General features: G+C 41.9%; 3 protein-coding genes across 3 annotated transcripts; all 3 read left to right on the top strand.

Moving 5' to 3' along the window:
* The first annotated feature begins 16,282 nt into the window (after positions 1-16,282).
* On the top strand, positions 16,283-30,532 carry LOC139411833 (trichohyalin-like). The gene is made up of 5 exons (XM_071158575.1): positions 16,283-17,334; positions 18,469-19,043; positions 20,154-20,700; positions 29,320-29,684; positions 30,513-30,532. Exons 1-5 carry the CDS (start codon positions 16,283-16,285, stop codon positions 30,530-30,532), a joined length of 2,559 nt encoding a protein of 852 aa, XP_071014676.1.
* A 37-nt stretch (positions 30,533-30,569) lies between these two features.
* On the top strand, positions 30,570-52,034 carry LOC139411832 (trichohyalin-like). The gene is made up of 5 exons (XM_071158574.1): positions 30,570-31,744; positions 32,762-33,837; positions 34,420-34,945; positions 51,114-51,478; positions 52,024-52,034. Exons 1-5 carry the CDS (start codon positions 30,621-30,623, stop codon positions 52,032-52,034), a joined length of 3,102 nt encoding a protein of 1,033 aa, XP_071014675.1. The 5' UTR covers positions 30,570-30,620.
* Positions 52,035-52,456: 422 nt separating this feature from the next.
* LOC139411831 (trichohyalin-like) lies at positions 52,457-56,352 on the top strand. The gene is made up of 3 exons (XM_071158573.1): positions 52,457-53,514; positions 54,135-55,231; positions 55,802-56,352. The coding sequence occupies exons 1-3, from the start codon at positions 52,457-52,459 to the stop codon at positions 56,350-56,352; spliced, it is 2,706 nt and encodes a 901-aa protein (XP_071014674.1).
* Positions 56,353-72,089: the final 15,737 nt, after the last annotated feature.

Genomic DNA, 72,089 nt, shown 5'->3' with positions numbered 1-72,089 from the left:
ATTGGAGGGAAGAGGTCCATGAACCAGTATCAGTTTGTTGTTTTCATAAAAGTGGAAGCTACTGAAGTTTTAGGGAAGCATTTTTCAGGTAAAGTCCATTCAAATTCATTAAAAAATATAAAAAGTAAAAACAATACCAAAAGTAATTGACATTTATTAGTGGGATGAGGTTCCTGAACCAATGATAGTTGTTTGTATTCATTAAAGTAATATGGGGTGGAAGCTATTGACGTTTTAAGAAAGTATCTTTAATGTAAAGTCAATTTAAGTTGGTAGAATATCACCAAAGTCAAGAAATACAAACACAAATTGCTGTTGATTGGAGGGATGAGGTCCCTGAACCAATTACAGTTGTATTCATGAAAGTCATATGGCTTGGAAGATACAGTGTGCCAAAAAAGGTATTTAGTCAGCCACCAATTGTGCAAGTTCTCCCACTTAAAAAGATGAGAGAGGCCTGTAATTTTCATCATAGGTACACTTCAACTATGACAGACAAAATGAGGGGAAAGAAATCCAGAAAATCACATTGTAGGATTTTTAATGAATTTATTTGCAAATTATGGTAGAAAATATATATGTATATTTATATATAACTATATATATACACATGTGTGTTGCATGTACACTAAACCCTCACATTTGGATAACGTCACTTTTTAAAGTGATAACATACATATATTAACAATGTAAAACATGAATAGATGTTTAAACATTCTTTACCTCATCCTAATTTTCTTCCAGATGCTTGGCCTTTTCTTGTTCTTGGAGGTTGGCTCTGATGTTTCAGCGTCTTCTGGAGCTTCTAGCTGCTGGCTGTCTGGCCCCTCCTGTTGGTTCTCTGGCCCCTCCTGCTGGTTCTTCTTGAGGAAGGCACGGAATTTGTCAATAAATTTAAATAATTCCCATCCCGAATTGACCTGACCCAAAGTTTAACATGAGTCCCAAATAGGTGCTATTCTTGGTATAGTGACAGGGCCGGCCCTAGGCATATGCGATTGCTTAGGGCCCCATGGCAACTAGGGGCCCCCTGACCCCCCCAAAAACCTTTTTTGGTCAAATTACCCAGGGGCCTTGAACTACAGTGAGCCCCCATTAATTTTGTTAGTCAATTTCATTCAGATATTATCCTAACATGCCATAAGTCATGCCAAAATGTGTAGAATTGAAGGAAATAGATTTCAAAACGGCCAAAATGTTCTTTCAGCCCCGTGGGTAAATGTGTAGAATTGAAGGAAATTAGGTTTAAAACTTCTAATTCTTCTCTCTGCCCCATGGGAAAATGTGTAGAATTGCAGCAAACTTGCTTAAAAAATTCAATATGTTCTCTACGCCCCGTTGCAAAGTGTAGATTGGGAGGAAATGTAGTCAAAAACCTGAACAAAATGTTTCCTAGGGCCTCAAAAGGCTATGATGCACTACTTTAGACCAGGGTCATTGAGATCCAGTTGAGTTTTCCATTCTAAATTCCCTGTGTACATTACATTTAAGTTGATACCAGATCAGCTTGACCATTTTGGACAGTAATTTTATATTGAAACAATGATGCAACGTGATGACTGGTGTGGAACGTATGTGTGTAGAGGAGACTACAGAGGATGATGTCATAAGCAGAGGGAAAACAGGTCTTACCTATGTGGACGATCTTATAGCCCTCCTCAGCTTCTCTCTGACAGGTTTTCTATCTTTCTGAGGTTCCTCTTCTCCCACTTCTTGTTTACCCAGCCCACAGCTCTCCTTCAGATACTTTTATCAAGTGGGAGGATGTCCTCCTTGTCATCGTCCTTCTCCTCCTCCTCTTCAGTGTTCTCTAACTCACCCCTCTTCTCAAGGATCTCCCTTCTTTCCTCTTCGGCCATCTCCTCTCTTTTCGTTGCCTCTATTATCTTCTCTCTCTCTGACTGAAGCTAAATGAAATTCCCAATGCAAATATGAGACATTTTACGGAATCAATTATGTCCACAATGTGTACAAATACAAACACACAACCTTCTTGCCCATTCAGTTAGGGGTTTGAGAAATTCCTGTTACAATTTGTGTGATGTTACAACAATGTTGCCTCTGATGTTTATGCTTGTAGAAATTACTCCTACAAATGATGTTTCACTAATGCAGTTATTTACAACCTACACAGATACAGTTATCAACAACAACAACAGTAATGACGTTAATAAGGAAGTGGATATTCAACGGGCAGAAGAAAGGCATAGGCGTTGAGATAAATGAAGGTTAGGTTCAGGTTAAGGTAAAGGTTAGGTATAGTTTCATTGAGGTTAAGGTAAGGGTTAAGGAAAGGAATAAAAGTGAACATTGGGTTAGCGTACCGCTGTCTGCCACTATTCATTTTCAGCTGGGTAAATATACACTGCCTTTTAATAATAACAATGACATGTCTTACGTGGGCCAGTTGTAGGTCCACCATCAGTAGATCCAGCAGTTGTTTGAGTCTGTTGATCTCCTGCATTTTTCTCTGGTTCTCCTCCCATTCTATGGCTCTCTCTGCCTCCCTCTGGCTCTCTGCCTCCCTCTGGCTCTCTGCCTCCCTCTGGCTCTCTGCCTCCCTCTGGCTCTCTGCCTCCCTCTGGCTCTCTGCCTCCCTCTGGCTCTCTGCCTCCCTCTGGCTCTCTGCCTCCCTCTGGCTCTCTGCCTCTCTCTGGCTCTCTGACTCCCTCTGGCTCTCTGACTCCCTCTGGCTCTCTGCCTCCCTCAGTCTCAGGATCTCAGCCTTCCACTCTTTCATTATACCCCTTTCTACTCTTCTTCTCCTCCTTTCATCTTTTAAAGGGCTTGGAGATGGTCTGTCTCAGACTGTAATTGTTCAATGATCTTGTCCTTCTCCGTTCCACCATTCCTCTTCTTATTTTCCTCCTACCAGAGGCACACTTGAAGTCTGCCCATCTCCTTCTTCTGATTTCGGATTGTTCGATCCTTGTTGATCTCTGCCTGCTTGTAGCTGGGAGCAAAGGAATGTCAACACATTATTTAGGAAGTGAACTCAGACAATTTACTACAATATTAAAATAATAATTCAACATCTACTCAATTAAACATCCTTTAATCACACAACTCACACAACTGTGACTTACAGTACGTGAATGTGATGGGTTGACTGTCCATGATGGCCAGAGTTGGGTAACTTCAGCAAGCCAGGGAATAACAACTCATGTACAAAAACACTGCAACACAAACAAGTTACAACGTGAAATCGCCTCTATCCCATTCAGACCGTAGAGGACAAAACTACATCTCCCATAATGCAGCACCAGTGGGCAGCTAACAGTCTACATCACAGAAAGGCATGCTAGCTAGCAACAGCAGGACTTTTAGCACTCTGTAAACTATATTAATAACAATAAAACTCTGAAAAGTTACATGTTTCAATAGTCTCACACTCCCTTATAACAATATCTACAGCATTAACATTGGGATGTTTTATTTATTTCACGTTATGGACTTCTACAAAGGAGTAATCTGCAACACATACCTTTCTCTCAGTGTTTTCTCAGACTGAGGAGAACGGGAGCTACGGGTTGTACCAGGGTGTTAGTAGGTGATGCAAGCACTCAGATGAAATAAAATACATTTAATGAAACAAGACCTCAAGATGTTAACATCATTCAGCTACTGTAGTTCCCTACCTAACATCAACAGGCAGCACCAGTAGCGCAACAATTAAAAATAGATACCAAACGTAAATTTCCTGGCGATCATAGCGATCTGACTCCCCCCCTTCTGTCTGAACTTGGAATATTCCTGTTGGCGGGCTTGGGCCACTGACCCCCAAACTGGTTGTTCTGTTCTGCCTTGTGTACTATTCTAATCATTTGAAGTTTGATGGAATCACCTTTTTAACTCTACTACATTTATATGTAGATTATATTTTGGTTTTATATTTCATATTTGATTGATGATTAGGCCTATGACTTTTGATTCCACTTTGGCTACCTTGCACCATATTGTCCTCTCTTGCTATATCTTAAACTTTATGCCCTTGTGCAGATCTTCTCTCTAATCAATAGTCATGATAGTTTGAATGAGTTGAGTAAACTACACTGTTGTTAGTGTAACAGATGTTAATCGTTCTCTCCTTGCGTTGTGTTTTGTCCTAATAAATCACCCCAGCCAGTGGTCCCATTTGAGCATTATTATCTGTTATTCAATAGGAAACAGCAGGTTAGTTGTGAAGGACTTAATGATGTTGATGGCTGTCAATGGTAAAATCTGTAGCATGAAAACAACTGTGTTAGCAGTGGGCTTATGTGACCATTACATCGGTGCATGCTAGTTAACCCACTTATATAAAAGCACATCCCAGAAAGCCCCAAGTACCATATACACATGTAACGGATGTGAAACGGCTAGCTTAGTTAGCGGTGCGCTGTAAATAGCGTATCAATCGGTGACGTCACTTGCTCTGAGACCTTGAAGTAGTGGTTCCCCTTGCTCTGCTAGGGCCGCGGCTTTTGTGGAGCGATGGGTAACGATGCTTCGTGGGTGACTGTTGTTGATGTGTGCAGAGGGTCCCTGGTTCGCGCCCGGGTATGGGCGAGGGGACGGTCTAAAGTTATACTGTTACACACACACATGTATAAATCAGTAACGTACAGCAAACTTATACACATTGTAAAATAGGAAATAGTATCCAGAACGTGACCTACCCCTTGCATCACATTTTCATACTGGGGAGACCTGACGTTCACGATCTGCAAGCGGGCCAATCACATCACGCCTTATTGTCATCAGAGTTGAACGAACCAATAAGAACGCTTGAACATTAAATACACATTTCTTTAGAGGCACGTGGAAACATAACCAACCCTGTTACATTCTCCCCTGCTGAATTACAGTTGCATACTACAAATAAACATAATGAGGTATGCAATACCTTGCAATACATATGTCACCAATCATTCCAGTGCAAAGACTATTCTCTAAAGAGAATTAGGGGAATTCAAAGACCCCGTAGGAAAACATGCCTGTTACATGTTCAGTACACTCAGTGACAATAAGAACCTCAGACAGAAAAACCTTGGCCTACATGACCTCTGACCCATGACCTCCATGGGGTCTCTTGAAAGTAAAAAAAAACAAAACAATGGGCTCCAGACTTGGATTCTAATCCTACACCCACACAGGTATTCTAATGAATTCTGTATGAAAAACCCTCTGTGTCTGCATAGTCTCCATGAGTCTCACTGGGCGTTTCCTAACCCAACCAGCCCCTGACCTGACAGGCCTAACAGAGTTATCATTACGTTTAACCTGTTCACCTACAACCCCCACTGGTGGGTCACTGTCCACAGTCAGTGGATAGTCAAGGTCAAGGGTTCTGTGACTGTTGCTGGAGCTTGTGCTACCAGAGGCATCTTCAGAATGCCTTTCTTCTTCAGAGGGTTCGGACATTTCTTCTCCAAAGGTTAGCTCTGACATGCTTGTGCCACCAGTGGCCCCCTGTGGTGAGTTCTGAGGGATGTTCTGAGGGATGTTCTGTGGATGTCACTATTCTTCTCCGTAACAATATAGAGGTTGTTCTCCCAACGATCCGCCAGATTCCTCTTTCCACGTTCACCTTTATTCGCCAGCCGCGCCCGATCACCAACCTCCACTGGAGCTCCTCTGATCTCCCTGTTGTAGAGGCCCACATGCCTCTTCAGCTGTTTGGTTGTCGACACCTGTACCGTCTCCATGGCCTCCCTCAGGTCTCTCGTCAGGGACTTGATGTACTCGTCATAGTCTACAACCTCTGAGTCTTGCAGCACAGTACCAAACATCATGTCCACAGGCAGACGTGGGGTTCTCCCAAACATCAACTGGAAAGGGGCGTGGCCCATGGTTTCATGGACTGTACAGTTGTAGGCGAAGGTCAACGACTTCAGCTTCTGGGGCCACCTGTGCTTCGCTCTCGTAGGTAAAGCCCTGATCGTGTTCCCCAGCGTTCTACTGAACCTTTCGACTCCCCCATTCCCCATCGGATGGTAGGGAGGTGTGTGGACTTCTGGACTCCTGCAGCACTCAACAACTCAGCAATCAATTTACTTTCAAAGTTTTCCCCTTGGTCAGAGTGGATATGACGAGGTAAACCATACACACAGAAGATGTTGTTCCACAGCTGAAGGGCCACTGCTTTAGCTGATTGGTTCGGACACAAGAAGGCATGGGCCATCTTAGTAAAATGATCAGTGACGACCAGAACATCCAAGGACTTGTTGGAGTCTTCAGCAGATCAGAAGTCCGCGTTTGGTAACGCGATATAGTACACCCATTTTCAGAGTGAGCTTCTCCCAGGTCTTCAGAATCGGCAGAGCCTCGAGTGGTTCATGGCCACGTTCCCTCCTAGAAAGTCTACGGTCCCTGTCCACGTAGAAGACAACTCTGGCGAGAGCGTCATCCTGGCGCTGCTTTGATATCAGGTCATCACGGGATAGCACTCTCACATCTGACATCTCAGATGGCACCAGTGACTGAGGGAGCTGAGGCAGTAGCAGAGCACAGTTCTGTAGACCAGCCTCCTCTTGCAACCTCAGGACTGCTGACACCGCTTCCTTTGACAGAGAACCAGGAGAAGGATAGGAGGTAGTTTGGCAGTCCATGACAATTTCACAGGCATTTACCTCAATTGACGGTGAGCAGCTTTCGAGGTCGAATGGGTGGTTCGACCAGCGGAACACATCTTGCACCTTCTCAGCACGTACTCCTGCAGCTTCTTCCAGCAAGGCCTTGTATGGAACCCTTGTGATGCGGTGGAGAGCGCTCGGCTGCACAAATGGCTGTCTACTGAGTGCATCAGCAATTACATTTTTGGGACCGGGGATGTACTTGATGTCAAACTCGAATGGAGCGAGTTTAGCAACCCATCTCTGTTCACAGGCGTCCAATTTGGGCTTGGACAGGATGTACGTTAATGGGTTGTTGTCTGTCCATACAGTAAAAGGCTTGCCCCTTAGCCAATGACTAAACTTCTCACAGACGGCCCAGCGTAAAGCAAAAAACTCTAACCTATGGGTAGAGAAGAGAAAGAAAACAGTTATGAGCTGAACAATATGCCAGTGGAAAGGAGGACCGTACCAGGTGACCCAATTGTGGTTTGTGACCATGATTTCCCATTTCAGCCAATTCAGTTGCAGTAATTCAGTTACAGATTTCTTGGTAATTCCACTAGCATTTTGGTAACGGAATTACGAGTTTTAATCACTTAATAATTCACCCAAAAAATATACATCAGAAAAATCACTAGAACTAATTGTTAGCTCCACCATTACTGGTTACTTCTGTGAACTTTCATTATCCCCCTCCTCACAAAGACAAATGTGAAAATATCTGAAAGTTATGTGGGTTTTTGGTAACGGAATTACAAGGCACAAGGTAATATTTCTGAAACTTAAAGAAGGTTAATGATTTCTCCAAAACCAAATGTAAGTGTTGATATTAGTAGTCAGGGGTCTTTATGTCAACATGATTCTGTTTTTATGTAGTTCTGATATTGGACCTTTTAAGACTTTTTCTGGTGATGTTTTCTAAGATGCCTTTTCCATCTGTTGACCCAGAAATCAAAGCCTTCACTGGTTGAAACATGTATCTATAATTACATTTACCAAAAATATACACTCTTAGATTTCATTTGACACCCAATTACACATGCTCCTATGAACGATGCGTTGGTGCTCAAATCAAATCAAATTTTACTCGTCACAACACATGGTTAGCAAATGTTATTGCGACTGTAGCGAAATGCTTGTGCTTCTAGTTCCAACAGTGCAGTATTATCTAACAAGTAATATCTAACAATTTCACAACCAATACCTAATAGACAATCATTTTACATGGAAATACCTTACTGTAACTCTAGAGATACTATCCAGCCCCAACTAGTAATAAAGTGGTCGGGCTGGTTGCTACTGGCCTCTCCAGCTTCAGCCTGAATCCCCCCCATGATGAGAGGAGGTTTACTGGACACACAGAGAGAAACTACAGGCTGAATCACACCCATGATGAGAGGAGGTTTACTGGACACACAGGGAGAAACTACAGTCTGATGACTGATGAGACTACCTTTTATTTCACCTTTATTTAACCAGGTAGGCAAGTTGAGAACAAGTTCTCATTTACAATTGCGACCTGGCCAAGATAAAGCAAAGCAGTTCGACACATACAACGACACAGAGTTACACATGGAGTAAAACAAACATACAGTCAATAATACAGTATAAACAAGTCTATATACGATGTGAGCAAATGAGGTGAGATAAGGGAGGTAAAGGCAAAAAGGCCATGGTGGCAAAGTAGATACAATATAGCAAGTAAAACACTGGAATGGTAGATTTGCAATGGGAGAATGTGCAAAGTAGAAATAAAAATAATGGGGGTGCAAAGGAGCAAAATAAATAAATAAATAAAATACAGTAGGGAAAGAGGTAGTTGTTTGGGCTAAATTATAGGTGGGCTATGTACAGGTGCAGTAACCTGTGAGCTGCTCTGACAGTTGGTGCTTAAAGCTAGTGAGGGAGATAAGTGTTTCCAGTTTCAGAGATTTTTGTAGTTCGTTCCAGTCATTGGCAGCAGAGAACTGGAAGGAGAGGCGGCCAAAGAAAGAATTGGTTTTGGGGGTGACTAGAGAGATATACCTGCTGGAGCGTGTGCTACAGGTGGGAGATGCAATGGTGACCAGCGAGCTGAGATAAGGGGGGACTTTACCTAGCAGGGTCTTGTAGATGACATGGAGCCAGTGGGTTTGGCGACGAGTATGAAGCGAGGGCCAGCCAACGAGAGCGTACAGGTCGCAATGGTGGGTAGTATATGGGGCTTTGGTGACAAAACGGATTGCACTGTGATAGACTGCATCCAATTTGTTGAGTAGGGTATTGGAGGCTATTTTGTAAATGACATCGCCAAAGTCGAGGATTGGTAGGATGGTCAGTTTTACAAGGGTATGTTTGGCAGCATGAGTGAAGGATGCTTTGTTGCGAAATAGGAAGCCAATTCTAGATTTAACTTTGGATTGGAGATGTTTGATATGGGTCTGGAAGGAGAGTTTACAGTCTAACCAGACGCCTAAGTATTTGTAGTTGTCCACGTATTCTAAGTCGGAGCCGTCCAGAGTAGTAATGTTGGACAGGCGGGTAGGTGCAGGTAGCGATCGGTTGAAGAGCATGCATTTAGTTTTACTTTTATCAGTGGTGACAGTGTTTCCTATCTTCAGTGCAGTGGGCAGCTGGGAGGAGGGGTTCTTATTCTCCATGGACTTTACAGTGTCCCAGAACTTTTTTGAGTTAGTGTTGCAGGAAGCAAATTTCTGCTTGAAAAAGCTAGCCTTGGCTTTTCTAACTGCCTGTGTATAATGGTTTCTAGCTTCCCTGAACAGCTGCATATCACGGGGGCTGTTCGATGCTAATGCAGAACGCCATAGGATGTTTTTGTGTTGGTTAAGGGCAGTCAGGTCTGGGGAGAACCAAGGGCTATATCTATTCCTGGTTCTAAATTTCTTGAATGGGGCATGTTTATTTAAGATGGTTAGGAAGGCATTTTAAAAAAATATCCAGGCATCCTCTACTGACGGGATGAGATCAATATCCTTCCAGGATACCCCGGCCAGGTCGATTAGAAAGGCCTGCTCGCTGAAGTGTTTCAGGGAGCGTTTTACAGTGATGAGTGGAGGTCGTTTGACCGCTGACCCATTACGGATGCAGGCAATGAGGCAGTGATCGCTGAGATCTTGGTTGAAAACAGCAGAGGTGTATTTAGAGGGCAAGTTGGTTAGGATGATATCTATGAGGGAGCCCGTGTTTAAGGCTTTGGGGAGGTACCTGGTAGGTTCATTGATAATTTGTGTGAGGTTGAGGGCATCAAGTTTAGATTGTAGGATGGCTGGGGTGTTAAGCATGTTCCAGTTTAGGTCGCCTAGCAGCACGAGCTCTGAAGATAGATGGGGGGCAATCAGTTCACATATGGTGTCCAGAGCACAGCTGGGGGCAGAGGGTGGTCTATAGCAGGCGGCAACGGTGAGAGACTTGTTTTTAGAGAGGTGGATTTTTAAAAGTAGAAGTTCAAATTGTTTGGGTACAGACCTGGATAGTAGGACAGAACTCTGCAGGCTATCTTTGCAGTAGATTGCAACACCGCCCCCTTTGGCAGTTCTATCTTGTCTGAAAATGTTGTAGTTTGGAATTAAAATGTCTGAATTTTTGGTGGTCTTCCTAAGCCAGGATTCAGACACAGCTAGAACATCCGGGTTGGCAGAGTGTGCTAAAGCAGTGAATATAACAAACTTAGGGAGGAGGCTTCTAATGTTAACATGCATGAAACCAAGGCTATTACGGTTACAGAAGTCGTCAAAAGAGAGCGCCTGGGGAATAGGAGTGGAGCTAGGCACTGCAGGGCCTGGATTCACCTCTACATCGCCAGATGAACAGAGTAGTAGTAGAATAAGGGTGCGGCTAAAAGCAATAAGAATTGGTCGTTTAGAACGTCTGGAACAGAGGGTAAAAGGAGGTTTCTGGGGGCGATAAAATAGCATCAAGGTATAATGTACAGACAAAGGTAAGGTAGGATGTGAATACAGTGGAGGTAAACCTAGGTATTGAGTGATGAAGAGAGAGATATTGTCTCTAGAAACATCATTGAAACCAGGAGATGTCATTGCATGTGTGGGTGGTGGAACTAATAGGTTGGATAAGGTATAATGAGCAGGACTAGAGGCTCTACAGTGAAATAAGCCAATAAACACTAACCAGAACAGCAATGGACAAGGCATATTGACATGAAGGAGAGGCATGCTCAGTCGAGTGATCAAAAGGGTCCAGTGAGTGGAGAGGTTGGTTGGGGGTCACGGCGATTTAGACAGCTAAATCGGTAGCAAGCTAGCATAGGAGCAAGCTAGCATAAGATGGAGGTCTGTTATTAGCCAACTCTTGCTAATCTCTTGTCAGTAGATTAGTGGGTTTCCGTGTGGTAGAGGGGATGAATCCAAATCACACAACAACAACAAAAATAAAAACAATAGATATAGTTATAGAGGCCCAAGAAGAAAACATAAATCAATAAATAAAATAAAAATTGTCCGATTGTCTATTCAGATAGCAGCCGATAAGATAGCCAACGGCTAGCAGGCCGCAGATGAGCGCCCAGGCAACGTTGCGCCGGAGGAGCCAGCCGGACAGTTCCCTCGGGTAGACAACGTCGGCAGTCTAGCCGTGAAGGCCCGGTGGGGCTCCGCGTAGGCAGCAAAACGGGTCCGGATAGGTGACTGCAGCCCAGGAGTGATTGATGGAACTCTTCAGCTGGCTAGCTCCGGAACAATTGATGTTAGCTCCGGAATCGACGAAAGCCGATAGTCACACGGATAGCAGCTAGCTAGCTGCGAGATCCAGGCATGGACGTCCAGAGCCAGCGGCCGAAATCCAGGGACATGGAGAGAAAAATTGGTCCGATATGTTCCGCTCCGAGCCGCGCTGCGCTACACCGCGCCGTACAAAACTGGCGATAGATTCTCGAGCCAAAGGACAGCCGATGACCACAAACCGTGGTCAGCTGAGTACCAACGATTAGCCAGTAAATAAGCTAACTAGCTTCTGAACTAGCCCCTGAACCAGCTTCAGAGTAGCTTCTGGACCAGCTTCTGGCTAGCTCCCGGCTAGCTTCTGGCTAATTTCTGGCTAGCCTCTCGGAGGATCACAGATCTGAGGTAAATAATACTTTTTTATATAAATATAAATTAGTGAAACGGATTGCAGGAGAGTGTTCTGAAGATGAGTTTTTGGAAAATTAAAAATGTATGTGAAAAAAGTTGTAAATATATATATATATATATATATATATATATACGGGACACGACAGGACGAGGACAAAAATACGTCTGAACTGCTATGCCATCTTGGGAGAGTGCCTTTAAGACTACCTTTAAGGCTTAAGGGTTTGGTTATTGTTAGTGTTAATGTTAGAGTTATTGTTAGTGTTTAGGTTAGAGTCCGTTCTAAGTTTTGGCCAGACAGGCTGTCAATGGGATGTTGGTCAGAAAAGTCCATTTAGTCTTTCCCTTCTCAAACCTGTCCTCCCCCTAACCAGTTCATGTCATGTATTCCACCACCAGCACACCTGATTCACTAATCAGAGGTTTGGATGATTAGTTGACCAGTGGTACAAAGTGGACTGGATCTAGGTGAACTATGTGGAGAGTCTTCCAGGGACAGTACAGTACAGACTGAGAAGCTAACAACAGTGTAGTTTACTCAACTCATTCAAACTATCATGACTATTGTTTAGAGAGAAGATCTGCACAAGGGCATAAAGTTTAAGATATAGCAAGAGAGGACAATATGGTGCAAGGTAGCCAAAGTGGAATCAAAAGTCTTAGGCCTAATCATCAATCAAATATGAAATATAAAACCAAAATATAATCTACATATAAAGACAACATGTCATCTACATGTGTTATAGAATAGCTCCCTTCTCACATCCCAGGTCATGTTTGGACTGGAACGTGACAACTCAACGGGCTATGCGCATCTCCCCAATAGCCTACAGAAAACTTTCCTGAGTGCAATGTCATTAATGTGACCGATATGTACAGTTTAATAAGCATAGTGAAGAAGGAAAAGATCCCACCTCTGACACACAGCAGAGACATCGCTGCTGAGATTTCCCCTGGAGCAAGAGTCCCTCAAGAATTTAAAAACAGTCATTGCGTTACAATGAATGCACTCCCCAAACGCTTGTTGCATCGTGAACTATCCTCCCAGTCCCTTGGGAGTTCATCGGATGGATGATGCGCCGCTGCCATTTACTTGGATGAGAAGTTGGACGAACGCTCCTCCAGCTCACGATACGAAATGGTGGAGAACTACAGTGTGGTGATGTGTCGTTCACGAACGAACGGCTCTTTTTGAACGGATCTTTTGTCGGGAACCGAATTGCATCGGTGAAAGAACCATTCATCTGGCTCTATGATTTGCAAACTGCTACTACTGCTTGTTGAGATCAGAACAACGTTTTTCTGTAGATAAATTACAACATCATTATCTAAAGGGGGTGAATCCTCACTGCAGAAATAATAAATAATGTGGAGAGCGGGTCAATCTGGTCCACGAGGATTTATTTCATAATTAAAAACGAATTCTTCTTTTTTTACGCGCATTTCACGATCTGACTTAATGGAAGCCTACCTGTTGTTCTTTACATTTAATATTAGCAATTTTTTCATTGTTTTAGATTGATTTTAAGCGTTTTGAAGGAAGATCCGTTTATGAGCCAAATGAACCCGCTCTTTTACTTGAACGGAGCCAAATGTGCCGGTTCACCGAAAAGACTCAGAAAGCCCATCACTACGACAGCGGAGAGATGAGATCCAAAGAGAGCACCACAATCAACAGACACACTCAACAGGCAGGCGGTAAGGGCGTTGGGATTTGACTGTCACAGGGACAAACTAATAAGAGGTTATACTCCATTGGAATAGGTGGTTCTTGAGGTAACGGTGGTCAATTGAAAACGGATCAACTGGATTCTTGTACCCCGGAGAACAGGTGTAGTCCAGCAGTTGGTGATGGTGACATACTGAACAGTTCGACCTGGACAGGTGCACCAGAGTTGTGATTGTATGTTTGTTTGTACAGTTATGGCTGTAATGTTATTATTTTGTGTTCTCACTAAACACCCACATTTGTATTTGTGTGGGAAATGTTTGTAGGCTATAGTTGCTGTTTGTATTTCATTGAACTTTAGGCCCATACAAAGACAAATCACACAACGTAGAATTACAAATAACCTTAGGCAAAAATACACGAAATAAAAGTCAAGTGAAAATAGTTATAAATGTCTTTATCAATTATGAGTAGCTAGACATTATCGACTTTTGGACACTGGTGCGCAGGAGAACCCCTAGCTGTCAATCAAGCATGCGCGGTGAACGGATTATGACGCTCAAGCGTTCCAAATGACGCAACAATACAGCTCCAGACCAGAGAAAGTTAATGCCGAGGATGTTATTCGGTTCAACACTAAAACTGAGGTTTGACATGTGTGATTTGAGGTGAGTCAAATACTTACAAAAGTTTACAATACATTAACCATCCGCTTCGTTATTTCTGTTGCTATCAATCACTCCATCTGTATCTACTCTTCTGTCTGTCTGTCGGACTATCTGAATTGTCTGTGTACTGTCTAGCCAGCATATGCCAGAAAGGCTCATATTCACAAAGTCTCATAGAAGGAGTGCTGATCAATAATCAGTTTGGTCTTTTAAATTAAACTGAATACGTTTTGATGGACAGGAGGCGACCTGATCCTAGATCAGCACTCCTACCCTGAAACACTTTGTGAACACAATCCAGGTGTACTGTGATGAGATATTATTATATTAGTTGTGCTGATGCATGATGGGTTGTAGGCTAGAGCTTGAGCGACTCAACTCTGAAGACTGTTTCTGAATTCACTGACCTGGTGAGTAAATGTTGTGTACAATGGCACCATCTAGTGACAGAAACATAGAAACACACATTGTTGCTGAACGAAGGCATCTCTTTATTTTCCAGAAATAAAATTTGTAGACCTTTCCTGCAGTCTCTGAGGAGATGGACACCTCTTCTTCTTCTGGACGATCTCCGTCTCCTACTGGGACTGTCTTCTTACCCCCTCCTATCATGTGGAACAGTCTGTAAGTCATTCATCACATAACCTAGCTCTGGTCCAGGGCATTATGTGCGGCTTGCTGAAGGAAGGCTCAGTGTCTGCAAGCTGTACGTAACGCCCTGGACCAGAGTGACACATTACCCACCTCTGGCCATCATGGATAGTCAACTCATCACATTCACATACTGTAAGTCACAGTTGTGTGATTTGTGTTATTAAAGACAGTTAAATTGAGCAGAAGTTGAATTATTATTTTAATATTGTAGTAAATTGTCTGAGTTCACTTCCTAAATAATGTGTTGACATTCCTTTGCTCCCAGCTACAAGCAGGCAGAGATGGAGGTTCACTTCCTGAGAGAAGAGAAGAAGACCTATACAGAGAAGGAAGCCCACATGCTTGAGTTGAGGGGGAAGAATCGAACAATCCGAAATCAAAAGAAGGAGATGGACAGACTTCAAGTGTGCCTCTGGGAGGAGGAAAAGAAGAAGAGGAATGGTGGAACGGAGAAGGACAAGATCATTGAACAATTACAGTTTGAGACAGACCATCTCCGAGCCCTTTTAAAAGATGAAAGGAGGAGAAGAAGAGTAGAAAGGGGTATCATGGAAGAGTGGAAGACTGAGATCCTGAGACTGAGGGAGGCAGAGAGCCAGAGGGAGGCAGAGAGCCAGAGGGAGGCAGAGAGTCAGAGGGAGGCAGAGAGCCAGAGAGATGCAGAAAGACAGAGAGAAGCAGAGAGACAGAGAGAAGCAGAGAGACAGAGAGAAGCAGAGAGACAGAGAGAAGCAGAGAGACAGAGGGAGGCAGAGAGAGAGAGGGAAGCAGCGAGACAGAGGGAAGCAGAGAGAGCCACAGAAGCAATGGAGCACCAGAGAAAACTGCAGGAGATCCACAGACTCAAACAACTGCTGGATCTACTGATGGTGGACCTACAACTGGCCCACGTAAGACATGTCATTGTTATTATTAAAAGGCAGTGTATATTTACCCAGCTGAAAATGAATAGTGGCAGACAGCGGTACGCTAACCCAATGTTAACTTTTATTCCTTTCCTTAACCCTTACCTTAACCTCACTGAAACTATACCTAACCTTTACCTTAACCCAACCCTAGGTCCTGAACCTAACCTTCATTTATCTCAACCCCTATGCCTTTCTTCTGCCGGTTGAATATCCACTTCCTTATTAACGTCATTACTGTTGTTGTTGTTGATAACTGTATCTGTGAAGGTTGTAAATAGTTGCATTAGTGAAGCATCATTTGTAGGAGTAATTTCTACAAGCATAAACATCAGAGGCAACATTGTTGTAACATCACACAAATTGTAACAGGAATTTCTCAAACCCCTAACTGAATGAGCAAGAAGGTTGTGTGTTTGTATTTGAACACATTTTGGACATAATTGATTCCATAAAATGTCTCATAATTTTTTCAAACCATGATAATACATTAATTGACAATGAATTGTCCAGATGAATTGATCAAAATGACCCTGCTATTGATGTTGTCCAGTGTTTGATTCAATTACCTAGCTCTAGGTTATATTTCTGTGTATCGTTCTCTGCAAATCTTTTGAAAGTATGTCTTGGTAATAGATTATCACTAATTTAACCTTTTAAAATGAAGCAAGAGATTGAGAGATTGAGGCTATGGCAGAAAGTCATGGAGGATCAGCGACCAAGACTGGCCTGGAACAACAAACCTATTGAGACAGGAAGAGAGAGGGAAAGAGAGAGAGAAAAAGAGAGAGAAAGGGAGATGGAAAGGAAGAGAAAAGCAGAATTGGAAAGTCAAGAAATGAAGAAGAAAGTGGAACAGGCAGAAGAAACGATAAAAGCGTTAGAACGAGAGATTGAGAGATTGAAAGAGATTGAGAAGGAAATCATATTTGAAAGAGAAAGAGACATGCGTATTGCAGAGAATGAGAAAGTCAAACTGGTTAACGAAAAGGTAAAAGAGTTAGAGAGAGAGGTTGAGAGACTGAAAGAAGATATGACAACAAAAGAGATTCAATACAAAATCAAATTTGAAAGAGCGAAAGAAGCGTTTAGAAGACAGAATGAGAGAGTGAAACAGGTTAACCAAAATGTACTAGTGTTAGACAGAGAGGTTGTGAGAATGAAAGAAGAGATTAGATTGAAAGACGAGACTGAACCAGAGAGAACATTTGATAGAGACAGAGAGAGAGAAAATGATTGGAGACGAAGTGAAGAGGAGTTGAAAAATAGAGTGGAGAGAGAGATGGAGATGGAGACAGCCCTCATCAATGACAAAAATACGTCTGAATTGGAGGAAGTCTTCAAGAAAATCAAGGAACAGCAGATAGAATTAGAAAATATGGAAACAGACAAATATAAATGGAAACAGAACCAAATGGACATGGAGGAGAAGATGGAGGGTGAGCACAACAAACAGAAAGAGGTAGAAAGAAAGAGAATGGAGAAAATACCAAAACAGAGACAAGAAGAAGATGAGAAGAAGAAGGAGATTGAGAGAGAAGAAGAAGAGGAGAGACGCAAACAGAAGCACATAGAGATGGAAGAGGAAGAAAGAGAGAGGGAGAAAGAGAGACAGAGACAGATCAAAAGGAAGAGAATGGAGAAGAGACAGAAAATTATGGAAAGAGAAGAAGAGAGACAGAGAGAGATTGAAAGAGAGATTGAAGAAGAAAGATGTAAACAGAAGCAAATAGAGATGGAAGAGGAAGAACGAGAAAGGGAGAAAGAGAGACAGAGAGAGATCAAAAGGAAGAGAATGGAGAAGAGACAGAAAATTATGGAAAGAGAAGAAGAGAGACAGAGAGAGATTGAAAGAGAGATTGAAGAAGAAAGATGTAAACAGAAGCAAATAGAGATGGAAGAGGAAGAAAGAGAGAGGGAGAAAGAGAGACAGAGAGAGATCAAAAGAAAGATAATGGAAAAGAGACAAAAACATATCGAAAGAGAAGAAGAGAGACAGAAAGAGATTGAAAGAGAGCACGAAGAAGAAAGATGTAAACAGAAGAAAATAGAGATGGAAGAGAAAGAAAGAGAAGAAGAGAGACAGGGAGAGATTGAAAGAGAGCACGAAGAAGAAAGATGTAAACAGAAGCAAATAGAGATGGAAGAGGAAGAACGAGAGAGGGAGAAGAGACAGAGAGAGATCAAAAGAAAGATAATGGAAAAGAGACAAAAACATATCGAAAGAAAAGAAGAGAGACAGAAAGAGATTGAAAGAGAGAATGAAGAAGAAAGATGTAAACAGAAGCAAATAGAGATGGAAGAGGAAGAACGAGAGAGGGAGAAAGAGAGACAGAGAGAGATCAAAAGAAAGAGAATGGAGAAGAGACAGAAAAACATGGAAAGAGAAGTGAGACAGAAAGAGATTGAAAGAGAGAATGAAGAACAACTATTTAAACAGAAGCAAATAGAGATGGAAGAGGAAGAAAGAGAAGAAGAGAGACAGAGAGAGATCAAAAGAGAGAATGATGAAGAAATGTGTAAACAGAAGCAAATAGAGATGGAAGAGGAAGTACAAGAGAAGGAGAAAGAGAGACAGAGAGAGATCAAAAGAAAGATCATGGAAAAGAGACAAAAACATATCGGAAGAGAAGAAGAGAGACAGAAAGAGATTGAAAGAGAGAATGAAGAAGAAAGATGTAAACAGAAGAAAATAGAGATGGAAGAGAAAGAAAGAGAAGAAGAGAGACAGAAAGAGATTGAAAGAGAGAATGAAGAACAACTATTTAAACAGAAGCAAATAGAGATGGAAGAGGAAGAAAGAGAAGAAGAGAGACAGAGAGAGATCAAAAGAGAGAATGATGAAGAAAGATGTCAACAGAAGCAAATAGAGATGGAAGAGGAAGAAAGAGAAGAAGAGAGACAGAGAGCGATCGAAGAGAAAGAGAGACAGAGAGAGATTGGAGAGAAAGAAAGACGACAACAACAAGTGGAGAGAAAGATAATGTTTGAGAGAGATCAAGAAGAAGAAAATATATGGAAACAGAAGCAAATTGACATGGAGGAGGGAAGAGAGAGGGAGAACAAGAGACAGAGAGAGATAGAAGAGATACACAGACGACAACAACAAGAGGAGAGACAGAAACAAAAGGAGAAGGAGAAAGAAAGGGAGAAAGACAATGACAATCAGAGAGAGATGGAATTAAAAGATCAGCAACAGAAAGAGATGGAGAAAGAAAAGATGATTATGAGAGAAAGGGAGGAAGCAGGAAGAAGAAAGGAAGGGCAGAAAAATATTTTGGGGGAAATTGAGGGACAGAATGAACTGGAGATAGAACAGGAGAGAGAGATGGAAGAAAAGCAGGAAGTGATTAAGGAAGCAGAGGAAGAGTACAGGGAAAGAGAAGAGAGAGGAAAGGAAGTAAGCATGAAGAAACATGTAGTAGTTAATGTTAAAGCAAAAGCACGGGAAGTCTTCAATAGGCGTAAAGAGAGGAGGTTAGAAGTGTTGAAGGGGGAACGAGAACACATAGAAAGAGGACAACAAATCAGGAGGGAGAAGGAGGAAAGACGGCTGGAGATGGAAAGAAAACAGGAGAGGGCAAGACAACAAGAGGAGCAGGATAAAAAACGAGAGATTGAAATTGCTAGACAGAAAGAAATGTTGAGACTAAGAGAGGAGGAGAGGCAGAGAGAGGAAGAGAGAGAGGAGGAGAGAAAGAAAGCCATTAAATCCCATTTATCTTTAATCAGAGAGAGAGAAAAAATAATACAGGCAAAAAAAAGAGAGGAGATGGTGGAAGAGGAAAGAAGGGAGATCCTTGAGTACAAGAGGGGTGACTTAGAGGAGGAGGAAAGAAGATGACAAGGAGGACATTCTCCCACCCGATAAAAGTATCCGAAGGAGAGCCGTGGGCTGGGCGAATAAAAAATGGGAGAAGAGGAACCTCAGAAAGATAGAGAGAACGTATCAGAGAGAGGCTGAGGAGGGCCATAAGATCGTCCACATAGGTAAGACCTGTTTTCCCTCTACTTATGACATTATCCTCTTTAGTCTCCTCTACACACATTTGTTCCACACCAGTCATCATGTTGCATCATTGTTTCAATATAAAACTACTGTCCAAAGAATATGTTAGCTGACATGGCTCATTGAGTGACTGACTGACATAACAAGAAAAATACTGCTGATAACAACCACGTTTTTAAATGGTACCTTGTGTCATCTACTAGTCTAACTCTCAAGACTAAGTAGAGACCCAGAAAGAGTTCCTAAAAACACACACACAAAAACGTGTTTTGGGGGGATCCGGGGGCTACTAGTGGCCATGGGGCGCTAAGCGATCACATATGCCCTGGCACTATACAAAGAATAGGTGCCATTCTGGACTCATGTTCAACTTAGGGCCAGGTCAATTCGGGATGGGAATTATTGCACTTTATTGACAAATTCCATGCCTTGCTCAACTGAAAAGAGTAAAGAATCATTGAGATCCAATTGTGTTTTCTATTCTTCATTCCCTGTGTCCATTACATTTAAGTTGATACCAGATCCACTAAGATGAATGTGAACTCTACTTCTTCTCCCCTCCCAGCCATCCCTGGACACACAAGGCTAACATCCACCATGACCCGGGCAGAGAGAGAGAGGGAGAAGAGGAAGGAGCTGCTGAAGGCTGAGGAGAGAAGGAAGAAGATGGAGGATTTCAATAAGCAGTGGAGAGAGCGGTCCCTGCTTAAAAAACAGACTCATCAACAACTGAAGGAGGAGAGGGAGAGGATGAAGGAAAACTACCTGGAGCAGATGAATCTGGAGGCTGATGCTCAAATCAACACCCGGTGTCTAACCACCCAACACAGCCACGATTACAACCACGGTCAGGAGTTGCCCGGGTGGGCCAATGGCCAACAAGTAAGCCAAGAGCCCACTGGATCTGCTGATGGCCACCAGGAAAGGCCAAGGAGGCAACAGGCATGGGCAGAGAACCAGGAGGGGAGTTCAGAGAACCATCAGGGGGGGCCAGAGAACCATCAGGGGGGGCCAGACAGCCAGCAGCTAGAAGCTCCAGAAGAGGTTGAAACATCAGAGCGAATATCCAAGACAAAGAAAAAGCCAAGCATCTGGAAGAAAATTAGGATGAGGTAAAGAATGTTTAAACATCTATTCATGTTTTACACTGTTAATATACATGTCATCACTTTAAAAAGTGACATTATCCAAATGTGAGGGTTTAGTGTACATGCAACACACATGTAAATATATAGATACTTACCTGTCTCTGTGATGTCTTACAGCATTCTGCCTAGAGCTGGAACTCGATGAAGCCACAGTTCCACTGAGGTTACGTTGGTAATTAAAAGTGTCGCCCAATAATTCCTCCTCCTCTTTAAGTCATCGAGCCACATTTCCTCCTCAAAACATTATAGTCTCCTCAAGCCAGCAAGTATCCTCTTTATCAGGCAACAAACCATCGAAGGTCAGTGACCCTCCTCCCAAGAACAGAGACTCTCATCTGTATCCTAGTTAAATTCATCTCTGCTTACCACCTCTACAGTCCTAGAAAATATCCCAAAAATGGAAATGGTTTCAACAGAAGTCCTCCCCTCAGACCAGTGGCTCCACAGACCAGAGTTTCTCATCTTTATTCAAGTTGAATGCAACTCTGATCATTTCCACCACCTCTCCTGTTAAGGGGAGGTGCTGAAAAGGAGGTCTGGGAGGAGGTCTGCAGGTAGCCTGGACCGGACAAGTAGCAGCTAAGTTGCTGGCTCCATCCCCGGGCAGAGCTGCTCAAGTCAGGCCAGTGATGTTTGATGATGTCATTTTTGTTTGCAAAGTTTTACTCTTTAATAAAAGCATTTAGTAAAAAAGCAATATTGTTGTTACGGTGTGGATTGTTTTGTTATTTATTAGAATTGAAACATCCAGTAGTCATGGTAGATGTTAGACTTTCAATGAGACACCTAACATTCCATCAGTTTGATACAATGTGTGACATGTTATATTAGAGAGGAGTCCTCTATACACATCTATTTTAGACTATAGGAGAAATATCAGATTGAAATAGCTTCTCTAAGAATCTGAGGAGAGAGCAACAGTAGAAGCATCGTTAGCTCTCCCACCTCCAGTTCAGTACTCCTCCAGTTCAGTACCAATTGAGTACCTTTTGGGGGGTGTAACTTTATATTTCACCTAATTCTAACATTCTGTCATAAGGAGCACATGTTCAACTTAATAAAAAACATGTTTTCCATCTCAAAGTAACAAATACATACCATAGTAAGTGCCTATTAAGTGTCAAATAAAGTGACAGGGTTGACTGTAACAGAGTTGACTATTTCATCTAGAATCAACCATAGATCCCCATGTGACAGGGGGAATGGAATGCAAGCTTACCAAACACATGTAAATAGTTTAAACATGTCTAGACTGTCTATCTATAGGTAACAGGGTTGGTGTGTTATAATTCACCCACCCAGTGGTGATTGCAGCATGTACATCTTGGTGGGGAAAACTCCCCCAAAATGTTTTAGATGAATGCCAGCAAAGCCACTACACAACACAACACTATACAATACATTAATTGCACTATAAATTTAACAAACGGTGCCCACAAACTGTTAGGGTCGACATAAAGCTGTCCCAACAGCAGAGCTTTCTTTTCAGCACCATGGAGAGAATCCTTTTTAAAAAACATAGCTGATATGGCTGACTTGCTTAAACAAATGTGGTTTCTACTGACAATTGAGATGTACAAACTATGGCATAAGGGGACAACGAGTGGACTACAGGATATCTGTAATTTAGATTAAGACAATGAGAGACCTAGGATGGACGTCGTCAATATAACTATTTGTTCAGCACTTTTGAAATGTACAGCGACAGAATTTTGAACATGGGCCATTCTTACAGTATTCTCCCTGTACACCAAGTCATAACTGCATATAAGCAGACAATGAAAGCTCTTACAATATTTGATGATTACATTTCTCTAAAACAGGCTATAGTCTACATGTACAAGACTCCCTAAATTTTATCAGCATATTGATTGCGCAACCAGGGGTGGAAAGACCTTGGATCATTGTTACTCTAACTTCCGCGACGCATATAAGGCCCTGCCACGCCCCCCTTTCGGAAAAGCTGACCACGACTCAATTTTGTTGATCCCTGCCTACAGACAGAAACTAAAACAAGAGGCTCCCACGCTGAGGTCTGTCCAACGCTGGTCCGACCAAGCTGACTCCACACTCCAAGACTGCTTCCATCACGTGGACTGGGACATGTTTCGTATTGCGTCAGACAACAACATTGACGAATACGCTGATTCGGTGTGCGAGTTCATTAGAACGTGCATTGAAGATGTCGTTCCCATAGCAACGATTAAAACATTCCCTAACCAGAAACCGTGGATTGATGGCAGCATTCGCGTGAAACTGAAAGCACGAACCACTGCTTTTAATCAGGGCAAGGTGTCTGGTAACATGACCGAATACAAACAGTGCAGCTATTCCCTCCGCAAGGCTATCAAACAAGCTAAGCGTCAGTACAGAGACAAAGTAGAATCTCAATTCAACGGCTCAGACACAAGAGGCATGTGGCAGGGTCTACAGTCAATCACGGACTACAGGAAGAAATCCAGCCCAGTCACGGACCAGGATGTCCTGCTCCCAGGCAGACTAAATAACTTTTTTGCCCGCTTTGAGGACAATACAGTGCCACTGACACGGCCTGCAACGAAAACATGCGGTCTCTCCTTCACTGCAGCCGAGGTGAGTAAGACATTTAAACGTGTTAACCCTCGCAAGGCTGCAGGCCCAGACGGCATCCCCAGCCGCGCCCTCAGATCATGCGCAGACCAGCTGGCCGGTGTGTTTACGGACATATTCAATCAATCCCTATACCAGTCTGCTGTTCCCACATGCTTCAAGAGGGCCACCATTGTTCCTGTTCCCAAGAAAGCTAAGGTAACTGAGCTAAACGACTACGTAGCACTCACTTCCGTCATCATGAAGTGCTTTGAGAGACTAGTCAAGGACCATATCACCTCCACCCTACCTGACACCCTAGACCCACTCCATTTTGCTTACCGCCCAAATAGGTCCAGAGACGATGCAATCTCAACCACACTGCACACTGCCCTAACCCATCTGGACAAGAGGAATACCTATGTGAGAATGCTGTTCATTGACTACAGCTCGGCATTCAACACCATAGTACCCTCCAAGCTCGTCATCAAGCTCGAGACCCTGGGTCTCGACCCCGCCCTGTGCAACTGGGTACTGGACTTCCTGACGGGCCGCCCCCAGGTGGTGAGGGTAGGCAACAACATCTCCTCCCCGCTGATCCTCAACACTGGGGCCCCACAAGGGTGCGTTCTGAGCCCTCTCCTGTACTCCCTGTTCACCCACGACTGCGTGGCCACGCACGCCTCCAACTCAATCATCAAGTTTGCGGACGACACAACAGTGGTAGGCTTGATTACCAACAACGACGAGACGGCCTACAGGGAGGAGGTGAGGGCCCTCGGAGTGTGGTGTCAGGAAAATAACCTCACACTCAACGTCAACAAAACTAAGGAGATGATTGTGGACTTCAGGAAACAGCAGAGGGAACACCCCCCTATCCACATCGATGGAACAGTAGTGGAGAGGGTAGCAAGTTTTAAGTTCCTCGGCATACACATCACAGACAAACTGAATTGGTCCACTCACACAGACAGCATTGTGAAGAAGGCGCAGCAGCGCCTCTTCAACCTCAGGAGGCTGAAGAAATTCGGCTTGTCACCAAAAGCACTCACAAACTTCTACAGATGCACAATCGAGAGCATCCTGGCGGGCTGTATCACCGCCTGGTACGGCAACTGCTCCGCCCTCAACCGTAAGGCTCTCCAGAGGGTAGTGAGGTCTGCACAACGCATCACCGGGGGCAAACTACCTGCCCTCCAGGACACCTACACCACCCGATGTCACAGGAAGGCCATAAAGATCATCAAGGACATCAACCACCCGAGCCACTGCCTGTTCACCCCGCGATCATCCAGAAGGCGAGGTCAGTACAGGTGCATCAAAGCTGGGACCGAGAGACTGAAAAACAGCTTCTATCTCAAGGCCATCAGACTGTTAAACAGCCACCACTAACATTGAGTGGCTGCTGCCAACACACTGACACTGACTCAACTCCAGCCACTTTAATAATGGGAATTGATGGGAAATTATGTAACACTATCTTGCCTATGCTGCTCTGTACCATCACTCATTCATATATCCTTATGTACATATTCTTTATCCCCTTACACTGTGTACAAGACAGTAGTTTTGGAATTGTTAGTTAGATTACTTGTTGGTTATTACTGCATTGTCAGAACTAGAAGCACATTTCTTCTCCAAAGGTTAGCTCTGACATGCTTGTGCCACCAGTGGCACCCTCAGAATGTGGTGAGTTCTGAGGGATGTTCTGAGGGATGCTCCAACAGCTCATTGGGTATAAACGGCGGTACATTCGAAATCGTTACCCTTGTTGACGGAGAGAAAAGCGCCGTAACTTGAATAAACATTCCTTTAAGAAGTACGCCATGCTCAACCATACGATCTACAAGACTCTCTTCTTTAAGAAGTACACCATGCTCAACCATACGATCTACAAGTCTCTCTTCTTTAAGAAGTACACCATGCTCAACCATACGATCTACAAGACTCTCTTCTTTAAGAAGTACACCATGCTCAACCATACGATCTACAAGACTCTCTTCTTTAAGCAAAACCACCACCCCTTTATTCATCCGTGACGCATAAGCAACATTCTCATATCCCACCTTCTCTCCTACGGCGACCAGAAACTCCTCCACAGTGACAGTAGCGTCAGTAACACACCTGAAGCCGTGCTGAAGTGACAGGGACGGCATCCCCATGTGGGTCGCCACCCCCGCCAAAGCCAATTTCAACACGAAAAACAATGTACTTAATTCTACCACAACAACTAAATAAAAATACTGATAACCTCAATGATGCATAGGAAGAGAAAAAAGACACCACCAAGAAAAATAAATGTAAAAGAAAAAGCAGGATATGTAACTCTACACAACACTCACTCATACAATTCCCAGCATGCACCAAACACTCTCAGCATGCAGAGAGAGATTGTCCAGACAGAATGTTTTAACACTGTTAATTTGACCACCAGAGAAGAGAAAGAAAACAGTTATGAGCTGAACAATATGCAAGTGGAAAGGAGGACAGTACCAGGTGACCCAATTGTGGTTTGTGACTATTATGATTTCCCATTTCAGCCAATTCAGTTGCAGTAATTCGGTTACAGATTTCTTGGTAATTCCACTAGCATTTTGGTAACGGAATTACGAGTTTTAATCACTTAATAATTCACGCAAAAAATATACATCAGAAAAATCACTAGAACTAATTGTTAGCCCCACCATTACTTCTGTGAACTTTCATTATCCCCCTCCTCACAATGACAAATGTGAAAATATCTTGAAGTTATGTGGGTTTTTGGTAACGGAATTACAAGGCACAAGGTAATATTTCTGAAACTTAAAGAAGGTTAATGATTTCTCCAAAACCAAATGTAAGTGTTGATATTAGTAGTCAGGGGTCTTTATGTCAACATGATTCTGTTTTTATGTAGTTCTGATATTGGACCTTTTAAGACTTTTTCTGGTGATGTTTTCTAAGATCCCTTTTCCATCTGTTGACCCAGAAATCAAAGCCTTCACTGGTTGAAAAATGGATCTAGAATTACATTTACCAAAAATATACAGTCTTAGATTTCATTTGACAGCCAATTACACATGCTCCTATGAACGATGCGTTGGTGCTCAAATCAAATCAAATTTTACACTTCACAACACATGGTTAGCAAATGTTATTGCGACTGTAGCGAAATGCTTGTGCTTCTAGTTCTGAAAGTACAGCAATATCTAACAAGTAATATCTAACAATTTCACAACCAATACCTAATAGACAATCATTTTACATGGAAATGGCTTACTGTAACTCTAGAGATACTATCCAGCCCCAACTAGTAATAAAGTGGTCAGGGTGGTTGCTACTGGCCTCTCCAGCTTCAGCCTGCATCCCACCCATGATGAGAGGAGGTTTCCTGGACACACAGGGAGAAACTACAGTCTGAATCACACCCATGATGAGAGGAGGTTTACTGGACACACAGGGAGAAACTACAGTCTGATGACTGATGAGACTACCTTTAAGGCTTAAGGGTTTGGTTAATGTTAGGGTTAAGGTTAGAGTCTGTTTTAAGTTTTGGCCAGATGGGCTGTCAATGGGATGTTGGTCAGAAAAGTCAATTTAGTCTTTCCCTTCTCAAACCTGTCCTCCCCCTAACCAGTTCATATCATGTATTCCACCACCAGCACACCTGATTCACTAATCAGAGGTTTGGATGATTAGTTGACCAGTGGTACAAAGTGGACTGGATCTAGGTGAACTATGTGGAGAGTCTTCCAGGGACAGTACAGTACAGACTGAGAAGCTAACAACAGTGTAGTTTACTCAACTCATTCAAACTATCATGAATATTGTTTAGAGAGAAGATCTGCACAAGGGCATAAAGTTTAAGATATAGCAAGAGAGGACAATATGGTGCAAGGTAGCCAAAGTGGAATCAAAAGTCATAGGCCTAATCATCAATCAAATATGAAATATAAAACCAAAATATAATCTACATAGAAAGACAACATGTCATCTACATGTGTTATAGAATAGCTCCCTTCTCACATCCCAGGTCATGTTTGGACTGGAACGTGACAACTCAACGGGCTATGCGCATCTCCCCAATAGCCTACAGACAACTTTCCTGACTGCAATGTCATTAATGTGACCGATATGTACAGTATAATAAGCATAGTGAAGAAGGAAAAGATCCCACCTCTGACACACAGCAGAGACATTGCTGATGAGATTTCCCCTGGAGCAAGAGTCTCTCAAGAATTTAAAAACAGTCATTGCGTTTCAATGAATGTCCTCCCCAAACGCTTGTTGCATCGTAAACTATCCTCCTAGTCCCTTGGGAGTTCATCGGATGGATGATGCGCCGCTGCCATTTACTTGGATGAGAAGTTGGACGAACGCTCCTCCAGCTCACGATACGAAATGGTGGAGAACTACAGTGTGGTGATGTGTCGTTCACGAACGAACGGCTCTTTTTGAACGGATCTTTTTGTTGAACCTCGGGAACCGAATTGCATCGGTGAAAGAGCCATTCATCTGGCTCTATGATTTGCAAACTGCTACTACTGCTTGTTGAGATCAGAACAACGTTTTTCTGTAGATAAATTACAACATCATTATCTAAAGGGGGTGAATCCTCACTGCAGAAACAATAAATAGTGGGGAGAGAGTTGTGATTGTATGTTTGTTTGTACAGTTATGGCTGTAATGTTATTATTTTGTGTTCTCACTAAACACCCACATTTGTATTTGTGTGGGAAATGTTTGTAGGCTTTGGTTGCTGTTTGTATTTCATTGAACTTTAGGCCCATACAAAGACAAATCACACAACATAGAATTCCAAATAACCTTAGGCAAAAATACACGAAATAAAAGTCAAGTGAAAATAGTTATAAATGACTTTATCAATTATGAGTAGCTAAACATTATCGACTTTTGGACACTGATGCGCAGGAGAACCCCTAGCTGTCAATCAAGCAGGCGCGGTGAACGGATTATGACGCTCAAGCGTTTCAAATGACGCAACAATACAGCTCCAGACCAGAGAAAGTTAATGCCGAGGATATTATTCGGTTCAACACTAAAACTGAGGTTTGACACGTGTGATTTGAGGTGAGTCAAATATTTACAAAAGTTTACAATACATTAACCATCCGCTTCGTTATTTCTGTTGCTATCAATCACTCCATCTGTATCTACTCTTCTGTCTGTCTGTCGGACTTTCTGAATTGTCTGTGTACTGCTAGGCAGCATATGCCAGAAAGGTTCTTTCACATAGGCTCATATTCACAAAGTCTCATAGAAGGAGTTCTGATCAATAATCAGTTTGGTCTTTTAAATTAAACTGAATACGTTTTGATGGACAGGAGGCGACCTGATCCTAGATCAGCACTCCTACCCTGAAACACTTTGTGAACACAATCCAGGTGTACTGTGATTATGAAGTTGTGATGAGGTATTATTATATTAGTTGTGCTGATGCATGATGGGTTGTAGGCTAGAGCTTGAGGACTCAACTCTGAAGACTGTTTCTGAATTCACTGACCTGGTGAGTAAAAGTTGTGTACAATGGCACCATCTAGTGACAGAAACATAGAAACACACATGGTTGCTAAACGAAGGCATCTCTTTATTTTCCAGAAATACAACTTGTAGACCTTTCCTGCAGGCTCTGAGGAGATGGACACCTCTTCTTCTTCTGGACGATCTCCGTCTCCTACTGGGACTGTCTTCTTACCCCCTCCTATCATGTGGAACAGTCTGTAAGTCATTCATCACATAACCTAGCTCTGGTACAGGGCATTATGTGCGGCTTGCTGAAGGAAGGCTCAGTGTCTGCAAGCTGTACGTAACGCCCTGGACCAGAGTGACACATTACCCACCTCTGGCCATCATGGATAGTCAACTCATCACATTCACATACTGTAAGTCACAGTTGTGTGATTTGTGTTATTAAAGACAGTTAAATTGAGCAGAAGTTGAATTATTATTTTAATATTGTAGTAAATTGTCTGAGTTCACTTCCTAAATAATGTGTTGACATTCCTTTGCTCCCAGCTACAAGCAGGCAGAGATGGAGGTTCACTTCCTGAGAGAAGAGAAGAAGACCTATACAGAGAAGGAAGCCCACATGCTTGAGTTGAGGGGGAAGAATCGAACAATCCGAAATCAAAAGAAGGAGATGGACAGACTCCAAGTGTGCCTCTGGGAGGAGGAAAAGAAGAAGAGGAATGGTGGAACGGAGAAGGACAAGATCATTGAACAATTACAGTTTGAGACAGACCATCTCCGAGCCCTTTTAAAAGATGAAAGGAGGAGAAGAAGAGTAGAAAGGGGTATCATGGAAGAGTGGAAGACTGAGATCCTGAGACTGAGGGAGGCAGAGAGCCAGAGGGAGGCAGAGAGCCAGAGGGAGGCAGAGAGTCAGAGGGAGGCAGAGAGCCAGAGAGATGCAGAAAGACAGAGAGAAGCAGAGAGACAGAGAGAAGCAGAGAGACAGAGAGAAGCAGAGAGACAGAGAGAAGCAGAGAGACAGAGGGAGGCAGAGAGAGAGAGGGAAGCAGCGAGACAGAGGGAAGCAGAGAGAGCCACAGAAGCAATGGAGCACCAGAGAAAACTGCAGGAGATCCACAGACTCAAACAACTGCTGGATCTACTGATGGTGGACCTACAACTGGCCCACGTAAGACATGTCATTGTTATTATTAAAAGGCAGTGTATATTTACCCAGCTGAAAATGAATAGTGGCAGACAGCGGTACACTAACCCAATGTTAACTTTTATTCCTTTCCTTAACCCTTACCTTAACCTCACTGAAACTATACCTAACCTTTACCTTAACCCAACCCTAGGTCCTGAACCTAACCTTCATTTATCTCAACCCCTATGCCTTTCTTCTGCCGGTTGAATATCCACTTCCTTATTAACGTCATTACTGTTGTTGTTGTTGATAACTGTATCTGTGAAGGTTGTAAATAGTTGCATTAGTGAAGCATCATTTGTAGGAGTAATTTCTACAAGCATAAACATCAGAGGCAACATTGTTGTAACATCACACAAATTGTAACAGGAATTTCTCAAACCCCTAACTGAATGAGCAAGAAGGTTGTGTGTTTGTATTTGAACACATTTTGGACATAATTGATTCCATAAAATGTCTCATAATTTTTTCAAACCATGATAATACATTAATTGACAATGAATTGTCCAGATGAATTGATCAAAATGACCCTGCTATTGATGTTGTCCAGTGTTTGATTCAATTACCTAGCTCTAGGTTATATTTCTGTGTATCGTTCTCTGCAAATCTTTTGAAAGTATGTCTTGGTAATAGATTATCACTAATTTAACCTTTTAAAATGAAGCAAGAGATTGAGAGATTGAGGCTATGGCAGAAAGTCATGGAGGATCAGCGACCAAGACTGGCCTGGAACAACAAACCTATTGAGACAGGAAGAGAGAGGGAAAGAGAGAGAGAAAAAGAGAGAGAAAGGGAGATGGAAAGGAAGAGAAAAGCAGAATTGGAAAGACAAGAAATGAAGAAGAAAGTGGAACAGGCAGAAGAAACGATAAAAGCGTTAGAACGAGAGATTGAGAGATTGAAAGAGATTGAGAAGGAAATCATATTTGAAAGAGAAAGAGACATGCGTATTGCAGAGAATGAGAAAGTCAAACTGGTTAACGAAAAGGTAAAAGAGTTAGAGAGAGAGGTTGAGAGACTGAAAGAAGATATGACAACAAAAGAGATTCAATACAAAATCAAATTTGAAAGAGCGAAAGAAGCGTTTAGAAGACAGAATGAGAGAGTGAAACAGGTTAACCAAAATGTACTAGTGTTAGACAGAGAGGTTGTGAGAATGAAAGAAGAGATTAGATTGAAAGACGAGACTGAACCAGAGAGAACATTTGATAGAGACAGAGAGAGAGAAAATGATTGGAGACGAAGTGAAGAGGAGTTGAAAAATAGAGTGGAGAGAGAGATGGAGATGGAGACAGCCCTCATCAATGACAAAAATACGTCTGAATTGGAGGAAGTCTTCAAGAAAATCAAGGAACAGCAGATAGAATTAGAAAATATGGAAACAGACAAATATAAATGGAAACAGAACCAAATGGACATGGAGGAGAAGATGGAGGGTGAGCACAACAAACAGAAAGAGGTAGAAAGAAAGAGAATGGAGAAAATACCAAAACAGAGACAAGAAGAAGATGAGAAGAAGAAGGAGATGGAGAGAGAAGAAGAAGAGGAGAGACGCAAACAGAAGCACATAGAGATGGAAGAGGAAGAAAGAGAGAGGGAGAAAGAGAGACAGAGACAGATCAAAAGGAAGAGAATGGAGAAGAGACAGAAAATTATGGAAAGAGAAGAAGAGAGACAGAGAGAGATTGAAAGAGAGATTGAAGAAGAAAGATGTAAACAGAAGCAAATAGAGATGGAAGAGGAAGAACGAGAAAGGGAGAAAGAGAGACAGAGAGAGATCAAAAGGAAGAGAATGGAGAAGAGACAGAAAATTATGGAAAGAGAAGAAGAGAGACAGAGAGAGATTGAAAGAGAGATTGAAGAAGAAAGATGTAAACAGAAGCAAATAGAGATGGAAGAGGAAGAAAGAGAGAGGGAGAAAGAGAGACAGAGAGAGATCAAAAGAAAGATAATGGAAAAGAGACAAAAACATATCGAAAGAGAAGAAGAGAGACAGAAAGAGATTGAAAGAGAGCACGAAGAAGAAAGATGTAAACAGAAGAAAATAGAGATGGAAGAGAAAGAAAGAGAAGAAGAGAGACAGAGAGAGATTGAAAGAGAGCACGAAGAAGAAAGATGTAAACAGAAGCAAATAGAGATGGAAGAGGAAGAACGAGAGAGGGAGAAGAGACAGAGAGAGATCAAAAGAAAGATAATGGAAAAGAGACAAAAACATATCGAAAGAAAAGAAGAGAGACAGAAAGAGATTGAAAGAGAGCACGAAGAAGAAAGATGTAAACAGAAGCAAATAGAGATGGAAGAGGAAGAACGAGAGAGGGAGAAAGAGAGACAGAGAGAGATCAAAAGAAAGAGAATGGAGAAGAGACAGAAAAACATGGAAAGAGAAGTGAGACAGAAAGAGATTGAAAGAGAGAATGAAGAACAACTATTTAAACAGAAGCAAATAGAGATGGAAGAGGAAGAAAGAGAAGAAGAGAGACAGAGAGAGATCAAAAGAGAGAATGATGAAGAAATGTGTAAACAGAAGCAAAAAGAGATGGAAGAGGAAGTACAAGAGAAGGAGAAAGAGAGACAGAGAGAGATCAAAAGAAAGATCATGGAAAAGAGACAAAAACATATCGGAAGAGAAGAAGAGAGACAGAAAGATATTGAAAGAGAGAATGAAGAACAACTATTTAAACAGAAGCAAATAGAGATGGAAGAGGAAGAAAGAGAAGAAGAGAGACAGAGAGAGATCAAAAGAGAGAATGATGAAGAAAGATGTCAACAGAAGCAAATAGAGATGGAAGAGGAAGAAAGAGAAGAAGAGAGACAGAGAGAGATTGGAGAGAAAGAAAGACGACAACAACAAGTGGAGAGAAAGATAATGTTTGAGAGAGATCAAGAAGAAGAAAATATATGGAAACAGAAGCAAATTGACATGGAGGAGGGAAGAGAGAGGGAGAACAAGAGACAGAGAGAGATAGAAGAGATACACAGACGACAACAACAAGAGGAGAGACAGAAACAAATGGAGAAGGAGAAAGAAAGAGAGAAAGACAATGACAATCAGAGAGAGATGGAATTAAAAGATCAGCAACAGAAAGAGATGGAGAAAGAAAAGATGATTATGAGAGAAAGGGAGGAAGCAGGAAGAAGAAAGGAAGGGCAGAAAAATATTTTGGGGGAAATTGAGGGACAGAATGAACTGGAGATAGAACAGGAGAGAGAGATGGAAGAAAAGCAGGAAGTGATTAAGGAAGCAGAGGAAGAGTACAGGGAAAGAGAAGAGAGAGGAAAGGAAGTAAGCATGAAGAAACATGTAGTAGTTAATGTTAAAGCAAAAGCACGGGAAGTCTTCAATAGGCGTAAAGAGAGGAGGTTAGAAGTGTTGAAGGGGGAACGAGAACACATAGAAAGAGGACAACAAATCAGGAGGGAGAAGGAGGAAAGACGGCTGGAGATGGAAAGAAAACAGGAGAGGGCAAGACAACAAGAGGAGCAGGATAAAAAACGAGAGATTGAAATTGCTAGACAGAAAGAAATGTTGAGACTAAGAGAGGAGGAGAGGCAGAGAGAGGAAGAGAGAGAGGAGGAGAGAAAGAAAGCCATCAAATGCCATTTATCTTTAATCAGAGAGAGAGAAGAAATAATACAGGCAAAAAAAAGAGAGGAGATGGTGGAAGAGGAAAGAAGGGAGATCCTTGAGTACAAGAGGGGTGACTTAGAGGAGGAGGAAAAAGAAGATGACAAGGAGGACATTCTCTCACCCGATAAAAGTATCCGAAGGAGAGCCGTGGGCTGGGTGAATAAAAAATGGGAGAAGAGGAACCTCAGAAAGATAGAGAGAACGTATCAGAGAGAAGCTGAGGAGGGCCATAAGATCGTCCACATAGGTAAGACCTGTTTTCCCTCTACTTATGACATTATCCTCTTTAGTCTCCTCTACACACATTTGTTCCACACCAGTCATCATGTTGCATCATTGTTTCAATATAAAACTACTGTCCAAAGAATATGTTAGCTGACATGGCTCATTGAGTGACTGACTGACATAACAAGAAAAATACTGCTGATAACAACCACGTTTTTAAATGGTACCTTGTGTCATCTACTAGTCTAACTCTCAAGACTAAGTAGAGACCCAGAAAGAGTTCCTAAAAACACACACAAAAACGTGTTTTGGGGGGATCCGGGGGCTACTAGTGGACATGGGGCGCTAAGCGATCACATATGCCCTGGCACTATACAAAGAATAGGTGCCATTCTGGACTCATGTTCAACTTAGGGCCAGGTCAATTCGGGATGGGAATTATTGCACTTTATTGACAAATTCCATGCCTTGCTCAACTGAAAAGAGTAAAGAATAATTGAGATCCAATTGTGTTTTCTATTCTTCATTCCCTGTGTCCATTACATTTAAGTTGATACCAGATCCACTAAGTTGAATGTAAACTCTACTTCTTCTCCCCTCCCAGCCATCCCTGGACACACAAGGCTAACATCCACCATGACCCGGGCAGAGAGAGAGAGGGAGAAGAGGAAGGAGCTGCTGAAGGCTGAGGAGAGAAGGAAGAAGATGGAGGATTTCAATAAGCAGTGGAGAGAGCGGTCCCTGCTTAAAAAACAGACTCATCAACAACTGAAGGAGGAGAGGGAGAGGATGAAGGAAAACTACCTGGATCAGATGAATCTGGAGGCTGATGCTCAAATCAACACCCGGTGTCTAACCACCCAACACAGCCACGATTACAACCACGGTCAGGAGTTGCCCGGGTGGGCCAATGGCCAACAAGTAAGCCAAGAGCCCACTGGATCTGCTGATGGCCACCAGGAAAGGCCAAGGAGGCAACAGGCATGGGCAGAGAACCAGGAGGGGAGTTCAGAGAACCATCAGGGGGGGCCAGACAGCCAGCAGCTAGAAGCTCCAGAAGAGGTTGAAACATCAGAGCGAATATCCAAGACAAAGAAAAAGCCAAGCATCTGGAAGAAAATTAGGATGAGGTAAAGAATGTTTAAACATCTATTCATGTTTTACACTGTTAATATACATGTCATCACTTTAAAAAGTGACATTATCCAAATGTGAGGGTTTAGTGTACATGCAACACACATGTAAATATATAGATACTTACCTGTCTCTGTGATGTCTTACAGCATTCTGCCTAGAGCTGGAACTCGATGAAGCCACAGTTCCACTGAGGTTACGTTGGTAATTAAAAGTGTCGCCCAATAATTCCTCCTCCTCTTTAAGTCATCGAGCCACATTTCTTCCTCAAAACATTATAGTCTCCTCAAGCCAGCAAGTATCCTCTTTATCAGGCAACAAACCATCGAAGGTCAGTGACCCTCCTCCCAAGAACAGAGACTCTCATCTGTATCCTAGTTAAATTAATCTCTGCTTACCACCTCTACAGTCCTAGAAAATATCCCAAAAATGGAAATGGTTTCAACAGAAGTCCTCCCCTCAGACCAGTGGCTCCACAGACCAAAGTTTCTCATCTTTATTCAAGTTGAATGCAACTCTGATCATTTCCACCACCTCTCCTGTTAAGGGGAGGTTCTGAAAAGGAGGTCTGGGAGGAGGTCTGCAGGTAGCCTGGACCGGACCGGTAGCAGCTAAGTTGCTGGCTCCATCCCCGGGCAGAGCTGCTCAAGTCAGGCCAGTGATGTTTGATGATGTCATTTTTGTTAGCAAAGTTTTACTCTTTAATAAAAGCATTTAGTAAAAAAGCAATATTGTTGTTACGGTGTGGATTGTTTTGTTATTTATTAGAAACATCCAGTAGTCATGGTAGATGTTAGACTTTCAATGAGACACCTAACATTCCATCAGTTTGATACAATGTGTGACATGTTATATTAGAGAGGAGTCCTCTATACACATCTATTTTAGACCATAGGAGAAATATCAGATTGAAATAGCTTCTCTAAGAATCTGAGGAGAGAGCAACAGTAGACGCATCGTTAGCTCTCCCACCTCCAGTTCAGTACTCGGGTCATTCCACCAATTGAGTACCTTTTGGGGAGTGTAACTTTATATTTCACCTAATTCTAACATTCTGTCATAAAGAGCACATGTTCAACTTAATATAAAACATGTTTTCCATCTCAAAGTAACAAATACATACTATAGTAAGTGCCTATTAAGTGCCAAATAAAGTGACAGGGTTGACTGTAACAGAGTTGACTATTTCATCTAGAATCAACCATAGATCCCCATGTGACAGGGGGAATGGAATGCAAGCTTACCAAACACATGTAAATAGTTTCAACATGTCTAGACTGTCTATCTATAGGTAACAGGGTTGATACATTATTATTAAAAGATTAGTTCACCGTTTTTATTGGTGAATCAAAATTGGTTGATTCAATCATACATTGTTTTACAGAGGTGAAGTTAGCTTTATATTAAAGATTCAGACTTTGCTCTTCAATAATACCTCAAATAAAAAATATATATATATCAATGTAATATTCTAACTCGTCTGATGATAGTGAATAAGTTAAACCCCTTGTTTTTACCATTCGGTGTCATATTCACTTTTTGGAGGTGAAATGTAGCTAAAAATGTGCCATCCTCTGCTCAGAGGGTTAAGGGACCGTCTTAAAACTGCATCGCATACAATTGCCTCTAAATGAAAAATATCAAAACCTTCTCAACTACATGACATAGAGATCTCAAACAAATTTGACACTGTAAAGAGACCTCTTTTCTCGAATGCAATTAGTTACATTATTTTTACTTCTGTAAAATCTACAAAATGTAAAATAAATCACTTTACAATAAAAACGTCAATATCTTCCCCTCCATATAACTTTCATGAATACAACCAACTGATATTGGTTCAGAGACCTCATGCCTCCAATCAATAGCAATAACTTTTGTATTTTTTGACTTTGGTGATATTCTACCAACTTAAATTGACTTTATATTAAAAATACTTTCTTAAAACGTCAATAACATATCCGTTATTTTACCAGGTAAAGTGACTGAGAATACGTTCTCATTTGCAGTAATGACCTGGGGAATAGTTACAGGGGAGAGGAGGGGATGAATGAGCTAATTGTAAACTGGGGATTATTAAGTGACTGAGATGGTTTGAGGGCCAGATTGGGAATTTAGCCAGGACACCGGGGTTAACACCTTTACTCTTACGATCAGTGTCATGGGATCTTTAATGACCTCAGAGAGTCAGGACACCCGTTTAACATCCCAGCCAAAAGACAACACCCTACACAGGGCAGTGTCCCCAATCACTGCCCTGGGGTATTGGGATATTTGTTTACTCTTTTAGGAAAGAGTGCCTCCTACTGGCCCTCCAACAGCATCTGGTCTCCCATCCAGGGACTGACCTAGACCAACCCTGCTTAACTTCAGAAGCAAGCCAGCAGTGGTATTCAGGGTGGTATGCTTCTGGCAAGAAACTATCATTGGTTCAGGAACCTCATCCCACTAATAAACATCAATTACTTTCTGTATTTTTTTTTTACTTTATATTTTTTTAATGAATTTGAATGGACTTTACCTGAAAAATGTTTCCCTAAAACTTCAGTAGCTTCCACTTTTATGAATACAACAAACTGATACTGGTTCACAGACCTCTTCCCTCCAATCCACGGTAATTACGTTTGGACATGTCAAATTGAAAACATTATTGGTGTTGTTGAATTAGGTTTTCATAATAGCAATCTAGGACTGATGGTTTGGTTCTCTAAACTAGCAAGTATGTTGGTTTGTTACCAAGGCAACTACTGTAGCTATCTAGTAAACTTGCTAGCTACTTCAATGGATGTTGAACACATTTCTACCGGCAAATGTGTTAAATTATAGCCATGGTATAAAAGGGATAATCAACTCAGGGCTTTATGGTTCTCTGGAAAATAATGCAAGTCCATGGAAGGTCAGTTCCACAGTGTTCATTATTTACCATAGAACTCATAGTCCCTCGTTGATTATCCCTTACATCACTTTATGAGCTGGATTTGCCTTTCTTTGCAACAGTGGAAGCTGCTGGGGAGACGACAGCTCATAATAATGGTTGGAATGGAGTCCATGGAGTGGGATCAACCACATCAAAGATGTTTCCATGTGTTTGATACCACTCAATTGACTTCATTCCAGACATTATTATGAGCTGTCTTCCCCTCAGCAGCCTCCACTGCTTTGCAATTAGTTTGTTCGTTTTCAGTTGTTAGCATTTAGCTAACAGCGTCTATGTGAATTTGCTATCAGTTTGTGCTAATTTGTTAGCATTCTGGTAATAGAGGGCAATAGGTTTTTCTTGTGTTTTTAGCACCCCCTCATGTGCTATGCCGGTAATACTGTAAACCCCGGTATGAGAGAAGGATGGTATGACAATATGAAAATCTGGATACTGCCCAAGCCTAATCACCACAACTACCTACCACAACTAGCTATCACAACTACCACACCTACTTATCCCAACTACCACAACTACCATGCCTATGTACCACAACCACCACACCAACCACACCTATCATCACCACAACTACAAAACCTACCATCACCAAACCTACCTAGCACAACCACCACACATATGTACCACAACTACCCCACCTACCAAACACAACCACCAAACCTACCTACCACAACTACCACATCGACCTACCACAACTATCCTACCCACCATCAACACACCTACAATCCACCAACACCACAACTATCACATCTACTATCATCAAACTTACCACACCTACCAAACTTACCACAACTACCTACCCAAACTACCACACCTATAATCACCATACCTACCATATCTATCATCACCAAACCTACCAAACTTACCTACCATCACCACTTCTCTCACACCTACATCACAAAATCTAACACACCTACCATACCTACCTTCACCAAACCATCCATCACCACACCTATCACACCTACCATCAACACACCTACCATAACCACAGCTACCTCATGTACCATCACCACACCCACCAAACCTACCTACCTATCTACCTACCACAACTACCTACCACAACTATCACACCTACCATCACCATACTTACCATTACACCTACCATCACCACACCCACCATACCTACCATCCATACACCTACCATCACCACACCTATCACACCTACAATCACTACACCTACCATCATACATACCATCACCACACCTATCACACCTACCATCACCACAAAAACCATACCATAATTACTTCACCACACCTACCATCATCACATCTACCATAACCACACCTACCATCACAACACCTACCGTCACCACACCTACCATCATCACATCTACCATAACCACATCTACCGTAACCACACCTACCATCACTACACTTACCATCACCACATCTACCATAATCACACCTACCATACCTACCGTCACCACACCTAACATCACCACACCTACCATCACCACACCTACCATCATCACATCTACCATAACCACACCTACCATCACAACACCTACCGTCACCACACCTACCATCATCACATCTACCATAACCACACCTACCGTAACCACACCTACCATCACTACACTTACCATCACCACACCTACCATCACCACATCTACCATAATCACACCTACCATACCTACCGTCACACCTAACATCACCACACCTACCATCACCACACCTACAACCACTCCACTTACCATTACACCTACCATCTCACCTACCATCACCACACCTACCATCTCACCTACTATCACCACACCTACCATCCCCACACCCACCATACCTACCATCCACACACCTACTATCACCACACCTACGATAACTACCACCACCGTCATACAAACCTTCACCACACCTACCATCACCACACCTGCAATCACCCACCTACCACACCTACCATCATCACATCCTCCATCACCACACCTATCACACCTACCATCCCTACCATCATTACACCTACCATCCCTACAATCATTACACCTACCATCACCACACCTGCAATCACCCACCTACCACACCTACCATCATCACATCCTCCATCACCACACCTACCATCACCACACCTATCACACCTACCATCCCTACCATCACCACACTTACCATCATTACACCTACCATCCCTACAATCATTACACCTACCATCCCAACAATCACCACACCTACCATAATAAATGTGGATAGGTATGCTGCTTCATTCAATGATGACGGTATTGTAGAAGGTAGATACAGGAGTAGCCTATAGTCTACAATAATAACATCATTGAATGTACTATAGTATCATTTATTTAATTGATGAATGAAATTGTAAATAGGCTCCTTCATTCAGTGAATACTGGATGTCTTTCTATCTCTGGGAGTATGTTAATGAAGGCTTTTCAGCTGTTGAACTATGGCAATGTCCAACAAATGTCTAAATCTTTCTTTCTTTTAGTCAACAAGTGATGAGCCAGAGCAACCAATCAACGTCACTGCAGCTGTTCTACCCACCACCCCCACTGCTCTTCCTCCACCACCAACCTCATCCTCTTCTCCTGTTCAACTCATTTGTCGCCCCACTAGAAAGGACTGTACATACAATTGAAGTCGGAAGTTTAAATACACTTAGGTCGTTAAAACTAATTTTTCAACCACTCCACAAATTTCTTGTTAACAAACTATAGTTTTGGCAAGATGTTTAGGACATCTAAAGTTATTTTTTCACCAAAAATGTGCCGACAGATTATTTAACTTATGATTAACTGTATCACAATTTCAGTGGGTCAGAAGTTTACATAAACTAAGTTTAATGTGCATTTAAACAGCTTGGAAAATTCCAGAAAATGATGTCATGGCTTTAGAAGCTTCTGATAGGCTAATTGACATAATTTGAGGCAATTGGAGGTGTACCTGTGGATGTATTTCAAGGCCTACCTTAAAACTCAGTGCCTCTTTGCTTGACATCATGGGAAAATCGAAATAAATCAGCCAAGACCTCAGGAAAAAAAATTGTAGACCTCCACAAGTCTGGTTCATCCTTGAGAGCAAGTTCCAAACGCCTGAAGGTACCACATTCATCTGTACAAACAATAGTACGCAAGTATAAACACCATGGGACCACGCAGCCGTCATACTGCTCAGGAAGGAGACGTGTTCTGTCTCCTAGAGATGAACATACGTTGGTGCAAAACAAAACGTGCAAATCAATCCCAGAACAACAGCAAAGGACCTTGTGACGTAGCTGGAGGAAACAGGTACAGAAATATCTTTATCCACAGTAAAACGAGTCGACATAACCTGAAAGGCCCTCAGCAAGGAAGAAGCCACTGCTCCAAAACCACCATAGAAAAGCCAGACAACGGTTTGCAACTGCACATGTAGACAAAGATCGTACTTTTTGGAGAAATGTCCTCTGGTCTGATGAAACAAAAATTGTTCTAAAATTCACCAAATTTATTGTGGGAAGCTTGTGGAAGGCTACCCGAAACGTTTGACACAAGTTAAACAATTTAAAGAGAATGCTACCAAATACTAATTGAGTGTATTTAAACTTATGACCCACTAGGAATGTGATGAAAGAAATAAAAGCTTAAATAAATAATTATCTGTCCTATTATTCTGACAATTCACATTCTTAAAAGAAAGTGGTGATCCTAACTGACCTAAGACAGGGAATCTTTACTTGGATTAAATGTCAGGAATTGTGAAAAACTCTGTTTAAATGTATTTGGCTAAGGTGTATGTAAACTCCCGACATCAACTGTACATACCCCTGTGCCCATCTCATTGCAATATGGTCCATCCAGGGCCTCAGCTGGGCGCCTATAATGTGAGAAATGTAAACAAGATGCTATAATTGTGTGTGTGTGTGTGTGTGTGGTTTGAGTTCCAAAAAAAGACATGAGTGTGATGTGCCCCTCTGTTTTAATGTTGAAATGCCATTAATGGAAGATGACAAAGGAGATAGTGATGAGGTTGAGAACATCCAGTATGAAAATAAAGACCCCTTGGGATCTAAAATGAGTGTGGGGGGCCTCTAGTGTCTCCTTTCTGTCCGTTTGAGGATACTACAGTCACCCCTGGTGGAGGATCTTGGAACACTGCTATTTAAGAGGTTGATGAAAACCTTCAACGGTGGTGGTGCTATGTTGCATGTTATCTTGAATACCAATCAGCAGTTTGAGGACAGAATGAAATGGTGTAAACTTAACAGGTTGAACTTGTTGAGGACACTCTTCTAAAAAGGGGTTCCAACAGGGTTCTTGGCTGTTACCGAAGGAACATCCTTTTTGGTTCCAGGTAGAACCCTCTGTGGAATGGAGCCCAAAAGTGTTCTACCTCGGCACAGAAGGTGTTCTACCTGGAACCCAAAAGGGTTCTCCTATGGGGACAGAGGAATAATCCTTTTAGGTTGTAGAAAGCACCTTGTTCTTAGTGTAGGTCTATATTGCAGTGGTGGTTCAGTGGTTTTCTGTAATAAAATAAATGGTTCATTGGTGGTGGGGAGTTAAGATGATCTGAAATAATATGAAACATCCCCACTTTTAGCCCACATTTACAAGCAGGCAAAGTAACCTCCTATGTGTGCTGAGGCATGTGTGATCACTCAACATTGACAGAAAAAGACATGCTCACATGTAAACAAAAGACAACATGTGTCTAACTTGCACCGTTATGCAATTATTAAGAGACTAGATACAAACAGCTAATCCTGGCTACCAATGTTCTAGCATTCATTTATTGAAGATAGCCAGTGGTGTAAAGTACTTAAGTACAACTACTTTAAAGTACTTCTTAAGTCGTTTTTGTATCTGTACTGTATTTTACTATTTATATTGTTGCCAACTTTTACTTTTACTTCACTACATTCCTAAAGAAAATAATGTACTTTTTACTCCATACATTTTCCCTGACATCAAAAAGTACTTGTTACATTTTGACAGGAAAATGGTCCAATTTACACAATTATCAAGAGAACATCCCTAGTCACCCCTACTGCCTCTGATCTGGAGGACTCACTAAACAGAGAACATCCCTGGTCACCCCTACTGCCTCTGATCTGGTGGACTCACTAAACAGAGAACATCCCTGGTCACCCCTACTGCCTCTGATCTGGAGGACTCACTAAACAGAGAACATCCCTGGTCACCCCTACTGCCTCTGATCTGGTGGACTCACTAAACAGAGAACATCCCTGGTCATCCCTACTGCCTCTGATCTGGTGGACTCACTAAACAGAGAACATCCCTGGTCACCCCTACTGCCTCTGATCTGGAGGACTCACTAAACAGAGAACATCCCTGGTCATCCCTACTGCCTCTGATCTGGAGGACTCACTAAACAGAGAACATCCCTGGTCATCCCTACTGCCTCTGATCTGGAGGACTCACTAAACAGAGAACATCCCTGGTCACCCCTACTGCCTCTGATCTGGAGGACTCACTAAACAGAGAACATCCCTGGTCACCCCTACTGCCTCTGATCTGGAGGACTCACTAAACAGAGAACATCCCTGGTCACCCCTACTGCCTCTGATCTGGCGGACTCACTAAACATAGAACATCCCTGGTCATCCCTACTGCCTCTGATCTGGAGGACTCACTAAACAGAGAACATCCCTGGTCACCCCTACTGCCTCTGATCTGGAGGACTCACTAAACAGAGAAGCTTTGTTTGTAAATTATATCTGAGTGTTGGAGTGTTCCCCTGGCTATCAGCAAATACATTTAATAAAATTAAGAAAATTGTACCATCTGGTTTGATTAATAGAAGGAATTTGAAATGGTTTACACTTGTACTTTTACTTTTGATACTTAAGTACATTTAAAACCAAATACTTTAAGACTTTTACTCAAGTAGTATTTCACTGGGTGACTCTCACTTTTACTTGGGTCATTTTCTATTAAGGTATCTTTACTTTTACTCAAGTATGACTATTGAGTACTTTTTCCACCACTGAGGCAAGCAGATCAGAGATGTCAAGGTGGCACCCAAGCATATGCCATGTGTATATGTGCAACACACAAATATGTATGGTCATATTCTTTGTTTTATTTCATTTGTTATCTGATGGATCCATCCCTTGTATCATTTTCTAGGCCTCCCAGGTATTTTCATTTAAAGTAATGTATATGATTACTGCTGCTAGGGGGAGCTGTGATGTCAATGGGGGGCGTTAGTGAGATCGTGAGGTCTTAGAGGTTTCTTCTTCAATCTTGGAGAATGCCTACTACTGAAAACTAATAACGTTTCTCCGTCTCATCATTTTACCCTATTAATTCAGTTACGTAATGTGCAAAATTCCAATATGACTCTCAGCATATTGAGGTAACATGGTTAACTACATAGTCCATGAGTTTGGTCACGTTTGAAGGCAATGGAAGGGAGTTTTAACAGAGTGATAAACTGGTTGGTATTTTCCCATTGTAAGTAATGGAGGTTGGCTAGGTTGCTAATGGTTTACATGTAAGAGAAGGGAACAAGATGGCGTCTGAACTTTCTGTACTTTTTTTCAAAGTTTTAGATCCTATTTGTTTTATTTTCTATCAAAGACTCAGTTTAGTTCAGGTAATATATGTAAATATGTGATGTCTCGATAAAATGTGTTGATATTTCTACAAAAATAGCATTTAACAGTTCTCTAGCTTGATGCTAACCATATTTAGCGTGGCTAAGCACTAGCTAGCTCTAGGCTAGTTGATTTCAGTCAACGTCAGCTTACATGTTAGTGGTTTATAATATAATGGTTGTTGCACTTTTTAGCACAGGCCTCCAGTAATGTATAGCTTTTTCCAAATTGACACTGATAGTACAGTGAGTTATATATAATGTGAATGTGTAGATGTGTGGTGATAGTATTTTAACCTCAGACCTTTTATTTTTTTGATACTGGAATATGAAATGTGGAGATGTAATGCAACAATAGAGTTGTAATGGATAATTGGTTTTGATGCAGCGACCAATTTGGCAACGGAATTACGAGTTGTAATCACTTAATAATTCACAAACAAAATACACATCAGAAAAATCACTAGAACTAATTGTTAGCTCCACCATTACTGGTTACTTCTGTGAACTTTCATTATCCCCCCTCCTCACAAAGACAAATGTGAAAATATCTTGAAGTTATGTGGGGTTTTGGTAACGGAATTACAAGGCACAAGACAATATTACCAAAACGATTTCTCCAAACCCAAATGTAAGTGTTGATAATAGTAGTCAGGGGTCTTTATGTCAACATGATTCTGTTTTTATGTAGTTCTGATATTGGACCTTTTAAGACTTTTTCTGGTGATGTTTTCTAAGATCCCTTTTCCATCTGTTTACCCAGAAATCAAAGCCTTCACTGGTTGAAACATGTTTCTAGAATTACATTTACCAAAAATATACACTCTTAGATTTCATTTCACACCCAATTACACATGCTCCTATGAACGTCATAATTGGTGCTTAAATCAAAATCTAATTTTATTGGTCACAACACATGGTTAGTAGATGTTATTGGGAGTCTAGCGAAATGCTTGTGCTTCTAGTTCCGACAGTGCAGTATTATCTAACAAGTAATATCTAACAATTTCACAAATACCTAATAGACAATCCTTTTACATGGAAATGCCCTACTGTACCTCTAGAGATACTATCCATCCCCAACTAGTAATAAAGTGGTCGGGCTGGTTGCTACTGGCCTCTCCAGCTTCAGCCTGAATCCCACCCATGATGAGAGGAGGTTTACTGGACACACAGGGAGAACGTACAGTCTGAATCACACCCATGATGAGAGGAGGTTTACTGGACACACAGGGAGAAACTACAGTCTGAATCACACCCATGATGAGAGGAGATTTACTGGACACACAGGGAGAAACTACAGTCTGAATCACACCCATGATGAGACTACCTTTAAGGCATAAGGGTTTGGTTAATGTTAGGGTTGAGGTTAGGGTTAAATCAAATCAAATTTCAAATCAAATGTATTTATATAGCCCTTCGTACATCAGCTGATATCTCAAAGTGCTGTACAGAAACCCAGCCTAAAACCTCAAACAGCAAGCAATGCAGGTGTAGAAGCACAGTGGCTAGGAAAAACTCCCTAGAAAGGCCAAAACCTAGGAAGAAACCTAGAGAGGAACCAGGCTATGTGGTGTGGCCAGTCCTCTTCTGGCTGTGCCGGGTGGAGATTATAACAGAATATGGCCAAGATGTTCAAATGTTCATAAATGACCAGCATGGTCGAATAATCAACCCAGACAGGATGACCACATCAGTGACTCAACCCACTCAGGTGACGCACCCCCTCCAGGGACGGCATGAGAGAGCCCCAGTAAGCCAGTGACTCAGCCCCTGTAATAGGGTTAGAGGCAGAGAATCCCAGTGGAAAGAGGGAAACCGGCCAGGCAGAGACAGCAAGGGCGGTTTGTTGCTCCAGAGCCTTTCCGTTCACCCTCCCACTCCTGGGACAGACTACACTCAATCATATGACCCACTGAAGAGATGAGTCTTCAGTAGAGACTTAAAGGTTGAGACCGAGTTTGCGTCTCTGACATGGGTAGGCAGACCGTTCCATAAAAATGGAGCTCTATAGGAGAAAGCCCTGCCTCCAGCTGTTTGCTTAGAAATTCTAGGGACAATTAGGAGGCCTGCGTCTTGTGACCGTAGCGTACGTGTAGGTATGTACGGCAGGACCAAATCAGAGAGATAGGTAGGAGCAAGCCCATGTAATGCTTTGTAGGTTAGCAGTAAAACCTTGAAATCAGCCCTTGCTTTGACAGGAAGCCAGTGAAGTGAGGCTAGCACTGGAGTAATATGATCAAATTTTTTGGTTCTAGTCAGGATTCTAGCAGCCGTATTTAGCACTAACTGAAGTTTATTTAGTGCTTTATCCGGGTAGCCGGAAAGTAGAGCATTGCAGTAGTCTAACCTAGAAGTGACAAAAGCATGGATTAATTTTTCTGCATCATTTTTGGACAGAAAGTTTCTGATTTTTGCAATGTTACGTAGATGGAAAAAAGCTGTCCTTGAAATGGTCTTGATATGTTCGTCAAAAGAGAGATCAGGGTCCAGAGTAACGCCGAGGTCCTTCACAGTTTTATTTGAGACGACTGTACAACCATTAAGATTAATTGTCAGATTCAACAGAAGATCTCTTTGTTTCTTGGGACCTAGAACAAGCATCTCTGTTTTGTCCGAGTTTAAAAGTAGAAAGTTTACAGCCATCCACTTCCTTATGTCTGAAACACATTCTTCTAGCAAGGGCAATTTTGGGGCTTCACCATGTTTAATTGAAATGTACAGCTGTGTGTCATCCGCATAGCAGTGAAAGTTAACATTATGTTTTCGAATAACATCCCCAAGAGGTAAAATATATAGTGAAAACAATAGTGGTCCTAAAACGGAACCTTGAGGAACACCAACATTTACAGTTGATTTGTCAGAGGACAAACTATTCACAGAGACAAACTGATATATTTCCGACAGATAAGATCTAAACCAGGCCAGAACTTGTCCGTGTAGACCAATTTGGGTTTCCAATCTCTCCAAAAGAATGTGGTGATCGATGGTATCAAAAGCAGCACTAAGGTCTAGGAGCACGAGGACAGATGCAGAGCCTCGGTCCGATGCCATTAAAATGTAATTTACCACCTTCACAAGTGCCGTCTCAGTGCTATGATGGGGTCTAAAACCAGACTGAAGCATTTCGTATACATTGTTTGTCTTCAGGAAGGCAGAGAGTTGTTGCGCAACAGCCTTTTCTAAAATTTTTGAGAGGAATGGAAGATTCGATATAGGCCGATCATTTTTTATATTTTCTGGGTCAAGGTTTGGCTTTTTCAAGAGAGGCTTTATTACTGCCACTTTTAGTGAGTTTGGTACACATCCGGTGGATAGAGAGCCGTTTATTATGTTCAACATAGGAGGGCCAAGCACAGGAAGCAGCTCTTTCAGTAGTTTAGTTGGAATAGGGTCCAGTATGCAGCTTGAAGGTTTAGAGGCCATGAATATTTTCATCATTGTGTCAAGAGATATAGTATTTAAACACTTGAGCGTCTCTCTTGATCCTAGGTCCTGGCAGAGTTGTGCAGACTCAGGACAACTGAGATTTGAAGGAATACGCAGATTTAAGGAAGAGTCCGTAATTTGCTTTCTAATAATCATAATCTTTTCCTCAAAGAAGTTCTAAGTTCTAAGTTAAGCTCTAAGTTAAGGTTAGGGTTAATGTTAGGGTTAATGTTAGGGTTAAGGTTAGGGTTAAGGTTAGGGTCCGTTTTAGGTTTTGGTCAGACGGGCTGTCAATGGGATGTTGGTCAGAAAAGTCCATGTAGTTTTTCCCTTCTCAAACCTGTCCTCCCCCTAACCAGTTCATATCATGTATTCCACCACCAGGACACCTGATTCACTAATCAGAGGTTTGGATGATTAGTTGACCAGTGGTACAAAGTGGACTGGATCTAGGTGAACTATGTGGAGAGTCTTCCAGGGACAGTACAGTACAGACTGAGAAGCTAACAACAGTGTAGTTTACTCAACTCATTCAAACTACCATGAATATTGTTTAGAGAGAAGATCTGCACAAGGGCAAAAAGTTTAAGATATAGCAAGAGAGGACAATATGGTGCAAGGTAGCCAAAGTGGAATCAAAAGTCATAGGCCTAATCATCAATCAAATATGAAATATAAAACCAAAATATAATCTACATATAAAGACAACATGTCATCTACATGTGTTATAGAATAGCTCCCTTCTCACATCCCAGGTCAAGTTTGGACTGGAACGTGACAACTCAACGGGCTATGCGCATCTCCCCAATAGCCTACAGACAACTTTCCTGAGTGCAATGTCATTAATGTGACCGATATGTACAGTATAATAAGCATAGTGAAGAAGGAAAAGATCCCACCTCTGACGCACAGCAGAGACATCGCTGCTGAGATTTCCCCTGGAGCAAGAGTCCCTCAAGAATTTAAAAACAGTCATTGCGTTTCAATGAATGTCCTCCCCAAACGCTTGTTGCATCGTGAACTATCCTCCCAGTCCCTTGGGAGTTCATCGGATGGATGATGCGCCGCTGCCATTTACTTGGATGAGAAGTTGGACGAACGCTCCTCCAGCTCACGATACGAAATGGTGGAGAACAACAGTGTGGTGATGTGTCGTTCACGAACGAACGGCTCTTTTTGAACGGATCTTTTGTTGAACCTCGGGAACCGAATTGCATCGGTGAAAGAGCCATTCATCTGGCTCTATGATTTGCATACTGCTACTACTGCTTGTTGAGCTCAGAACAACGTTTTTATGTAGATAAATTACAACATCATTATCTAAAGGGGGTGAATCCTCACTGCAGAAATAATAAATAATGTGGAGAGCGGGTCAATCTGGTCCACGAGGATTTATTTCATGCTTAAAAACGAATTCTTTTTTTACGCGCATTTCACGATCTGACTTAATGGAAGCCTACCGTTTGTTCTTTACATTTAATTTTAGCATTTTTTTTCATTGTTCTAGATTGATTTTAAGCATTTTGAAGGAAGATCCGTTTATGAGCCAAATGAACCCGCTCTTTTACTTGAACGGAGCCAAATGTGCCGGTTCACCGAAAAGACTCAGAAAGCCCATCACTACGACAGCGGAGAGATGAGATCCAAAGAGAGCACCACAATCAACAGACACACTCAACAGGCAGGCGGTAAGGGCGTTGGGATTTGACTGTCACAGGGACAAACTAATAAGAGGTTATACTCCATTGGAATAGGTGGTTCTTGAGGTAACGGTGGTCAATTGAAAACGGATCAACTGGATTCTTGTACCCCGGAGAACAGGTGTAGTCCAGCAGTTGGTGATGGTGACATACTGAACAGTTCGACCTGGACAGGTGCACCAGAGTTGTGATTGTATGTTTGTTTGTACAGTTATGGCTGTTCTGTTATTATTTTGTGTTCTCACTAAACACCCACATTTGTATTTGTGTGGGAAATGTTTGTAGGCTATAGTTGCTGTTTGTATTTCATTGAACTTTAGGCCCATTCAAAGACAAATCACACAACATAGACTACCAAATAACCTTAGGCAAAAATACACGAAATAAAAGTCAAGTGAAAATAGTTATAAATGACTTGATCAATTATGAGTAGCTAAACATTATCGACTTTTGGACACTGATGCGCAGGAGAACCCCTAGCTGTCAATCAAGCAGGCGCGGTGAACGGATTATGACGCTCAAGCGTTCCAAATGACGCAACAATACAGCTCCAGACCAGAGAAAGTTAATGCCGAGGATATTATTCGGTTCAACACTAAAACTGAGGTTTGACACGTGTGATTTGAGGTGAGTCAAATATTTACAAAAGTTTACAATACATTAACCATCCGCTTCGTTATTTCTGTTGCTATCAATCACTCCATCTGTATCTACTCTTCTGTCTGTCTTTCGGACTATCTGAATTGTCTGTGTACTGCTAGCCAGCATATGCCAGAAAGGTTCTTTCACATAGGCTCATATTCACAAAGTCTCATAGAAGGAGTTCTGATCAATAATCAGTTTGGTCTTTTAAATTAAACTGAATACGTTTTGATGGACAGGATCCTAGATCAGCACTCCTCCCCTGAAACACTTTGTGAACACAATCCAGGTGTACTGTGATTATGAAGTTGTGATGAGGTATTATTATATTAGTTGTGCTGATGCATGATGGGTTGTAGGCTAGAGCTTGAGGACTCAACTCTGAAGACTGTTTCTGAATTCACTGACCTGGTGAGTAAATGTTGTGTACAATGGCACCATCTAGTGACAGAAACATAGAAACACACATTGTTGCTAAACGAAGGCATCTCTTTATTTTCCAGAAATAAAACTTGTAGACCTTTCCTGCAGTCTCTGACGAGATGGACACCTCTTCTTCTTCGGGACGATCTCCGTCTCCTACTGGGACTGTCTTCTTACCCCCTCCTATCACGTGGAACAGTCTGTAAGTCATTCATCACATAACCTAGCTCTGGTCCAGGGCATTATGTGCGGCTTGCTGAAGGCAGGCTCAGTATCTGCAAGCTGTACGTAACGCCCTGGACCAGAGTGACACATTACCCACCTCTGGCCATCATGGATAGTCAACTCATCACATTCACATACTGTAAGTCACAGTTGTGTGATTTGTGTTATTAAAGACAGTTAAATTGAGCAGAAGTTGAATTATTATTTTAATATTGTAGTAAATTGTCTGTTCACTTCCTAAATAATGTGTTGACATTCCTTTGCTCCCAGCTACAAGCATGCAGAGATGGAGGTTCACTTCCCGAGAGAAGAGAAGAAGACCTATACAGAGAAGGAAGCCCACATGATTGAGTTGATGGGGAAGGATCGAACGATCCGAAATCAAAAGAAGGAGATGGGCAGACTTCAAGTGTGCCTCTGGGAGGAGGAAAAGAAGAAGAGGAATGGTGGAACAGAGAAGGACAAGATCATTGAACAATTAGAGTCTGAGACAGACCATCTCCGAGCCCTTTTAAAAGATGAAAGGAGGAGAAGAAGAGTAGAAAGGGGTATCATGGAAGAGTGGAAGACTGAGATCCTGAGACTGAGGGAGGCAGAGAGCCAGAGGGAGGCAGAGAGCCAGAGGGAGGCAGAGAGTCAGAGGGAGGCAGAGAGCCAGAGAGATGCAGAAAGACAGAGAGAAGCAGAGAGACAGAGAGAAGCAGAGAGACAGAGAGAAGCAGAGAGACAGAGAGAAGCAGAGAGACAGAGGGAGGCAGAGAGAGAGAGGGAAGCAGCGAGACAGAGGGAAGCAGAGAGAGCCACAGAAGCAATGGAGCACCAGAGAAAACTGCAGGAGATCCACAGACTCAAACAACTGCTGGATCTACTGATGGTGGACCTACAACTGGCCCACGTAAGACATGTCATTGTTATTATTAAAAGGCAGTGTATATTTACCCAGCTGAAAATGAATAGTGGCAGACAGCGGTACGCTAACCCAGTGTTAACTTTTATTCCTTTCCTTAACCCTTACCTTAACCTCACTGAAACTATACCTAACCTTTACCTTAACCCAACCCTAGGTCCTGAACCTAACCATAATTTATCTCAACCCCTATGCCTTTCTTCTGCCGGTTGAATATCCACTTCCTTATTAACGTAATTACTGTTGTTGTTGTTGATAACTGTATCTGTGCAGGTTGTAAATAGTTGCATTAGTGAAGCATCATTTGTAGGAGTAATTTCTACAAGCATAAACATCAGAGGCAACATTGTTGTAACATCACACAAATTGTAACAGGAATTTCTCAAACCCCTAACTGAATGGGCAACAAGGTTGTGTGTTTGTATTTGTACACATTGTGGACATAATTGATTCCATAAAATGTCTCATAATTTTTTCAAACCATGATAATACATTAATTGACAATGAATTGTCCAGATGAATTGATCAACATGACCCTGCTATTGATGTTGTCCAGTGTTTGATTCAATTACCTAGCTCTAGGTTATATTTCTGTGTATCGTTCTCTGCAAATCTTTTGAAAGTATGTCTTGGTAATAGATTATCACTAATTTTACCTTTTAAAATGAAGCAAGAGATTGAGAGATTGAGGCTATGGCAGAAAGTCATGGAGGATCAGCGACCAAGACTGGCCTGGAACAACAAACCTATTGAGACAGGAAGAGAGAGGGAAAGAGAGAGGGAAAAAGAGAGAGAAAGGGAGATGGAAAGTGAGAGAAAAGCAGAATTGGAAAGTCAAGAAATGAAGAAGAAAGTGGAACAGGCAGAAGAAACGATAAAAGCGTTAGAACGAGAGATTGAGAGATTGAAAGAGATTGAGAAGGAAATCATATTTGAAAGAGAAAGAGACATGCGTATTGCAGAGAATGAGAAAGTCAAACTGGTCAACGAAAAGGTAAAAGAGTTAGAGAGAGAGGTTGAGAGACTGAAAGAAGATATGACAACAAAAGAGATTCAATACAAAATCAAATTTGAAAGAGCGAAAGAAGCGTTTAGAAGACAGAATGAGAGAGTGAAACAGGTTAACCAAAATGTACTAGTGTTAGACAGAGAGGTTGTGAGAATGAAAGAAGAGATTAGATTGAAAGACGAGACTGAACCAGAGAGAACATTTGATAGAGACAGAGAGAGAGAAAATGATTGGAGACGAAGTGAAGAGGAGATGAAAAATAGAGTGGAGAGAGAGATGGAGATGGAGACAGCCCTCATCAATGACAAAAATACGTCTGAATTGGAGGAAGTCTTCAAGAAAATCAAGGAACAGCAGATAGAATTAGAAAATATGGAAACAGACAAATATAAATGGAAACAGAACCAAATGGACATGGAGGAGAAGATGGAGGGTGAGCACAACAAACAGAAAGAGGTAGAAAGAAAGAGAATGGAGAAAATACCAAAACAGAGACAAGAAGAAGATGAGAAGAAGAAGGAGATGGAGAGAGAAGAAGAAGAGGAGAGACGCAAAGAGAAGCACATAGAGATGGAAGAGGAAGAAAGAGAGAGGGAGAAAGAGAGACAGAGACAGATCAAAAGGAAGAGAATGGAGAAGAGACAGAAAATTATGGAAAGAGAAGAAGAGAGACAGAGAGAGATTGAAAGAGAGATTGAAGAAGAAAGATGTAAACAGAAGCAAATAGAGATGGAAGAGGAAGAACGAGAAAGGGAGAAAGAGAGACAGAGAGAGATCAAAAGGAAGAGAATGGAGAAGAGACAGAAAATTATGGAAAGAGAAGAAGAGAGACAGAGAGAGATTGAAAGAGAGATTGAAGAAGAAAGATGTAAACAGAAGCAAATAGAGATGGAAGAGGAAGAAAGAGAAGAAGAGAGACAGAGAGAGATTGAAAGAGAGCACGAAGAAGAAAGATGTAAACAGAAGAAAATAGAGATGGAAGAGAAAGAAAGAGAAGAAGAGAGACAGAGAGAGATTGAAAGAGAGCACGAAGAAGAAAGATGTAAACAGAAGCAAATAGAGATGGAAGAGGAAGAACGAGAGAGGGAGAAGAGACAGAGAGAGATCAAAAGAAAGATAATGGAAAAGAGACAAAAACATATCGAAAGAGAAGAAGAGAGACAGAAAGAGATTGAAAGAGAGAATGAAGAACAACTATTTAAACAGAAGCAAATAGAGATGGAAGAGGAAGAAAGAGAGAGGGAGAAGAGACAGAGAGAGATCAAAAGAAAGATAATGGAAAAGAGACAAAAACATATCGAAAGAGAAGAAGAGAGACAGAGAGAGATCAAAAGAAAGATAATGGAAAAGAGACAAAAACATATCGAAAGAGAAGAGAGAGACAGAGAACGATCGAAGAGAAAGAGAGACAGAGAGAGATTGGAGAGAAAGAAAGACGACAACAACAAGAGGAGAGAAAGATAATGTTTGAGAGAGATCAAGAAGAAGAAAATATATGGAAACAGAAGCAAATTGACATGGAGGAGGGAAGAGAGAGGGAGAACAAGAGACAGAGAGAGATAGAAGAGATACACAGACGACAACAACAAGAGGAGAGACAGAAACAAAAGGAGAAGGAGAAAGAAAGGGAGAAAGACAATGACAATCAGAGAGAGATGGAATTAAAAGATCAGCAACAGAAAGAGATGGAGAAAAAAAAGATGATTATGAGAGAAAGGGAGGAAGCAGGAAGAAGAAAGGAAGGGCAGAAAAATATTTTGGGGGAAATTGAGGGACAGAATGAACTGGAGATAGAACAGGAGAGAGAGATGGAAGAAAAGCAGGAAGTGATTAAGGAAGCAGAGGAAGAGTACAGGGAAAGAGAAGAGAGAGGAAAGGAAGTAAGCATGAAGAAACATGTAGTAGTTAATGTTAAAGCAAAAGCACGGGAAGTCTTCAATAGGCGTAAAGAGAGGAGGTTAGAAGTGTTGAAGGGGGAACGAGAACACATAGAAAGAGGACAACAAATCAGGAGGGAGAAGGAGGAAAGACGGCTGGAGATGGAAAGAAAACAGGAGAGGGCAAGACAACAAGAGGAGCAGGATAAAAAACAAGAGATTGAAATTGCTAGACAGAAAGAAATGTTGAGACTAAGAGAGGAGGAGAGGCAGAGAGAGGAAGAGAGAGAGGAGGAGAGAAAGAAAGCCATTAAATGCCATTTATCTTTAATCAGAGAGAGAGAAGAAATAATACAGGCAAAAAAAAGAGAGGAGATGGTGGAAGAGGAAAGAAGGGAGATCCTTGAGTACAAGAGGGGTGAGTTAGAGGAGGAGGAAAAAGAAGATGACAAGGAGGACATTCTCCCACCCGATAAAAGTATCCGAAGGAGAGCCGTGGGCTGGGTGAATAAAAAATGGGAGAAGAGGAACATCAGAAAGATAGAGAGAACGTATCAGAGAGAGGCTGAGGAGGGCCATAAGATCGTCCACATAGGTAAGACCTGTTTTCCCTCTACTTATGACATCATCCTCTTTAGTCTCCTCTACACACATACGTTCCACACCAGTCATCATGTTGCATCATTGTTTCAATATAAAACTACTGTCCAAAGAATATGTTAGCTGACATGGCTCATTGAGTGACTGACTGACATAACAAGAAAAATACTGCTGATAACAACCACGTTTTTAAATGGTACCTTGTGTCATCTACTAGTCTAACTCTCAAGACTAAGTAGAGACCCAGAAAGAGTTCCTAAAAACACACACACAAAAACGTGTGGGGCTACTAGTGGCCATGGGGCGCTAAGCGATCACATATGCCCTGGCACTATACAAAGAATAGGTGCCATTCTGGACTCATGTTCAACTTAGGGCCAGGTCAATTCGGGATGGGAATTATTGCACTTTATTGACAAATTCCATGCCTTGCTCAACTGAAAAGAGTAAAGAATCATTGAGATCCAATTGTGTTTTCTATTCTTCATTCCCTGTGTCCATTACATTTAAGTTGATACCAGATCCACTAAGATGAATGTGAACTCTACTTCTTCTCCCCTCCCAGCCATCCCTGGACACACAAGGCTAACATCCACCATGACCCGGGCAGAGAGAGAGAGGGAGAAGAGGAAGGAGCTGCTGAAGGCTGAGGAGAGAAGGAAGAAGATGGAGGATTTCAATAAGCAGTGGAGAGAGCGGTCCCTGCTTAAAAAACAGACTCATCAACAACTGAAGGAGGAGAGGGAGAGGATGAAGGAAAACTACCTGGAGCAGATGAATCTGGAGGCTGATGCTCAAATCAACACCCGGTGTCTAACCACCCAACACAGCCACGATTACAACCACGGTCAGGAGTTGCCCGGGTGGGCCAATGGCCAACAAGTAAGCCAAGAGCCCACTGGATCTGCTGATGGCCACCAGGAAAGGCCAAGGAGGCAACAGGCATGGGCAGAGAACCAGGAGGGGAGTTCAGAGAACCATCAGGGGGGGCCAGAGAACCATCAGGGGGGGCCAGACAGCCAGCAGCTAGAAGCTCCAGAAGAGGTTGAAACATCAGAGCGAATATCCAAGACAAAGAAAAAGCCAAGCATCTGGAAGAAAATTAGGATGAGGTAAAGAATGTTTAAACATCTATTCATGTTTTACACTGTTAATATACATGTCATCACTTTAAAAAGTGACATTATCCAAATGTGAGGGTTTAGTGTACATGCAACACACATGTAAATATATAGATACTTACCTGTCTCTGTGATGTCTTACAGCATTCTGCCTAGAGCTGGAACTCGATGAAGCCACAGTTCCACTGAGGTTACGTTGGTAATTAAAAGTGTCGCCCAATAATTCCTCCTCCTCTTTAAGTCATCGAGCCACATTTCTTCCTCAAAACATTATAGTCTCCTCAAGCCAGCAAGTATCCTCTTTATCAGGCAACAAACCATCGAAGGTCAGAGACTCTCCTCTGTATCCTAGTTAAATTCATCTCTGCTTACCACCTCTACAGTCCTAGAAAATATCCCAAAAATGGAAATGGTTTCAGAAGTCCTCCCCTCAGACCAGTGGCTCCACAAACCAGAGTTTCTCATCTTTATTCAAGTTGAATGCAACTCTGATCATTTCCACCACCTCTCCTGTTAAGGGTAGGTGCTGAAAAGGAGGTCTGGGAGGAGGTCTGCAGGTAGCCTGGACCGGACCGGTAGCAGCTAAGTTGCTGGCTCCATCCCCGGGCAGAGCTGCTCAAGTCAGGCCAGTGATGTTTGATGATGTCATTTTTGTTAGCAAAGTTTTATTCTTTAATAAAAGCATTTAGTAAAAAAGCAATATTGTTGTTACGGTGTGGATTGTTTTGTTATTTATTAGAATTGAAACATCCAGTAGTCATGGTAGATGTTAGACTTTCAATGAGACACCTAACATTCCATCAGTTTGATACAATGTGTGACATGTTATATTAGAGAGGAGTCCTCTATACACATCTATTTTAGACCATAGGAGAAATATCAGATTGAAATAGCTTCTCTAAGAATCTGAGGAGAGAGCAACAGTAGACGCATCGTTAGCTCTCCCACCTCCAGTTCAGTACTCGGGTCATTCCACCAATTGAGTACCTTTTGGGGAGTGTAACTTTATATTTCACCTAATTCTAACATTCTGTCATAAAGAGCACATGTTCAACTTAATATAAAACATGTTTTCCATCTCAAAGTAACAAATACATACTATAGTAAGTGCCTATTAAGTGCCAAATAAAGTGACAGGGTTGACTGTAACAGAGTTGACTATTTCATCTAGAATCAACCATAGATCCCCATGTGACAGGGGGAATGGAATGCAAGCTTACCAAACACATGTAAATAGTTTAAACATTTCTAGACTGTCTATCTATAGGTAACGGGGTTGATGTGTTATAATTCACCCACCCAGTGGTGATTGCAGCATGTACGTCTTGGTGGGGAAAACTCCCCCAAAATGTTTTAGATTAATGCCAGCAAAGCCACTACACAACACAACACTAAACAATACATTAATTGCACTATAACTTTAACAAACGGTGCCCACAAACTGTTAGGGTCGACATAAAGCTGTCCCAACAGCAGAGCTTTCTTTTCAGCACCATGGAGATAATCATTTTTTAAAACCATAGCTGATATGGCTGACTTGCTTAAACAAACGTGGATTCTGCTGATAATTGAGATGTACAAACTATGGCATAAGGGGACAACGAGTGGACTACAGGATATCTGTAATTTAGATTAAGACAATGAGAGAGCTAGGATGGATGTTGTCAATATAACCATTTGTTCAGCACTTTTGAAATGTACAGCGACAGAATTTTGAACATGGGCCATTCTTACAGTATTCTCCCTGTACACCAAGTCATAACTGCATATAAGCAGACAATGAAAGCTCGTACAATATTCAATGATTACATTTCTCTTAAACAGGCTATAGTCTACATGTGCACCATCAAGCCAGAGCAGTAGGCTAAGTTATGAGAGGGGAAAGGGACAAAATTATTAGGGTGAGGCACATGGGCTACTAACAGCTTACTACACAACATGCACTTAGTATTACTTTCTTAGATACAGTATACATATCTCCCTGTAACGATATTCGTCTTCCTCTGACGAGGAGTATGAAGGATCGGACCAATATGCAGCGTGATACGTGTCCATGTTGATCATTTATTAACATTGAACACAAAAAACAAAATAACAAGGACAACGAACGAAAACAAAACAGATCTGTCTGGTGAAGACACAGAGACAGAAAACAATCACCCACCTCTAAAATGGGGAAAACAGTATGATTCTCAATCAGAGACAACGAACAACATCTGTCTCTGATTGAGAACCATACCAGGCCAAACACATAAATACTACATAGAAAAAATAACATAGACTCCCCACCCCAACTCACGCCCTGACCAAAATAACACAAAGACATAATAAAGGAACTAAGGTCAGAACGTGACACTCCCAGGCATATTACATCATTTATAGAGAAGCTTCCAACCACTCAGGAATCATGCTGAATAGCAGGCTAGTGATTGATTTGTTAAGCTTTAGCTTAGCTTGCAGTTAGCCACTGATTCCTTCCAAACCACTCATTGTTGAATTTGCGATTTCCAACTTTTTGTGTTTATTTGGAAAGGTTGATGACCACTGATACTTTTTATCTATAATTTCTCTTCATATGACAAGGATTGAAAAGGATTTGCCAGTAGATTGTTGACTGGATGCATGATGATGACTGCTAGCTTGGTAGCTATGATTTTGAAAATATGATGTTGAACCAATCACGGCGCAACCAGAGAACATTGTGCAGCTTTATTAACTCAATGATTTTTTTAAAAGTAGACATTGCCAAAATAACATGCAAAGCAGGCAACATATAAATATATATATTGTTGTTAAACACGTGGGGCTCAAAACGGGTGTGGCTCCGCCCCACCTGCCCTAAATGACGGCTCGCCACTGACAATACTATAATCAAAGATGATTCTATGATGAATACATTATTATTAAAAGATGAGCTCAACGTTTTTATTGGTGAATCAATATTGAATGATTTAATCATACAGTGTTTTACAGTGGTGAAGTTAGCTTTATATTAAAGATTCAGACTTTGCTCTTCAAACCTCTTCAACGGAACATGCAAGGTTGACTAGGCTACCGGGGGCGGCAGGTATCCTAGTGGTTAGAGTGTTGGGTCAGTAACCGAAAGGTTGCTAGATAGAATCCCCGAGCTGACAAGGTAAAAATCTGTCATTCTTCCCCTGAACACGGCAGTTAACCTACTGTTCCTAGCTAGTTGTTGTAAATAAGAATTTGTTCTTAACTGACTGAACTAGTTAAATAAATAAAAAAATATATATAAATCTAATATTCTAAATCAGCTGATGATAGTGAATAAGTTAAACCCCTTGTTTTTACCATTCGGTGTCATAATCACTTTTTGGAGGTGAAATGTAGCTAAAAATGTGCCATCCTCTGCTCAGAGGGTTAAGGGACCGTCTTAAAACTGCATCGCATACAATTGCCTGTAAATGAAAAATATCAATACCTTCTCAACGACATGACAGAGATCTCAAACAAATTTGACACTGATAAGAGACCTCTTTTCTCGAATGCAATTAGTTACATTTTTTTTTAACTTCTATAAAATCTACTAAAAGTAAAACAAGTTACTTTACATAAAAATACTTTTAAAAAACCAATATCTTCCACCCCATTAGACTTTCATGAAAACAACACACTGTTATTGGTTGAGGGACGTCATCCCTCCAATCAACAGTAATTTGTGTTTGTATTTGTCGGCTTTGGATACTTTTTTACAAACATTCTTTAAATTTGCATGAATAATACTTTAACATGTCAATAGATTCCACCCTGTAGTGTCTTAACACTTAGTACTTATTTATGTAATAAGAAAGACTCGGAATACAAGCAATTGAACTGGAGCTTCACATTTACTCAAACTAGTTAGTACCAGAATAACATAGAACAATACTGCGCACGACCAAGGGTGCTCCATCCTTAAAGGGGACATCAGTAATTAACAGAACATAACATTCCTTCTCTTAGTCCTTCTCTTAGAGTTACTTTTACCAAACCACAACTGAAACATTTCCCAGAACTTGTTGTAGTTATTTTGCATCTTTTAATTTGAACTTGAACAGTTCGTTTTTGTTTGTTTGTTTATAAGTCTAGTCTGTCTGGTGGACGGTGCCTTCGTTCTGGGTAGCGCCTCAGATTGTCTGGAGGCTCCTGAACATCCTCAGTGTGTGCTTGTTCCATTATAGCGTCTGCTATAGCAGCACCTTCATCAACACGTTCCCTTCTTTCAGCCTGGGGTCTCTCTACTGCCCCACCATCCTCTACAGTTCCCTGTGTGTCACTCTCAGGAGCTCTCTGTGCCTGTTCTCTCTCGATTGTTGTGCTGTTTTCCCTGGAATGCATTTGGTTAATGTGACGCCGCCACATTATGTCTGGGCTCACTTGAACCTGGTAAGTTCTGGGTCCCGTTTGTGTGTGTACGGCCCCTCTTGTCCATTTCCCTCCTCTTCTGTATTCTCGCACCATCACTTCCTGTCCTGTTTGGAGATGGCGCTCCCGGCCACCGGAGAGCATCTTGGCTTGTTTGTTCAGCACTTCATTACGTCTGTTTGGCTTCATGATGTCCAGCTGTGTGCGGAGAGGCCTCCCGAACATCAGTGCGGCTGGGCTTTCATTTGTCGTGGCATGTGGGGTGTTTCGGTAGGAGGCCAGGAACTTGGCCAGTTTTGTTTACAAAGTCCCTTCGTCTCGTTTTGCTGCACGGAGTCCTTGCTTTAGGGTTTGCACAAAGTGTTCTGCCAGCCCATTGGTGGCAGGGTGGTACGGAGCTGAGGTTGAGTGTTTGATTCCATTTACTGACATGAATCTTGTAAACTCGTCACTTACAAAAGCTTGCGCGTTGTCACTTACCAGCTGCAGTGGCAAACCGAAGCGTGCAAACGTTGTTCTGAGACACTCTATCGTCTGAGCTGAGGTGGAGGAGTCAGTGCAAAACACCTCTGGCCATTTGGAATGGGCATCAACTATAACCAGAAACACAACAACTACCAGCGTAGTCCACATGAATTCTCTGCCATGGCTCTGCGGGCCATTCCCATGGGTGGACTGGGACAGGAGCAGGCATGTGAAGGGTTTCCAAACATCCACTACAGTTCTTTGCCATATTTTCTATCTGTTGGTCCAGACCTGGCCACCAGAAGTGGCTCCTTGCGAGCAGCTTCATTTTGACAATTCCAACATGACCTTCATGTAGTTGCTGCAAGACTAGATGTTGGCATTTCTGGGGTATCATGACTCTCATTCCCCACATCAAACATCCTTGGTACGTTGTAATTTCGTTTCTCCGCTGGAAATACGGAGTCAGCTCCTTTCTGCCAGTAGCTGGCCATCCTGACATGGTGTAGGTGTACACTTTTGACAAGGTCACATCTTTCCTTGTCTCCTGTTTGATAACTGTGCTTGTGACTGGTAGGGCCTCGAGCTGAGCGGTATGGAACATGTCCACTGCATCCACCCTCCTTTGTCTTTCTCTTGTACACGGCAGTCTGGATAATCCATCTGCATTTGTGTGGAGGGATGACGGCTTAAACTCAATGTCATACATATGACTGGCAAGGAACAGGGCATATCGCTGTAACCTGGCTGCTGTCATTGCCGGAATGCCTTTCTTTGGACTGAAAATGGAAAGCAACGGCTGGTGATCTGTAACCAGTGTGAAACGCTTGCCATATAGGTATGCGTGGAATTTCTTGACGCCCCACACTAGTGCCAGTGCTTCTTTGTCGATTTGTGAGTAGTTTTTCTCTGCATCATTCAATGTTCGTGACGCAAATGCAACTGGCCTCTCTGACCCATCTTTCAGTGTGTGTGAAAGGACTGCCCCTAATCCATAAGGGGACGCATCACAAGCCAACTTCACTGGCATTTCAGGGTCGTAATGCATCAGGACCTGTTCAGATGTTATGAGCCGTTTTGCCTCCAGAAATGCATTTTCACACTGCTCTGTCCACCACCATGTCCTATTCTTTTCCAGGAGCTGATTTAGAGGCTGGAGTACTGCTGAAAGGTTTGGGAGGAATCTTCTGTAGTAATTGATCAGTCCCGTGAAAGATCTTACTTCTGTGATATTTTGTGGTCGTGGTGCCTGTACCACTGCCTCGATTTTGTCCTGTGTTTTGTGCAATCCATTGCAGTCAATCTCATGTCCACAGAAGACAATCTTGTCTTTGAAGAACTCACACTTCTTTAAGTTTGCCTGTAGACCATACTCTTTCAGTCTTTTCAGGACCTCTTCCAGGTTAGCCAGGTGCTCTTTGTCGGTGCGTCCTGTTATGATCATGTCATCCAGGATACACTGGGTTCCTGGGATTCCTTGCAAAATCTGGTCAATAGTTCGTTGCCAAATGGCTGGGGCTGATGCAATGCCAAAAACCAGGCGGTTATACCTGTATAGACCTTTGTGTGTGTTTATTGTCAGGTACTGTTTGGAACTCTCTTCAACCGGTAGCTGCAGGTAAGCCTGTTTCAGATCGATTTTACTGAAGTGTTTCCCACCAGCTAGTGCAGCGAAGATGTCATCCAGACGTGGTAGGGGGTATTGGTCCACATGCAACATTGAATTCACAGTTACCTTGAAGTCCCCACACATTCTAACAGACCCGTCTTTCTTCACAATAGGAACTATGGGTGTGGCCCATTCGCTTCTGTCCACTTTCGTCAGGATCCCTGTATCCTGCAAGCGATCGATTTCCGCTTCCACCTTTGGTCTCAGGGAGTATGGAACAGATCTGGCTTTGCAGAATTTGGGGGTTGCGTCATCTTTTAGTACAAGTTTGGCTGTGAAGCCTTTTACTGTTCCCATCTGATCACTGAAAACTGTGTTGTATTTCTTCCACAAGTGCTCCAGTGTTTGGTCTGTACCTTTCTCTCTGGACTGGAACGTGTGGAGCATTTTCAAGTCACACCAGTTCAGCTTTATTTTTGAAAGCCATTCCCTGCCAAATAACGGGGGGCCAGTTCAAGGCACCACATACAGCTGTAACTGCTGTGTTTGCCCCCCATAATGCACTCTGACCTGCAACGCCCCCATTGGGCTCAATCTCTCTCCTGAGTATGTCTTCAGCAACACATTTGTGTTCTTCAGCTTGATAGCCTTAAAGTGCTCATTGTAGACAGTAGTGGAAATTATAGACACTGCAGATCCTGTGTCCAGCTCCATTTTGAGGGGTTTGCCTTCGATATCTGGTGTCACCCATATTATGCTACTGCTGGGAGAAGTCACTGTGTTTAACTCCATTGTACCAATTAATCGTTCATCTGAATCACTGCCACTGTTCTCTGCTAGTGCATTCACCAACCCTTTAATTTTCTCAGTTTTACTGTTGTGACTGAATTTTGCTTTGCATGCTCTTTGAATGTGCCCCCTTCTACTGCATTTGTGACAAATTTCGTCTTTGAAACGGCAGTCCTCTGCTCTGTGACCATCTCTGTCACACCTGTTGCATTTTTCGGCCACACGGGGGCGCTGTCGACTGCGTGGAAATTTGTGACAGGTCAGTACTTCTTTTACTTTGCAACTCAAATGCATCTTTAGTCGCGATTTCCATAGCCACAGCAATTTCAACAGCCTTTGCAAACGTGAGCTCTGATTCTGTGAGCAAATGTTTCTGAATGTGTTCATGTTTCAGTCCACACACAAATCTATCCCTTAATGTGTCATTTAGGTTCTCTCCCAACTGGCAATGTTCAGACAGTTTCTTCAACACTGCTACATATGTACTAACACCCTCCCCCTCATTCTGATCTCTCTTGTGGAAACGAAAACGTTCCGCGATGAGGAGTGGTTTAGGTGATAGGTGATTTTGCAATATCTCCACAATCTCTGTGAATGTTTTATTTGAGGGCTTCAGAGGGGCAGTCAGATCTCTTAGCAAACTGTATGTTTTTGGCCAATTAAACTCAACAACGCTGGTACTCTTTTGTTATCATCAATGTCGTTTGCAATGAAGTACTGTTCCAGTCGTTCAATGTAAGTTGCCCAGTTTTCTTGCGTGTCATCAAACACATCTATTTTCCCGATGCTAGCCATTCTCTTTACCTCCGGTTCCACGGGTCTTTGATCTGCCGCCTCGTTCTCGTCAGCTCTCCCCTCGTCTTCACTGCTTGCTAGCTGTTGTGCTACAGGGTCAAAATCTTCCTCTCTTCCTACGAACTCCATCTGTATTCGTGATGCACACTGCAGGTAATCATCCTCGTCGCCATTGTAGTGTCTTAACACTTAGTACTTATTTATGTAATAAGAAAGACTCAGAATACAAGCAATTGAACTGGAGCTTCACATTTACTCAAACTAGTTAGTACCAGAATAACATAGAACAATACTGCGCATGACCAAGGGTGCTCCATCCTTAAAGGGGACATCAGTAATTAACAGAACATAACATAATGCAACAATAGAGTTGTAATGGATACTTGGTTTTGATGCAGCGACCAATTTGGCAACGGAATTATGAGTTGTAATCACTTAATAATTCACAAACAAAATATACATCAGAAAAATCACTAGAACTAATTGTTAGCTCCACCATTACTGGTTACTTCTGTGAACTTTCATTATCCCCCCTCCTCACAAAGACAAATGTGAAAATAAAAGTTATGTGGGGTTTTGGTAACGGAATTACAAGGCACAAGACAATATTACCAAAACGATTTCTCCAAACCCAAATGTAAGTGTTGATAATAGTAGTCAGGGGTCTTTATGTCAACATGATTCTGTTTTTATGTAGTTCTGATATTGGACCTCTTTAGACTTTTTCTGGTGATGTTTTCTAAGATCCCTTTTCCATCTGTTTACCCAGAAATCAAAGCCTTCACTGGTTGAAAAATGTATCTAGAATTACATTTACCAAAAATATACACTCTTAGATTTCATTTGACACCCAATTACACATGCTCCTATGAACGATGCGTTGGTGCTCAAATCAAAATAAAATTTTATTGGTCACAACACATGGTTAGTAGATGTTATTGCGAGTCTAGCGAAATGCTTGTGCTTCTAGTTCCGACAGTGCAGTATTATCTAACAAGTAATATCTTACAATTTCACAACAAATACCTAATAGACAATCCTTTTACATGGAAATGCCCTACTGTACCTCTAGAGATACTATCCATCCCCAACTAGTAATAAAGTGGTCGGGCTGGTTGCTACTGGCCTCTCAAGCTTCAGGTTGAATCACACCCATGATGAGAGGAGGTTTACTGGACACACAGGGAGAAACTACAGTCTGATGACTGATGAGACTACCTTGAATGCTTAAGGGTTTGGTTATTGTTAGTGTTTAGGTTAGGGACCGTTTTAGGTTTTGGTCAGACAGGCTGTCAATGGGATGTTGGTCAGGAAAGTCCATTTAGTCTTTCCCTTCTCAAACCTGTCCTCCCCCTAACCAGTTCATATCATGTATTCCACCACCAACACACCTGATTCACTAATCAGAGGTTTGGATGAATGGTTGACCAGTGGTACAAAGTGGACTGGATCTAGGTGAACTATGTGGAGAGTCTTCCAGGGACAGTACAGTACAGACTGAGAAGCTAACAACAGTGTAGTTTACTCAACTCATTCAAACTATCATGACGATTGTTTAGAGAGAAGATCTGCACAAGGGCATAAAGTTTAAGATATAGCAAGAGAGGACAATATGGTGCAAGGTAGCCAAAGTGGAATCAAAAGTCATAGGCCTAATCATCAATCAAATATGAAATATAAAACCAAAATATAATCTACATATAAAGACAACATGTCATCTACATGTGTTATAGAATAGCTCCCTTCTCACATCCCAGGTCATGTTTGGACTGGAACGTGACAACTCAACGGGCTATGCGCATCTCCCCAATAGCCTACAGACAACTTTCCTGACTGCAATGTCATTAATGTGACCGATATGTACAGTATAATAAGCAGAGTGAAGAAGGAAAAGATCCCACAACTGACGCACAGCAGAGACATCGCTGCTGAGATTTCCCCTGGAACAAGAGTCCCTCAAGAATTTAAAAACAGGCATTGCGTTACAATGAATGTCCTCCCCAAACGCTTGTTGCATCGTGAACTATCCTCCCAGTCCCTTGGGAGTTCAGCGGATGGATGATGCGCCGCTGCCATTTACTTGGATGAGAAGTTGGACGAACGCTCCTCCAGCTCACGATACGAAATGGTGGAGAACTACAGAGTAATGATGTGTCGTTCACGAACGAACGGCTCTTTTTGAACGGATCTTTTTGTTGAACCTCGGGAACCGAATTGCATCGGTGAAAGAGCCATTCATCTGGCTCTATGATTTGCGAACTGCTACTACTGCTTGTTGAGATCAGAACAACGTTTTTCTGTAGATAAATTACAACATCATTATCTAAAGGGGGTGAATCCTCACTGCAGAAATAATAAATAGTGGGGAGAGAGTTGTGATTGTATGTTTGTTTGTACAGTTATGGCTGTAATGTTATTATTTTGTGTTCTCACTAAACACCCACATTTGTATTTGTGTGGAAAATGTTTGTAGGCTATAGTTGCTGTTTGTATTTCATTGAACTTTAGGCCAATACAAAGACAAATCACACAACGTAGAATTCCAAATAACCTTAGGCAAAAATACACGAAATAAAAGTCAAGTGAAAATAGTTATAAATGACTTTATCAATTATGAGTAGCTAAACATTATCGACTTTTGGACACTGATGCGCAGGAGAACCCCTAGCTGTCAATCAAGCAGGCGCGGTGAACGGATTATGACGCTCAAGCTTTCCAAATGACGCAACAATACAGCTCCAGACCAGAGAAAGTTAATGCCGAGGATATTATTCGGTTCAACACTAAAACTGAGGTTTGACACGTGTGATTTGAGGTGAGTCAAATATTTACAAAAGTTTACAATACATTAACCATCCGCTTCGTTATTTCTGTTGCTATCAATCACTCCATCTGTATCTACTCTTCTGTCTGTCTGTCGGACTATCTGAATTGTCTGTGTACTGCTAGGCAGCATATGCCAGAAAGGTTCTTTCACATAGGCTCATATTCACAAAGTCTCATAGAAGGAGTGCTGATCAATAATCAGTTTGGCCTTTTAAATTAAACTGAATACGTTTTGATGGACAGGAGGCGACCTGATCCTAGATCAGCACTCCTACCCTGAAACACTTTGTGAACACAATCCAGGTGTACTGTGATTATGAAGTTGTGATGAGGTATTATTATATTAGTTGTGCTGATGCATGATGGGTTGTAGGCTAGAGCTTGAGGACTCAACTCTGAAGACTGTTTCTGAATTCACTGACCTGGTGAGTAAATGTTGTGTACAATGGCACCATCTAGTGACAGAAACATAGAAACACACATTGTTGCTGAACGAAGGCATCTCTTTATTTTCCAGAAATAAAACGTGTAGACCTTTCCTGCAGTCTCTGAGGAGATGGACACCTCTTCTTCTTCTGGACGATCTCCGTCTCCTACTGGGACTGCCTTCTTACCCCCTCCTATCATGTGGAACAGTCTGTAAGTCATTCATCACATAACCTAGCTCTGGTCCAGGGCATTATGTGCGGCTTGCTGAAGGAAGGCTCAGTGTCTGCAAGCTGTACGTAACGCCCTGGACCAGAGCTACACATTACCCACCTCTGGCCATCATGGATAGTCAACTCATCACATTCACATACTGTAAGTCACAGTTGTGTGATTTGTGTTATTAAAGACAGTTAAATTGAGCAGAAGTTGAATTATTATTTTAATATTGTAGTAAATTGTCTGAGTTCACTTCCTAAATAATGTGTTGACATTCCTTTGCTCCCAGCTACAAGCAGGCAGAGATGGAGGTTCACTTCCTGAGAGAAGAGAAGAAGACCTATACAGAGAAGGAAGCCCACATGCTTGAGTTGAGGGGGAAGGATCGAACAATCCGAAATCAGAAGAAGGAGATGGACAGACTCCAAGTGTGCCTCTGGGAGGAGGAAAAGAAGAAGAGGAATGGTGGAACGGAGAAGGACAAGATCATTGAACAATTACAGTTTGAGACAGACCATCTCCGAGCCCTTTTAAAAGATGAAAGGAGGAGAAGAAGAGTAGAAAGGGGTATCATGGAAGAGTGGAAGACTGAGATCCTGAGACTGAGGGAGGCAGAGAGCCAGAGGGAGGCAGAGAGCCAGAGGGAGGCAGAGAGTCAGAGGGAGGCAGAGAGCCAGAGAGATGCAGAAAGACAGAGAGAAGCAGAGAGACAGAGAGAAGTAGAGAGACAGAGAGAAGCAGAGAGACAGAGAGAAGCAGAGAGACAGAGAGAAGCAGAGAGACAGAGGGAGGCAGAGAGAGAGAGGGAAGCAGTGAGACAGAGGGAAGCAGAGAGAGCCACAGAAGCAATGGAGCACCAGAGAAAACTGCAGGAGATCCACAGACTCAAACAACTGCTGGATCTACTGATGGTGGACCTACAACTGGCCCACGTAAGACATGTCATTGTTATTATTAAAAGGCAGTGTATATTTACCCAGCTGAAAATGAATAGTGGCAGACAGCGGTACGCTAACCCAATGTTAACTTTTATTCCTTTCCTTAACCCTTACCTTAACCTCACTGAAACTATACCTAACCTTTACCTTAACCCAACCCTAGGTCCTGAACCTAACCTTCATTTATCTCAACCCCTATGCCTTTCTTCTGCCGGTTGAATATCCACTTCCTTATTAACGTCATTACTGTTGTTGTTGTTGATAACTGTATCTGTGAAGGTTGTAAATAGTTGCATTAGTGAAGCATCATTTGTAGGAGTAATTTCTACAAGCATAAACATCAGAGGCAACATTGTTGTAACATCACACAAATTGTAACAGGAATTTCTCAAACCCCTAACTGAATGAGCAAGAAGGTTGTGTGTTTGTATTTGAACACATTTTGGACATAATTGATTCCATAAAATGTCTCATAATTTTTTCAAACCATGATAATACATTAATTGACAATGAATTGTCCAGATGAATTGATCAAAATGACCCTGCTATTGATGTTGTCCAGTGTTTGATTCAATTACCTAGCTCTAGGTTATATTTCTGTGTATCGTTCTCTGCAAATCTTTTGAAAGTATGTCTTGGTAATAGATTATCACTAATTTAACCTTTTAAAATGAAGCAAGAGATTGAGAGATTGAGGCTATGGCAGAAAGTCATGGAGGATCAGCGACCAAGACTGGCCTGGAACAACAAACCTATTGAGACAGGAAGAGAGAGGGAAAGAGAGAGAGAAAAAGAGAGAGAAAGGGAGATGGAAAGGAAGAGAAAAGCAGACTTGGAAAGACAAGAAATGAAGAAGAAAGTGGAACAGGCAGAAGAAACGATAAAAGCGTTAGAACGAGAGATTGAGAGATTGAAAGAGATTGAGAAGGAAATCATATTTGAAAGAGAAAGAGACATGCGTATTGCAGAGAATGAGAAAGTCAAACTGGTCAACGAAAAGGTAAAAGAGTTAGAGAGAGAGGTTGAGAGACTGAAAGAAGATATGACAACAAAAGAGATTCAATACAAAATCAAATTTGAAAGAGCGAAAGAAGCGTTTAGAAGACAGAATGAGAGAGTGAAACAGGTTAACCAAAATGTACTAGTGTTAGACAGAGAGGTTGTGAGAATGAAAGAAGAGATTAGATTGAAAGACGAGACTGAACCAGAGAGAACATTTGATAGAGACAGAGAGAGAGAAAATGATTGGAGACGAAGTGAAGAGGAGTTGAAAAATAGAGTGGAGAGAGAGATGGAGATGGAGACAGCCCTCATCAATGACAAAAATACGTCTGAATTGGAGGAAGTCTTCAAGAAAATCAAGGAACAGCAGATAGAATTAGAAAATATGGAAACAGACAAATATAAATGGAAACAGAACCAAATGGACATGGAGGAGAAGATGGAGGGTGAGCACAACAAACAGAAAGAGGTAGAAAGAAAGAGAATGGAGAAAATACCAAAACAGAGACAAGAAGAAGATGAGAAGAAGAAGGAGATGGAGAGAGAAGAAGAAGAGGAGAGACGCAAACAGAAGCACATAGAGATGGAAGAGGAAGAAAGAGAGAGGGAGAAAGAGAGACAGAGACAGATCAAAAGGAAGAGAATGGAGAAGAGACAGAAAATTATGGAAAGAGAAGAAGAGAGACAGAGAGAGATTGAAAGAGAGATTGAAGAAGAAAGATGTAAACAGAAGCAAATAGAGATGGAAGAGGAAGAACGAGAGAGGGAGAAGAGACAGAGAGAGATCAAAAGAAAGATAATGGAAAAGAGACAAAAACATATCGAAAGAAAAGAAGAGAGACAGAAAGAGATTGAAAGAGAGAATGAAGAACAACTATTTAAACAGAAGCAAATAGAGATGGAAGAGGAAGAAAGAGAAGAAGAGAGACAGAGAGAGATCAAAAGAGAAAGAGAGACAGAGAGAGATTGGAGAGAAAGAAAGACGACAACAACAAGTGGAGAGAAAGATAATGTTTGAGAGAGATCAAGAAGAAGAAAATATATGGAAACAGAAGCAAATTGACATGGAGAAGGAGGGAAGAGAGAGGGAGAACAAGAGACAGAGAGAGATAGAAGAGATACACAGACGACAACAACAAGAGGAGAGACAGAAACAAAAGGAGAAGGAGAAAGAAAGGGAGAAAGACAATGACAATCAAAGAGAGATGGAATTAAAAGATCAGCAACAGAAAGAGATGGAGAAAGAAAATATGATTATGAGAGAAAGGGAGGAAGCAGGAAGAAGAAAGGAAGGGCAGAAAAATATTTTGGGGGAAATTGAGGGACAGAATGAACTGGAGATAGAACAGGAGAGAGAGATGGAAGAAAAGCAGGAAGTGATTAAGGAAGCAGAGGAAGAGTACAGGGAAAGAGAAGAGAGAGGAAAGGAAGTAAGCATGAAGAAACATGTAGTAGTTAATGTTAAAGCAAAAGCACGGGAAGTCTTCAATAGGCGTAAAGAGAGGAGGTTAGAAGTGTTGAAGGGGGAACGAGAACACATAGAAAGAGGACAACAAATCAGGAGGGAGAAGGAGGAAAGACGGCTGGAGATGGAAAGAAAACAGGAGAGGGCAAGACAACAAGAGGAGCAGGATAAAAAACAAGAGATTGAAATTGCTAGACAGAAAGAAATGTTGAGACTAAGAGAGGAGGAGAGGCAGAGAGAGGAAGAGAGAGAGGAGGAGAGAAAGAAAGCCATTAAATGCCATTTATCTTTAATCAGAGATAGAGAAAAAATAATACAGGCAAAAAAAAGAGAGGAGATGGTGGAAGAGGAAAGAAGGGAGATCCTTGAGTACAAGAGGGGTGAGTTAGAGGAGGAGGAAAAAGAAGATGACAAGGAGGGCATTCTCTCACCCGATAAAAGTATCCGAAGGAGAGCCGTGGGCTGGGTGAATAAAAAATGGGAGAAGAGGAACCTCAGAAAGATAGAGAGAACGTATCAGAGAGAGGCTGAGGAGGGCCATAAGATCGTCCACATAGGTAAGACCTGTTTTCCCTCTACTTATGACATCATCCTCTTTAGTCTCCTCTACACACATTTGTTCCACACCAGTCATCATGTTGCATCATTGTTTCAATATAAAACTACTGTCCAAAGAATATGTTAGCTGACATGGCTCATTGAGTGACTGACTGACATAACAAGAAAAATACTGCTGATAACAACCACGTTTTTAAATGGTACCTTGTGTCATCTACTAGTCTAACTCTCAAGACTAAGTAGAGACCCAGAAAGAGTTCCTAAAAACACAC

Source organism: Oncorhynchus clarkii, chromosome 6 (assembly GCF_045791955.1).
Source record: "Oncorhynchus clarkii lewisi isolate Uvic-CL-2024 chromosome 6, UVic_Ocla_1.0, whole genome shotgun sequence".
Taxonomy (NCBI): Eukaryota; Metazoa; Chordata; class Actinopteri; order Salmoniformes; family Salmonidae; genus Oncorhynchus; species Oncorhynchus clarkii.
This window is presented reverse-complemented; position numbering and strand designations above follow the sequence as displayed.

Excerpts from the sequence above, each read along its gene's own strand:
- LOC139411833 (XM_071158575.1), top strand. The coding sequence starts at position 16,283 with ATGGAGGATCAGCGACCAAGACTGGCCTGGAACAACAAACCTATTGAG. Across the intron at positions 19,044-20,153 it reads ACGGGAAGTCTTCAATAGGC|CCATCCCTGGACACACAAGG; the intron begins GTAAAGAGAGGA and ends CTCCCCTCCCAG. Across the intron at positions 29,685-30,512 it reads GAGCCAGAGGGAGGCAGAGA|TGTTTGATTCAATTACCTAG; the intron begins GTCAGAGGGAGG and ends GATGTTGTCCAG.
- LOC139411832 (XM_071158574.1), top strand. The coding sequence starts at position 30,621 with ATGAAGCAAGAGATTGAGAGATTGAGGCTATGGCAGAAAGTCATGGAG. Across the intron at positions 31,745-32,761 it reads GAGAGACAGAGAGAGATCAA|AGAAGAAGAGAGACAGAGAG; the intron begins AAGGAAGAGAAT and ends AGAGGAAGAAAG. Across the intron at positions 34,946-51,113 it reads TGGAAGAAAATTAGGATGAG|CTACAAGCATGCAGAGATGG; the intron begins GTAAAGAATGTT and ends CTTTGCTCCCAG.
- LOC139411831 (XM_071158573.1), top strand. The coding sequence starts at position 52,457 with ATGGAGGATCAGCGACCAAGACTGGCCTGGAACAACAAACCTATTGAG. Across the intron at positions 53,515-54,134 it reads GAGGAAGAACGAGAAAGGGA|AGAGAGACAGAGAACGATCG; the intron begins GAAAGAGAGACA and ends TCGAAAGAGAAG. Across the intron at positions 55,232-55,801 it reads CCATAAGATCGTCCACATAG|CCATCCCTGGACACACAAGG; the intron begins GTAAGACCTGTT and ends CTCCCCTCCCAG.